Genomic DNA, 72,089 nt, shown 5'->3' on the forward strand with positions numbered 1-72,089 from the left:
GGCTCTAGCAGTTTGCTTTTCAGGGGTTCGGTGCTGTGTGGCACTGCTAAGAGCTTCGTCTGTCCTTGACCTTGAAGAGATAATCACCTTCACAAGGTCAGACAGACAGCATGTTTGAACACTCTGCTCTTTGGTCATATCAATCAATGCAGTTGGGGTTCACAGATACATTAAAGGGTTCCTTTACCTTTGAACCCTGATGCAGTAATTGTACATGTGAATAGGGTACGGTGTGGACACTGTGCCTGGTTACAATGTGACACAATCACGTTCGGGGAATTAGCATTTGCTCCGCTGAGAACCTTTGACCTTGTGTATTCTGGTTTCCTCGGGTGTATAGTTTCCTGTTTCAGGTCTGTCACAACGCTCTTACTGCCTCCCCTCCTTCTGCCTTCCTATCCATCCAGGCTGAGGAGCTCTGGCTATGACAACTCATCTTTCCTCAGTTATCAAGTTTCCCTCAGTGAGGTGATGGGACAGACTTAGCTGACTTCCCTCACTTCTGAGCGGATGCGAGGTGGGGTGGGAGGAAGGTAGGGGAGCGGGAGGAGAGGCATGAGGGGGAACTGGGATTGGTATGCAAAATTAAATAAATAAATGATAAGGTTTCATTTCTTTTCTAGGCATTTATCTCTGCTTGGGGTGTTCAGTTACACGTTATACCCTGCTCCCTGCTGTCAGTGTTTATTCCTCGGCTGCACGAGTGATGTCTGAGAGGAGGTCGTATACCTGTGCACCTGTGCCACCTGAGGCACAGAAATGCCTGTGTGGGCTGGCCAGGCCTGGTGAGCTAGCTTTAACAGTCAGCCATTGTGTGCGGGGAGAAGCAGCTTGGCAATGGCTTCGGCCGACCTCGACTTTCTGGCGTGTCTCCTTTGGTGGAGGACATATGGGGCTCCCCACTTGTGGGATCTTCTGTTATGGGGTTGTGTCTGAACTGGGAGAACAGTCTTAAATGTGACACTGGGGACACGGTGTAAGGAAAGGGCTGGAAGCTCATGAGGCTTGCTACAAAAGAAAAACGACAGACACCTTTGTTCACTGCGCTTGGAGAGCAGGGTTCCCAGTGTCAGGAAGACAAGGCACGTGAACACACAGACAATCAGACAGTCATGACTGGACGTGGTCAAACGACCTCACTGGGTTCGCTCATTACCCTTGGCTGAAATTTATTTTTCTTTTAGAAAATCTATTTTCCCCCTGAAATATATGGCATGGAACCCACCATCTCTACATCTCCGAGAACATCCAGAACTTGGTCTAATGATGCCTTCCATTCTCTCTTCACAGAGAACTTGCTGGGGTTTGCAGCCAAGAAAAGGTTTGAGGCCCAGGCCCATCGCAGACAGTAGCGTCACGACTGTGGTCACCTCCTGTTCTCTCCGGAGGGCTGCTCTTGTTTCTGTAGGACCAGCAGTTAGTCTGGAGGCTGATGATGGGTTCCTGTGCTTTGTGTCACTGTGTGACTGGGCAATTCTTGGCGAGCCACACAGGGTCTGTCTGCTCAGGAGTTTCCTGGCTGTGGACCATGGGAGGAGGGCTTGACTCAAGGGAGGCTGAGAGAAGCAAGAATGTTAGACAAACACTTTAAAATAGGGTGCCTGACATAGAATATGATTGGTCATGCCCAATGATCTAACTGCTTTAAAACAAAGACATGGCACTCTCTAATTCAGGAGGGAACATGTAGGTGTAAGCACTGTTCTTAAGCAAGGAGGTCAGGAAGTGGGGACTTAGGGGACCTTCGTGCTATAGTGTTCTTTGTCTAAAGTGTTCTTAAATGAGAAGGTCTTTACAGACGTGAAGCAGGCCATGTTGGGGAGGACAAGATGAAATAGTTCAAAGGCCATCTGATATCTCCAAGGCAAAGGAGCAGGGGAAAGGCCAGACGGGGTCAGGCAATAATGGTCGAGGGAGGATGAGCTCAGGATAAAGTGTAACAGTGAGCGCTGTGCCCTGGTATGTTCAGCTATCTCTTATCAAGGGCCAAGGGGGAGCCTCACCCTCTGAGTGGGGGCAAGGGAGCTAAGTAAGCAGGGGAGGAGCATTGCATTTTCTGGATGGGTGTTGTGCTGGCAATCACTGAGAGCCAGTGATAGCGTTTTAGAATGAAGAGAATTCTCACTTTCTGTTGGATTATTTGTTCTTTTGATGACCAATTTCTTGAGCTTTGTATATTTTGGAGATCAGACCTCTGTCCTATGAGAGGTTGGTGAAGATCTTTTTCCATTCTGTAGGCTGTCAATTTGTCTTGCCGACCATGTCTTTTGCTTTACAAAAGCTTCTCAGTTTCAGGAGGTCCCATTTATTAATTGTTGCTCTCAGTGTCTGTGCTACTGGGGTTATATTTTGGAAGTGGCCTCCTGTGCTGATGCGTTCAAGTGTACTTCCCACTTTCTCTTCTGTAAGGTTCAGTGTAGTTGGATTTATGTTGAGGTCTTTGATCCATTTGGACTTGCATGGTGATAGATACGGATCTATTTTCATTCTTCTACGTGTTGATATTCAGTTATGCCAGCACCATTTATTGAATATGCTTTCATTTTTCCGCTTTATATTTTTTGTTCCTTTGTCAAAAATCAGATGTTCATCGGTATATGGATTAATATCTGGGTCTTCGATTCAGTTCCATTGGTCCTGCTATCTGTTTCTATGTCAATACCAGGCTGTTTTCAGTACTGTTGCTCTATAGTAGAGTTTGAAGTCAGGGATTGTCATTCCTTCAGAAGTTTTTATTGTACAGGATTGTTTTGGCTATCCTGGGTTTTTTGATTTTCCATATGAAGTTGAGTATTGTTCTTTCAAGGTCTGTGAAAATTTTTCTGGGATTTTGATGGGCATTGCTTTGAGTCTGTAGATTTCTTTTGGTAAGATTGCCATTTTTACTATGTTAATTCTAACTACCCAAGAGTATGGGAGATCTTTCCATTTTCTCGTGTCTTCAATTTATTTCTTCAAAAATTTAAAGTTTTTGTCATACAGGTCTTCCACTTGTTTGATTAGAGTTACTTCAAGATATTTTATGTTATTTGTGGCTATTGTGAAGAATAATGTTTCTCTGATTTCTTTCTCAGCCCCTTTATCATCTGTATACAGGAGGGCTCCTGATTTTTTTTTTTTTGAGTTAATCTTGTATCCTGCTACATTACTGAAGGTGTTTATAAGTTGTAGAAGTTCCTTGGTAGAATTTTTGGGGTCACAGAACTAAACAGAGAACTCTCAACAAATGAATATAAAATAGTTGAAAGACACTTAAGGAAATGTTTAACATCCTCAGCCATCAGAGAAATTCAAATCAAAACAACTTTGAGATTCCATCTTATACCCGTAAGAATGGCCAAGATCAAAAACACTGAAGATAACATATGCTGGAGAGGATGTGGGGTAAAGGGAAAACTCCTGCATTTCTGGTGGAAGTGCAAATTGGATATCAGTATGGTGATTTTTCAGAAAATTAGGAAACAACCTATCTCATGACACAGTAATACCACTTTTTGGGTATATACCCAAAGGATGAGCAATCATACCACAAGGACAAGTGCTCAACGATGTTCATAGCTGTATTATTTGTCATGGTCATAACCTGAAAACATCCTAAATGCCTCTTGACCAAAGAATGGATAAAGAAATGTGGTACATTTACACAATGGAGTATTACATAGTGGAAAAAAATAATGACATCTTGAAATTTGCATGCAAATGGGTGGATCTAGAAAACATCATATTGAGTGAAGTAACCCAGATCCAGAAAGACAAATATCATATGTACTCACTCATAAGTGGCTTTTAGACATAAAACAAAGAATAAAACCTGGCCAAGCTTGCCCAAAAACACAACACATGTTCGGAAAAGGCACATGAATTTCTAAGTCAGTGGTATTGAATGTTCTCTGAGAACTTGAAAACTTTCCTTTTCTTTGTTTGTCCCCCACCCTGCTTCTTTTGGGCTTAAAAGGGATGGGGACGCAGCAGGGGACCCACATGAAGTTAGCTTTTTCTTTAGATCTGAAAGGATGCAAGAGACTAAAGAGGACCCCGGATGCGGCTGTGGCAACAGATAGAGAAGAGCAGACAAAGTCAAATGGAGGCATGGAAGAAATGAGTGTCCTGGTCTTGTCTGTACCTCTCCAATCTTCTGCCATGTACACAAGTTAAAAGAAGCCACATCAGTATGGGAAGTCCTTCTGTATATGTGTGGCTTTTATTGGTTAATAAGAAGCTGCCTTCCACCAATGGCTTAACAGAATATTGCCAGGCTGGAAGAGATATACGTAGAGGTGGAGTCAGGGAGAAGCCATGTAGCCACTACTGGAGACAGATATGTCAGAAGTTTGTAGGTAAGCTACAGTCACATGGCAATACACAGATTAATAGAAATGGATTAATTTAAGATAAAAGAGTAAGCCAGAAATGCACTTAAAGTATTGGCCAAACAGTATTGCAATTAATACAGATTTCTGAGTGACTATTTTGTAGTCTGGGCAGCTGGGAATAAACAAGCAGCCTCCATGAACAAATTGGCGCACCAATATGGTCAATTATATCCATGTAATACCGGAGAAAGCTTAAAAAGGAATTCAAGACACAAAAGAACAGAGTTAAGCTTGGCTTTTTGGTAGCAACATTTTCTTGAGTGGTCTCTGTTTGCTAGAAGCAATCAGAAGCACTACTCTTTTAAGAGAAAGCTTCCTGACTCAGTAGCTCCTTTAAGAAGGCTGTCAGGTTCATGCTAGTTGCACAAACAACTCTTTTGGGAGGTTCAGCCATGGAGCATTTAAATGGGGTTTTTGAGCAGAGTGCTACAACTTGCTTAATGGCAACATAGACCCGCTGTGTGCTTGAAAATGGGGCTGTGAGCACGGCTTGTGCTGAACAGACCTCCACCATGTTGGACTAGACAGAGCAAGGAGGCAGGATGGAGTTGGTCCTCGCCATGCCCAGTTAGCATAAAAAGTGCTCCTGACCAAAAAATAATTACAGATACACACATAATAAAGACAAATCCAGATGGAAAAGACTTCTAAATGGGTAACATTGTGGGATAAATGTATGTAGGCTTGGGGGGGGGGCAAAGAGTATCGACATAGGTATAATATAAAAGAGTACAGACAGTCATAGGTTAAATGAGTAAAGATAATAAAATAAATATTGAATTTGTAGAAAAAGTAAGAGTAAGAAAAGTAAGCCACATAGAGATGAAAAATACACAGTCAGGATTATGTATATTATTGTGCTTTCTTTGAACTTTTTGACTGTGAATGAGCTAAGTGCAGAGAGACATTTCATTATATGGGCTGCTATGCTAAACTAACATATATACTTTAAAGGTATCTTGACTTCAAAATTTGGATCTAAGGATATATTGATTTAAAAAAGCAACTACTTTTGTTTCCACATAGGATGAGAACCTATGAATTCCTTATAGACTAATGTGGTTTGATGGGATAAGACCCACTGAAAGGTTGCTGTGAACACCTCCAAAAATTACTTTGCCCAACAAAAAGCAGGAAGCAGTTTGGAGAGAACTACACCCAAATTTCCAAAATTGTTTATTAATGTTTGTTTGTATTTAAAGGGGATTTGCATTGGTATGGATATTGGACTATTGATAAAAATTTAAGGTCAATTTATATGTATATTTCTGCTCTTGAATAAGGTATTGTGTTTGTTCAGTTCATTTAAAAATGTAATGTATAATTAAGAAATGTAGGTTAATAGATAATCATCTTAATCATCATATTAATTAGGTTTTCTAGATATATAGAGCTATATTTCAGTTAGATAGGTATTCTTCAAATCTTTTAAAGACCTTCGGAATATGGCATTTAAAATGATTTAAGAATTTAGAACTTTTCATTACAGTGAGACACATCTGCTTCTGGGAGTACCAATTTACTTCAAGAGGATGATGGGGTGTCAAAGAGGCCCCTCATAGAGTGTGTTAGCCATTTGGGCAAGAAACTGCCCTTACCTGGCCTGGACTGCTTGATACTATGCTGTATAAACTGGACATGCAGGACCCATATAGAAATGACTGCTGAACGTGCCTAAAGGTGAGACCATCCTTCAGGGTCTTCCTGCTTCAATGAAAGTGTCAGCCAGACATTCTGCAAGACACAGAAGAAAGTAACATATGGATTTTGCCATTACAAGACAGAACAGATCTTTGGATTTCCTGCTTCATGGAAAAATCTGCTAGATATTATGGGCCTGTAGGCTAAAACTTGGATTCTCCAATGTTACAGAAGAACTTTGGGTGACTGTACAGGCAACAAGATATTTCTGTCAATTCTAGGGTTTGGGAAGTTGCTTACAATGAACTTCCTGTTTACTTAGGAAATATTACATCCTTCTGGAGTCTTTGAAGGTGTTGAAGAACAGATAATTATAATTTTCCTTAGTTATGATAAAAGATAAAGTATATATTGCAACTGTAATTCTTTCTTGATACCTGTTTTGTTACATGTAATTTTACTATGTTAAAGTTAAAACTTTTCCTTTTATTCAAACAGAAAAGGGGAAATGGTGTGGAAAGTCCTTCTGTATATGTGTTGCTTTTAATAAGAAGCTGATTATTAAAGTTATTAAAATTGATAATTTAACTAATTAAAATAAATTAAAAATGGTTAATAAGAAGCTGATTTTGGCTAATGGATTAACAGAATATAGCCAGGCTGGAAGATATATATATAGAGAGAGAGTAGGCGGGATCAGGGAGAAGCCATGCAGCCACCACCAGAGACAGATGTGTCAGAACCTTGCCAGTAAGCCACAGTCACATGGTGATACACAGATTAATAGAAATGGGTTAATTTAAGATAAAAGAGTCAGCCAGAAATACACTTAAGCTATTGGTCAAACAGTATTACAATTAATACAGATTTTGAAGAATTATTTCATGGTCTGGGCAGCCGGGAACGAACAAGCAGTCTTCCCCAACACTACATGGACAGTTGCATTTAAATGTGAGTTAGGAGAGAGTTGGGGGCACGTCTCCAGAGGGAACTGCATGATTGACAGCCTCACAGGGGCAGATGTTTTCTTCTCTGTTTAAATAAGTAATTACTTAAGTGTTTCACATATTCTTTCTGGAAGTTCTTTCTGCTTTCCCTTCCTCCACATGAATGACCTGGATGGGTGGGAGCTCTGGGGATCACCAGACATCCTCTGTACTCAGACCAGTTATTTCTCACTATTTTTTTTAATGCAGGTGCTTTGTGAACAGAAGGATTTCCTATCCCATTTTCCCAGAGCCACACATTTTAACATAATTTAAAATACTGAGTATCATCTCTTGGGTCAGAGTTCAAATCCTAATTTCATTGCTTGCATTTCTGAACTTCTTGGGCATTCCCAAGCACAAGCCAATTAGTGTCAATATGAAAAAAAGGCAGGATCCTGCTTAGTGCAGATCCTGATGACTGCTTTTGCTGTGTTTCTCCTTCAGTGACATGGAGGAGGTTTCTGCACTTGCTGCTTCAGAGAATCAAGCTGTTTGCAGATGTTTTGGAGTCTTTTTGGGTGAAGAGAGGCCACCCCATCTCTTAGGAAGCCAAACTGTATGGTTGATGGCTGTGGGGACCGATCCCACCAGAGAGCTGGTCGCTTGTGGGGTCAAACACAGCCCAGATGTTGGGTCTACTCCAAACGAAAGGTCTGTGTCTGTGAATCACTAAGCAATAGCTTTGGAGGACACTGGAGTCATTTAGAATGCTAACTTCATTTGGCATGCCTTAAAGTAACTGAGTGACAGCTCTTGAATTGAAATGTTTGTTGAAATTCTCTGAGTGCTGTGTCCTGTGTCTGTAGCCATGTTTATTCAGCTACTGGCTGTGTTATTGATTTTCGGTTAAGCCCAGAAGGCTACCCCTGCATATATGAACAGCTCTGGGGTAGGAGGATTTGAGCACTTGTGGAGACTCTTCCTGAGGGAGGACTCTCACCAGTTCTAGGTCAGAGAGAGACCAGAGAAACTGCAGCTTTTCTGGGCATGCACAGAAGGCCAGGGTGCTGAGTAATTAGCAGTGAGGCAAGAATATAGCAGAGGCATCTACAGAGGGACAGGATCACCATAGATAAGAGACTAAGGCAAGATGACCAGAAGAGGAATCTCACTGGTAAAACCTTAAAGGATGACTTAAAATTAGCTTATGGATCACTGTAGGAGCTTGACATTCTTGAAGGACAGGTAGTTCAGCTTGTACAATCAGACAAGCAGTGGGTGATAGACAAGTTGTCGTGGCCTGTGTCACAGTCTGGGCCTCATGGTGTATTCCAGGGGGGACCACAAAGGCTCCCATAGAGGAAAGAGACATGGTAGGATTTTAGTGGGGAAAGAATAAATGAGAGGCAGACAAGGGAATGCATCAAGAAAGGATAGAAACTTGAACTAAAGTCAGGTTCATGGTTGAGAGAGCTGGGGAAATAGAAAGATATTTCTGAGATTTAGTAGCAGGTCTTGACCCACAGGGAGAATTCCCTATGGAATCAATATGGTCAGCAAGATGGGACAACAACCCATCCAAGAGGGAGTGGAGTGAGTATGGGATGTAAAATATCAGCCTGGCTGACTGCCTTGTAGCCTTTTGTGGAGATGTGTTGTAGAATATTCCCTTACACTTTGTGAAGGTGTGTCACTTTGGTTGGTTTAACAAAAAGTCAAATGGCCAGTAGCTAGGCAGGAACTATAGACAAGACTTCTGGACAGAGAGAACTCTGGGAGGAAGAAAGGCAGAGTCTCCAGTCAGACGTGGAATAACCAGGATGGGTATAAAGGAAATGAGATAACAATCATATGTAAAAATGTAGATTTAAAAATATGGGTTAATTTAGGTTATAAGAGCTAATCAGAAACAAGCCTAAACCAAGGTTTTACTATTAATAATAAGTCTCTGTGTCATTTTTTGTTAGCTGGTTCCCCCCCTCCAAAAAAAATTCATTTACAGAGGTGCTTGTCCACAGGGTCACCTTAAGAGCCAAGCACAGCCATCATAAAGCTCTGAGGATGGCCGAGTGAAGGAAAACAGGTAGAGAGGATTTGGAGCGATTGGAGGACCATGGAGCCTGCAGGGTTGGGCAAAGGCCAAGTCCAGGCCCTTTAGAACTGTGAGGTGAGCAACATCTCCATCCAGCCAAGGACAGGGATAGAGGTGGAATCCAGGGAATCCTGTGGACAGTGAGGCCGGGCTGGATTTGCTGTTGCTCCATGGTTATAGAAACTGATAGATCAAGATTAGGTGGAGACAGTCTAGCTAAGGGTACCACGAGAAACAGGCCTCAAGTGGAGCAACAGGGCCACGGTATTCTGGAAGGACAGCAAAGGGCTGTATCTGCACTCCAGAACCTTCCTTCTCACTGGAGAGGCCATTCCTAGGGACATTGCTGGAGGTCAAGTCCCTAGAAGTACAGAACATGGGCGAGAACGTCAGGCATGCCAATAGAATCCTAACTCCCATCTTCACCAATTCTTTTTTCTTTTTACAGGTATTTATCAGCTGTTCACTAAAATTGCACCATAACGTCCAAAATGCAGAAAGACGTCATTGACCTTTTAAAGGCCCTTTGTGAAAGTGTTTAGCTAATAGAAATTAAAACAATCTTATTTGTTGCTAAGTATAACTACATATATATAGTCTAAACTATATAATGTTGCTTTTAATATGTGGTTCAATAGCATTCTAGTGCCATACATTGAAGGTTCAGTGTTTGCTTGGCGTGCATGTGTGTGTGTGTTGTGTGTGTGTGTGTGTGTTTGTGTATGTATTTGTATATATATATATGTGTGTGTGTGTGTGTGTGTGTGTATACATTTGGTGTATACATATGGCCAAAGGGATGGTGTGTATGTATTTGTATATATATATATATACATATGGTGTATACATATGGCCAGTGGGATGGTGTAGTGGGTGAAGGTGTTGGTTGCCAAGCCCGACAACCTGAGTTCCATCCCCAAGATCCACAGGGTGGAGGAGAGAACTGGCTCCCACATGTTGTTCCCATGTACACTGTGCCATGGTACACACCATTCCCTTTATAACTCGTGAATAAATCTTAAAATCAAAAACTAATATCTGTAATTTGTATCTTTACATATAATTGTCTACTTACCTCTACTTAATAGATATAGTTTCCCCAATAATAGGAAAAAAACTATCATAAAATGTGCATTAAGATACTATAGGATCAATTTTTAGATAAAGCTAGATTATTTTGAGAACTATTATTTTTAAGTAAAATTTTGGGTGGAAGTTTATTTGCAAGCCATTATATGCAATGGCATAGCCAGAATTTTTTTTTTACCTGAACTCTAAGTTATTATGCAAAGACCTTGAAAGACCAAGAAATGACATCAAATTGATGACATAATTTCCTAAATGACCAGCCATCACTTCTCTAAGAAATGCTATCTTCATTTGTAACTCTCAGGATACTCTGAAATTTATAATACAAATAAGATTTCTGCGGTATCGAGTCCGCAACCCACACATAACAGCTCAGTATATCTTCATTAATGAGAAACATTCCTATTGATTTCATTTTGCGATGTTTCATATTACACATAACAAATATGTATGGTCACCTAAACGAATTATTGCAATCCAATTTGGAATGATTGCAGGGCGTTATTGTGTTATCTCGAGGGTGCTTTAGTCTCTGGGTGTCAAAACTGTTTTTATTTAATGGGATAACATGGCAAAGTTAATCAGAGTAGGTGAACCTCCGTAGAGCTGAAGGTCACATGCATTTACTCTTGCTTGGAAATGGAGGCGCTTTGGGTTCTGAACCCTGGCTGGGGGTGGGTGGAGGGTGGACGAGGGAACAGCCTGCAGATTTAATGACTGTGCTTCCTCCGGTCTCATTAGTGTCACTTGGCTCGTGGGCTTTTCAATAACTGGATTTTTGATTAAAAAATTTCCTGCAAAGAAAATAAAATTAAACAGGCAATACAAATGTAATCAGAAATCGATAGCACAGTTAACATTTCTATTGTGTGTTATTGAGCGGCTCGATTTGGCCTGCTCAGCTTTGCATACGGACACGGACATGCCCAGAGTTCCTGAGCATCGATGGGATGAGTGTGAGGAATAGTGAAGACCATCTTCTTTGCAGAATTGTGTTTCCAAGAAAAGCGGGGCTTCTCATAAAGTGAATCCTGCCCCTGTGGGGCAGGATGCAGGGGGAGCGGACAACTTCTCTTTGGCTGAACTAACCAGTTTGCTTTTGATGCGCACACCAGAGATGCGGGGAGTGGAGTTCCAAGCTCACTGGGTTTTTGCCTTACAGAGTGTGTTGACCCTTTGTCCTTCTCGTTTCCGTCCCTCTTGGAGAGTGAGAGGGACGCAGTTGAGGAAAAAGTGCTGGTCATGAATGAATGCCTCTAAGCTCTCAACATTCTTTCACAATTTACCGTCAAGATGATGAAGTGAGATCACTGGAAAGCCCATTCTATTATTCAGAGTTTTGAAAATTGAGACAATCCATACATGAGTTCAGATGCTGGGAAGGAAGAGATGGAGGGGCCAGAAGCAAGAGTTCAAAGTTGGGTCAGAAACAGAGCCTGGAAAGTAAGGAATCTGTCATGAGTTCAGGACACACAGAGGAGGATGGTGTCTAGCCAAAAGGTCAGAGGGAGGATTTGAGGGGACCTTGAACCCCAGAAATAAGGGCCATTTTGTCATTGGGATAGTGACCAAAAGTCCACTGGGTCCCAGATGTAAGGTTACACTCAACCTTAGGTAGGGAAGAAATACTGCATAGGCCTGTAGAGTCCGCAGCTAGGAGACCAAAGGTACCAGCCAGGTGCAAACCAAGGCCCCCATCAGACAATAGCCCAGTTGTGGAACTATCCAGAGTGGAAACAAAAGCCAAAGACCCAGAAGTGGTGAACTCTGTGGGGTCAGGATCACTGCTGAATAAGGGCACAGAGATCAGATTTCTTCGTGAACCAATAGACGCCAAAGATGGTCTAACATCTCAGTCACTGTACGCAATCAGACATGCTTGTTTTAAATATAAGCAGATATTATGCTCCTTGAAAGAGATAGTCAAGTCCTCCAAAGAGTAGGAAAATTCACAAGAACTGTAGATAAAAGTGATGTGTAAGGAATCTGAAAATGAGACCGTTGAGATTTCAAAGTGACAAAATGAGCAACGAGCTTTGCAAAGTGAAGGGAAACAAGTGAGCTTGGGTCAGAGAAGTTGTGACCACAGCCCTGCAAAGACAGATTTGAAGATGAAGCTGAGAATCCCACCGAGGAGGTCGCTCGGAGGGATGAAAAGGTAACAGACGGAAGCTCTCAAACATGGCCAGTGGGAGGGCCAGAAGGCACTGAGGGAAAAACAGGAATAAAACAATATTTTAAAAAGCTTTACTGATGAACTTTTATGATTTTCAGCCCAGAAAGGCACACAGACCATCAACCCTGACACAGCCCTGGAAAGCCAGGGCATGAGAAAAACAAGAACTTTTTTTTTAAAAAAAAATAACTTAATATTTTTATTTTTAACCCATGTGCACATGTATGTATGTGTGGGGAAGTATGTACCTGAGAAGTACGTACCCACAGAGTCCAGAAGAGGGCACTATATCCCCTGCAGGGTATTACAGGTAGATGGACCACCTGATGGGGTGCTGAGAATGGAACTCAGATCCCCTGGAAGAGAAGCAAATGTTTTTTTTTAACCCCAAGACATCTCTCCAGACCATAATTATCTTAAAAATAGAAGAACAAAAGCAAAATTTTGTCTATCATTACTGTGTGCCTGAGCGGGCAAAGAGCCACAACTGGGAAGTGGCTCAGAAGATGGCTCTGTGGGGTTGGTTCCGTCCTGTTTTTACATTGGTTCCTGGAGAGAACTCAGTCTCTCGTCTTGCACGGCAAGAGCCTTCACCCACTTAGCCATGGTGCCATCCCAGAGCAAAAGTCTTTACAAAGTGTAAGTTGAAGCAACACTCAGATGATGTGGGTCTTCTCTTAGTGATTAATTTAACTAAGACAACCCCCTGCCAGACATGCCCACAGGTCACCCCCATGTTCCTGGTCTGTCATTGAGAGTCTCTTTCAGGTGATTCTTTTTTCTTTCTTTTCTCTTATTTTCTTTTCTTTTCTTTTCTTTTCTTTTCCTTTCCTTCCCTTCCCTTTCCTTTCCTTTTCTTCCTTCCTTCCTTCCTTTCCTTCTCCTCCTCCTCCTCCTCCTCCTCCTTCTTTTCTTCTTCTTTTTTGAAACAGAGTTTCTTTGTAGCTTTGGAGCCTGTCTTGGAACTCACTCTGTAGACCAGGCTGACCTCACACTTACAGAGCTCCTCCTGCCTCTGCCTCCCTAGTGTTGGGATAAATCGCTTGTGCCACCACCGCCCAGCTTCTTCCAGGTGTTTCTGAGTTGTGACAAGCTGACATTTGAAGGTGACTGTCACATGAGCCTGCCGAGCCTTTTTTCTTCTCACCATTATTTGTGGGAATTGCAGCCCCGAGTTACATTTCCCTGCCCCCATTTGAGGTGCTTATCTGCAAAGAAAACATAACTTCCCTCTGCTCCTGGAGTTGGGTAAGGAAGTTTGAGTGCACGTGATCATTCCTTGATCCCTGCTTGGGTCAGGTGACAGTCCCTACTGGGGTCAGGTGACAGTCCCTTCACAGCGCCCCCCTCATTTGGTGCCGTGGTATAAAAGCTAGCCCCAGCAGAACAATAAAGAAGCTGTTCCACCTCAACCTCGTGCTCTGTGGATTCATTCAACCTGGACACCCTCCGCCGAGACTCTTGGTTCCAGCCCACACGGGCGCGGCAATTATTGAATGTTTCAATTCCTAGTAAATAGTTATAAAGCATAGATGAGGGGAACACTGTGTTTTAAGAGATACAAAGTCTGGGAGACATCTGAGCAATCAAGTGAGATAGCACAACACTGACAGAAGAGACAGGAAGTTGGATGGTTCCAGCAGGCAGCAGGGAGCCACAGCAAGGCAAGGCGGCCAGGGAGCACTGCAAACTTACCAGCACAATTTCAAATTTGAAGAACAAAAAGAAAATACTGAACAACTATTTAATGGAGGACAGAGAAGCAGAATTTGTGAGAAAGAGAGGTTTAAGGTCCTTACCTTTAAGACATTACATGGAGAGAGGAGACACTGGATACACCAGGATATCAAAAATGTTAATAAAGGTCTTGTTTAGATGATGCAGTGCTAATTATGTATCATAGGAGATTGGTGAGGGCATAGAAGTATGGGTGTGCATTTTTAAAAGAACACTAAAGAAAAAGAAAGAAAAAGAAAAATCAGGAGCATAACAGCAAAATTTGATCCAAATATATAAAACCCAAAATAAAAATAAATGTAAATGAATTAATCTATTTTTTTCCAAACAGCAGATTCAGTCTGGGCGGATTCACTTCTTGTGCATTCTGGGATACCCCTGTGGCTTCCTTTTCTTCTCTGTTGACGTAGGCAGAGGTCACATTTCATGGAAAGACCGACTGCATGTATGTAGTCTGGAGGTGAGGTATCACTTGGCATATCTTTGGAGTCTGACCAGATTCTGGAATTAACTTCTCTTTGCTTCCAGGAGCAGTAACAGTAGGAAAGTTGTCTCCCACAGGTCTATTCGAATCTAGAAAACAAAGTAAGATGGGTCAGCTCCTATGCAGAGTGGTGGTGGAGATGGCAAGCCACAGGCTGAAAGGCTAGATCACTCACATGGTTGGGTGGCTCTATTAAGGGTGCTGATAACTGAATCAATGGTCACATACAGAGAGGTTTTCATAGACTCTCTCCTACTTCAAGGTCTTGCTTGGCATAGGCATAGTGGCTGTTTCCAGACAGTGGAGACATCAGAGGTGTGCTCCTAGGTGTTCAGACACATTTCTGACGGTTACTGATGACGCAGTCTGAACACAGTATGTAAACCTGATACACACCGAAAGGATACAGCCCTCTTTCACGGGTGCAGTCCTGGCACCAGTCTCAGCACTGGCAGATAAGGCAGTTGAGTTGACGGCCATTGGAGTAGGGGCAATAACACTCAAGGAGCTACTACTGCTTGCTGGAGACAGCTGTTGACAGGTGAGCCCTCTGCTCCACAGTCAGCTTTAGGGGGCAGAACAAAGAGGGGGTTCTGTCTATGACACAAGTCCACCATGCCTGTGGGATTAGAGAGGGAAGAATTGGACTCACGTCACTGTCACAGCAGAAAATATTTCCATTGACCCAAAGGCCTGATGAGGTTTCAGTCCAGGACCCAGAGTCCAGGGACTCTATGTTAACTTTCTCTAGGGACATGTACTGTGTCCTTTGGATAGCAAAGGTCAGACAAGGTCATTAATATTACAAAAAGGTAAACATGGAGATGACATCCTAGGTGAGGCACTGCTCCACCAAGGCAACTGTGGTGTGGCTGGAGGGAGGGAGCCAGGGCTCCTTAGGAGTTCCTATGACAACCCTGCTGCATGACCGCCAGGTGCTCACATTCCACTCTAGAAATATGCATTCTGTTTTCTCATCTTGCCTTCTCTGAACAGGCGCCTCTCTCCTCGGGGGCCTTCAGCTCACCCCAGCGCTGTGAAACAAGATCTGCTCCTCGTCCCTCTCCCACCACCCTGTTTTCCGGATCACTAGACCTTATCAACTGAAGATGCCCATCATCAGGTCTGCTCTGACTCCCACGAAGTCGACAGAACTCCGTTCCGTGCTCCTGCATGAACGTGTCCTTAGACGATGATGATGGTTAGCTTTGCAAAGATCATCACTTGTGTGGGAGATGGGAGAGCTCAGGAGCGCAATAGCCAGCCAGGCGATCGAATGAACACTATGCAGAGTCCAGGATTGAGCTGCCTGTACGAGCGTCAAGGGCTGCTGTCATGAAGACTCTTACAGACTCCAGGGAATATCGTGATGGATGATTTGAGGGACCACTTTAGAGTTGTCAGAGAGGCGAGAGGGTTTTGACATGTACTGCACACTGTAGGGAGCATAGTGAACATTTCTGGTCCTGGTAGACATCGAAGGGCGTCACTATCATGGATGTTGGGGGCTGGAGAGATAGTGCAGTGGTTAAGAGCCTGTACTAATCTTTCTGGCGACTGGAATTTGGTTCCCAATACCCACATTGGGCAGTTCACAGCTGCCTGTAACTCCAGCTCCAGGGGACTCTCACTGTCTTCTGGACATTCTACAAGCACTGTATTCATGTACACAAGCTCCCACGAGAGGTGTATATAAACACATAGTTGAAAATTAATAATGGAGAGAGCACAGGTGCTGGTTCTGTGTGAGCCAGAGGTGGAGCCTCTGGGCTTCAGTTTTTGTATCTGTGAAATGGGGACAAAGAAAGCACCTTTGTCCTGGACACTGCAAGGGTCAATAATCATAAAGCTTGCTAGCCACTGTGACAGCCACTGTGGCTGTCACCACCAATGATTGTAACCCCATGGGGGCGGGGAGAATCAAAGAGGTCATCTTAGCCCACCATTCTCATTGCCAAGATGGGAAAATCTAGGTGTTCTAAGTGTCCGACCTCAGGGTGTGGCCAGCTGAGATGGAATGTGAACCCCAGACTCCACATTCCCTGCTGGTTACTCTTCTGTGTCAAGATTAGGAAGTTGTGACCCTTTATCTAAACAAAATTGGGTCTGAAAGCATCTAATATGTAACCATATTGTTCCCAGAAACCAAGATCAATAATTGTGAACTGTAGCAAAATGCCACAAGAAAGTAGATTCCACAGTTCCAACCACAGCCCTGGGAGCGCCTGGCTTTCACTGCCCAGCATGGTGAGGGCTGGGAAAGATGTCATTGGGCTTCCCCTCATCCCTCAGACACTTAGGGAAAGGAAAGGATGACAGCTGAGGTCAAACCAGGACTGCAAATGTGCTTTGAAATGTTCTGTTTGTAGACTTCTGTGCTCTGGCATGTTCTGTTTGTAGACTGTTCTGAAACTTTTGTGTGTTTAAGTTCATTCTTCCCGTGGTAGCACTTTGTAGGCAGGTTGTATTGTTAAACCCATTCCAGATGGGATATCAAGATGTGGAGATTTTATTTAGGAGGTCTGACCATGCAGGAAAAGGGAACTGGGATAGTGCCTGGCATCTTGAGTTTGGTCTTTCACCTTTAGTTAGAAGTGGTGGAACTCTGGGTTCCCGTTTCCTTAATGTTGGCAAACTTACTTTGTGATGTGGTGTTCTTAAATGGAGAGATCTTGAGCTTGCCATTATGGCTTTTCAAATGTGTGCTGGTTTTAAATCTCCACTTTCCATAATTGAGAATCACCTGGTTGGGGAAATTACCCAGATTAGATTGGTCCATGGGCACATCTGTGTGGGTTGTCTTGATTGTTAGTCAATGCAGGAGGGCTCAGCCCACTGGGGCAGCAGCGTCTCTGGGCAGCAGACTTCATAAGGAACCAGTCTAAGCATGAGTCTGGGAGCAAGCCAGCAAGCAGTGGTTTCTGCGTGGTTCCTGTTATATGTCCTTGGCTGTGAGTGAGCTCCCTGGCGGGAGACAATGCTGTGTAGAGTAACAGTGAATCCTTGTGTTCCGCTTGTGACCTCGAAGGGTAAGCCAAATAAACCTTTTCTCTGAAGTTCCATGGGTCACAATGACTGCCAAGAGACAGAAATGAATCTAGGATGGCAAGAGAACACACCATGCCACCGCCAACAGACAAGGTAAGATGCAGAATTCCAGTTGATTCTAGTAACCTCCCATCTGACTGGCCTGTGAGATATTTTTAATGTCCCCCCCCCCATTGTACTCCTTTGTCCTCAAAGAGCTTTTTCAGGCCTTCCTAACTATCGCTTATAACAACAGAACAGGCATATTTGGTGTTTGTGTGTTTGCATCTCTCATGTGTGCACACAAAAAAAATGAGAGCCTCTTACCTTGCCCTCAAAGCACTCTTCACTCTTGGCACAACCTTGCCCCAGCTGGGAAAGGTTGGCCTAGATCAGGGGTTCCTGGGCACCGAAACAGGGTCCATGGGGAATTGTTTTTAGCATTCCAATAGCTCCCAAAGTGTGCTTAGTGTCACCCCCATGAGTGTTTGCTCCAGTGTCCCCCATGTCCTGACATCTATGAAAGTGTTGGATAAGCTGTGAGGTTTCCTGCCAAAGCCAAATCCAGGTGATATTATTCCCTAAAGATTTGTTCCCCTGAAATATCGGCTCCTGGACTGTGGGGGAAGCTGCGACCCGCCCCTGGGAGCAGTCCCTTCGGTCAGGGAAGAGTCTGTCACTGTTGGTGTGGTTAAAAAGGCAAACGAGGGACAGAACTATTTTGTAAAGTTTATGGAACTAACAGCCCTTCCTGAATTAAGAAGGTCTATCCAGAGGAGGCTGGGATTTGGACAGAGGGTGCTCAAGGGATGAGCTTTCTAAGGTGAAGTCAAGTAAAGGCAAGGTGTGCTTGCTCTGTGTGGGTCTTGTTCTATCTTCTGAAGAGTCCCTGCTTCACAATTCCAAGTCTATTGACCTCTCTGAGTGACTGATTCCACCCTACTTGCTTAAATACCGTCATGAACATGAACGATTTGATTATTGCTTCCATCTGCAATCAAGGAAGCTTTGGGTCCCCCATGAAGCCTTGCTGACTGTTACAGTTTGTAATATGGAATGTCCCAAGAGGTTCATAAGTTCTTGATTGGCAGCGGATGGACTTTGAGAAGGTGGGTGGGTCCTGAGGACCTAATCAGTAGACATCCGCTCACAGACTCACCGTATGAGAAGAACCTGAAAAAATAGAAGGCGGGGTCTAGTCAGAGGAAGTAGCTCACTGGGCATGTGCATTCTGCCTCGTCACTTCCTGCGTTTGTTTGATTCTGATTCTTGTCGTTAGGTAAACAGGCTCTGCCGCATGTTTTTGATGTCATGGTATTCTGCCTCACCACAGATCCAGAGTGAGTAGAGGTAGGCAGTACAGACCTAATCCCCTGGAACCATGAGCCAAGGCAAATGATTTCTCTCAGTTGTGTGTCTGAGAGACAGAGCTCGATAGCACTCTGGATTTGTTCGCTTGCCATTTGTTGTAGGCTCAGCCTCATTTTAATTTCCCCAGACACCAGTGGATTAGGGCTCCGTGCTGCCTCAGAAAATGATCAAATCCAATGACTTCATCAACATTTATTACCAGGGTTTCCACAAGTCGTGTATGGATGAGGCCTCCTGAGTTCTCTGTTCAGAGGCTCCTAAGCTGCGGTCAAGGTGTCATCTGGGCCATCCATCCCACCAGAACAGGGTCCTCCTTCAGGCTCAGTGATAGTGGGCAGAGTAATGGCAGGTCGGAGGTTCCCAGCTCCAGGACTCCTACTTTTCTGTTGATGTGGGGCTCTCTCCCACAGGCAGCTCCTGCCACGGAAGGGGAGTTTCAAGGACAGCAAACATGTATCTGATGCTGCCGCAGGATGGGGTCTGTCCCTCTTTAAGGTGACAGGAGAACATTCACCAAGGTGCAGTCATCACTTAAGAAGACCATCTTAGAATTCAGAAATTGTGTGTCTGTCATTTTCTTAGCCATTGATATCTCTGTCTCTCTCAGCCACTGATGTCTCTCTCTCTCTCTCTCTCTCTCTCTCTCTCTCTCTCTCTCTCTCTCACACACACACACACACACACACACACACACACACACACAGTCATTGCTTGTCTTTATCTCTTGGGCTGAAGATCAACTTCAGTTCCTCCGAGACAGTCTTCCTAGCAAGGTGCTTCTGGACATTTCAGAGAACCCTCATTGGGCCAGGGGGCCAAGCATAACGGCTAATGACAACCCACAGGTGAGGTCCATTGTTGAAAGGGCAATAGTGGTTAATGACAACCCACAGGTGAGGTTCATTGTTGAAAGGGCAAAACAGGCTCAAGATTAAAGGGCTTGTCAAAGTTCCAGATCGTGTGTCAGCAGCAGCGAAGCCAGGGGACATCCCTTTATTTCTCTGTGCTTTCTTTACTTGGTTTGAAATTATCCACATCATAGGTTGCTGTGGTGACTTAAAGAGTGGTACCTGATACACATCCGGCACACAGCACATGTCAGCGGCAGTAACAAGTGTTGACATCTTCAATGAATGTCATGCATACTGCTTGTGAGAGTACATGCTCAGCTAGCTCCCATTTGCCCATGATGACCTGTGACTCAGCACGCATCTCCTGGTACATACCTCTGTGGTCAATTGGAGTTATTCATATAAGAGTTCTCTCCCAGGGCTCCATATCACTGGAAAGTCTTCATGCGACCCAGTGGATGCTACAGGTTGGTCATTAGCTCTAGAGTGTGAAGGAAGTTAAGTGAAGATGAGTCAGTTTATCATAGCATCTCTAGCTGGGGTCTCACAGGGCATCTTCCTTCTGGTGACTGCTCGTTTGGCCCACCTGATTCCAAGTTTAACAAGTTTCCAGCTCCCAAAGCACATACTGGTACGCAGTCAGTCCCTGGTGATGATGGTTGTGGGACCTGTTGTAGGAACCCCACTTAATACTAGCCATGATAGACCAGCATCTGCTGGAGGATGGAAGCATGACCTAGCCATGATAGATCGGCATCTGCTGGAGGATGGAAGCATGACCTAGCCGTGGTAGACAGGATCTGCTGGAGGATGGAAGCATGACCTAGGGATGGTAGACTGGATCTGCTGGAGGATGGAAGCATGGCCTAGCCGTGGTAGACAGGATCTGCTGGAGGATGGAAGCATGACCTAGCCATTGTAGACTGGATTTGCTGGAGGATGGAAGAATGACCTAGCCATGGTAGACTGGATCTACTGGAGGATGGAAACATGAAGTTCAAGTGCCTAGGCTCTACTGCCTCTCAGAAGTGTACAAGTGCCTCTCAGAAGTGGGCTGCTGTGAGGTGACATCTGAGCATAACATTAATGTGCCCACTAACCCCAACAATACGACTATCCACACAGGAGGAAGGGGGAGGTGTTATGGGACAATGGTCTTGTACCCTGTAAAGATTTGTCACTTGTATTGGATTAATAAAATACTGATTGGCCAGTAGCTAGGCAGGAAGTATAGGCAGGGCAACCAGAAGAGGAAAATTCTGGGAAGAGGAAAAGCTCAGTCTGCAGTCATCACCCAGATACAGAGAAAGCAAGATGAGAATGCCTCACTGATAAAGGTACCAAGCCACATGGCTAACACAGACAAGAATTATGGGTTAATGTAAGATGTAAGAGTTAGTTAATAAGAAGCCTGAGCTAATAGGACAACTAGTTTATAATTAATGTAGGTCTCTGTGTGTTTCTTTGGGACTGAATGACTGTGGGACTGGGTGGGACAGAAACTTCTGTTAATACACAGGACCACATCATTTATCATTCTAGCCTGACAGGGGAAGGACACACAAGGTCTTAACCACTACTTAGGGACCTATTCTCAATTGATGGTTGCTGAGGCAGATTTGGTTTTTCTTAGGGACAGCCTCCCTGACTGACGTTGCCCAAGTATTCAGCCCTATGCCCAAGTCCATCTGGGCCTTTTGAGCTGAGGACATTTATTCATTTCCCACAGTTGGAGAGTTTCTTAATGCATTCACCAGACAGTGGGTCCTTAGGTTCTCAGCATGAACACTGCTCTTTTATTATAATAGATGCTGAAGAGAGCAAGCTCTCCGTGAACTCTGGGTAAGTTTTCAAAATGACAAAACACCAAAATTAGTAGCACAAACCTCAGTTTCTATCAGAAATTGTCATTATGTGCTTTCCTCAGACTTTTTTCCAAAATGACCAAACTTGGATGCTCACATCAAAGTTCTGCCTGTCACTTAGGCTTGTGTTTCAGCTGTGACAATATCCTGAGGACCTACCATGTACCGGTCACTTTTTCTAAGGATGCAGATTAGGAAACAGAACATTTGTGCTTGCTGTCTTCATTAGGAACCTTACAATTTGATGGAGAAATGTGTATTTAAAAGTCCCCATATACCTTTTAAGTATATGTTTTGGATAATTTCTATTTCTTTCCATGGTATCTGGGCTCTCTGTCCAGCAACCACTTCAGCATATCTTTGACTACCATATGACCACGTGTGACAGTGGGGGAGACGGTATCAGCACACTGTCAGTGCCTGCGGGATCATTTCCTAAGCGTTCAGCTATTGTTCTGATTCCTTTAGACCTAAATCTGTGTAAGACGTATACTCTATATTTTTAGAATCTAGTGTATTTATTTTTTATTTATTTTAGTATTGATTTATTTGTCTATTGAGGAGTGTGTTATATATGTATGTGTGTAGGCACATATATGCTTGTACTATGGCACATGTGTGGTGGTCAGAGACAACTTGTAGGATTAAGTTTTCTTCTTCTACAATGTGGGCCCTGGGAATTGAACTCATGTCAGGCTTTGGAGCAGTTGCCTTGACTCACTCAGCCATCTTGCCACTCCTATTAGTATTTATTCATAATTAAGTTATTAATAATGAATGATTTACCTAAGCTCTCAAAATGCTAAATGCAATGTCCATATTTAATCATGATACAGTATAAACTCTTTTTCAATAATTTGAGGGAAAGTAGAAACCAAGATTTAAGATTTTTTAATATATTTTAAAATATTTTATATATTTCTAAAAATATAAGAAACTCATAAAACTCAATAGTAAGAAGGACTTAAATATGATTTTTTCTACAGAAGGCAAAATAGGTAGCAAATAGAGGAGAGACCTTCCAACTTCAGTAATCATCAAGAAAATATAAAACATGACATTAGGTGCCCTTCCATGTGTCAGGACACGTGTTATTAAACACAGTGGCCAAGAGATGTTGATGAAGATGCAGAGAAAGGGTTTCCTTGTACCCTTCTGGAGAATTCGAATAGAGACCTTATCAAAAGCAAGCATGATGATATCCTTGTACCCTCCTGGAGAATTCAAATAGATAGAGACATTATCAAAAGCAAGCATGGAGCCTTCTTAGAAAACTAAAAATAGAGTTGCCATATGATCCAGCAAACTCAATTCCGGGTAGAGCCAAAGGAAATGAAATCACAGATAAGTTTTATGCTCCTATGTTGCAGCATTATTCATAATTGGCAGCAGTCAACCTGAGATGTACTCACTGACCCAGCTGAAGAAATCAGACAGTAGAAAGGAATATATGTAATTCAGCCTTGAAAGAGGCTATCCTGACATCTGTAACAACATGGATGAGCCCGGGACACAACTTTTCCCCTTACAGAAAAGGGCACTTAGAAGTTTGGGGAATTGGAATATTCTTCCTCATGTATCCCAGGGGAGCTGATTAAATCCCATCGCAGTGATGTCTCATAACCCAATAGGGTACAGAGTGTCTCCACTGGTGTGAGGCTTAGCTTGCAGAGAGTACACAGGAGTGCCACTGAGTCTTGGCGAATCTCTTCACTTCAGCAATGCAATGCTTCTCGCCTCTTCTGCAAGGGGCTGGTTGTGGAAGCTGGGGGGACCACCATCGTTTTGTTTGTCTCCAGGATGGGGAATGGATTCTGGTGATGGAGAAGCTGCAGAGCTTTGCGTCCAGAGCAATAGAAGGATCTAGAGACATCGCTGGAACCAATAGTCTTTTTTAAAACATAAAATCACTTTATTATAATGAACTCACAAGTGAAACATCACACTGCTGGATTAAGATAGAGAAATACCTGCTTGGTCCCCCACTCTGTGCATTTTAATTCACTTCTACACAGTTAGGAGGGTTTTTTTCTGAACTATGGAGCCTCACTTAAGGTTTAACATTTGTACTATCGATTACATTTTTATGTAACCACCACAAGAAATAAAAAATAGTCAAAAATAGAAAAAAATGAACAATGACCTCTTTCATGTGCCCATTACCTGTATTCTCTTCTTCCACACCATCTATTGCCTTCTTTTGTTGCCTTTTCTATATGCTATACTGTGGCCACACATACATTTCATTTACATTTATATTCATTACAATATAAATTAGAGTCTCAAATCTTCATAGGAGGGGGACCACATGTTTTTGTTTTCTTTCTGAGGTAGGGTGACCTTACTTGTTTACATTTTAAACCCATCTCTTTTTCTGCAAATATATTTAATTTAAAATCTTTAACTGTTTTCTGTGTGCATCTTAAGAATAATGTGATCATACAAGAGGAACTAGAGAACATATGTCCAGTTGACTGTCACATCCTTAGACTTGTCCATTTTCTGATGAACTGTCTATTCTGGGCCCAACTCTTGAGTCAGCCTGACATAGCTTATTTTAGAGGGGTCTATTTTCCAAGCATTGTGGAGGGAAAGTTTCCAGCAGTGGCTGTGTTATTGGTGACTGTCATGTTATCAGGAGTGGTAGACACACGGTAGACTGCCAATGAGACATCATAGAGACAATGATGTCACAGCACTGTGTGGATTCTATTGACCCTGCAGCTAAGTTGGACATCTTTGCTTCCTGCCAGTGAGGCTTTTGCTGGCATCTTGAGGGGTGAAAGGAACCATGAAGATGGTCTTCAAGGCATGGATAATGAGGGCTTATGTGTTTCTATGTTGGTCTTTATTTAAAGAAGAAAAACAACTTCATGTGGAAGGAGAGCAAAGATCAGTCAAGTGACATGAATCCTACTTAATACGGGAGGACAGCATGAGAAAGCTGGCAGGAAGGACCACGCTGGACTCACTGTGAAGCTGCCATTACTCTTCAACTAGAAGACATTAAATTGCCCATCTTTAGAATACGCAGAGTGCCTGACTTGCCACTGATCCTGAATTTCAAATCAATAGGGTTTAATATTTCCCTGGCAATCGTAGGCTGAAATCAATGCCGTCGCTGCTCTTTAGAATAGAAGTATAGGAAGCACAGGAATTGAAGGCTACCATTCAAGGTGGAAATAAATGTGCTTTGCAAAGGCTTTTGTAAAAGGGAAACAGATGGTAATTCCTCCCAAGGCCTTTTCCTCTGCCTTTTAGTTTTAGGGTTTTGGGACTCTAGGGAATGGTTCCAGGTCATCACATGAGGGAAGAGATGGAAGGTGAACATCTGCGGATAAACTAGAAGCCAGTATCTGTTAGTTCTCACTGAATAATAAACACCCCTTGTTTGCAGAGCTTAACAAGTTAGTCATTTTCTGTCTCACCCCTGAGTCTACATGTCTGGCCTGACTTTGAGTGTCTTTGCTTATCTCAGGTGAATTTGTTTGTGACTGTATTCAGATTCTGGGTCAGTTTGAGGCTCCTACATCAGAATGTACCAGATAGAATGATGAATTTCTGCTCCACATGTCTCTCATGCAGGGTATCCTGCGCTTATTGCTGAGAAGATTAAATATGGTTCAAGGTTAAGGTAGAATCATGGAAAGGTCCCAAATTGATGGACTGGCTTTTCCACTTCATTCCTGTGTGAGGAATGAGAGCGGCAGAGATGGGGATGGAGACAGGGGCAGAGAGAGACAGGGAGGGGGTAGAGGGGAGCAGAGAGGGAGGCAGAAAGGAGGATGTGTTAGAGTATAATGGCAAAAGAGAAGGTGACATTGGTGGATTGGAGCCAAGGGACACCACCAAGTCTCACCATGCAACAGAGCTCAAATGGGAGGCTTATTGGGGGGAGATGCACATGGGCCTCTGAGCCAGAACAGAGGAAGAACAGTGAGGGGCTGGAGTGCTTGCCTTTTGTAAGGCACATGCGCACAGGGAGAGTGCTCTACATGGTGGCTGCAGGAGCTGTAAGGGGGTATAGCATACATGCACAGGGAGAGAGCTCTACATGGTGGCTGCAGGAGCTGCAGTGTTGTGTCTTAGTCGCTATGTGTCCAACTTGGTCTCTGAAAGCCTGCAATTCCTGAATGATAACAGGATGGAGAGGGGGACAGGGAGGGATGGAAAGAGAGAGAGAAAGAGAGAGAGGGAGATGGAGGGACACACACACACACACACACACACAGAGACATGGAGAGAGACACACATGCAGAGATACACAGAGAGACAAAGAGACAGAGGGAAACAGACAGAGAGAGAGACAGAGACAGGGAGACAGAGAGAGAAAGGCAGAATGAGAAGGAGACAGACACACAGAGAGATAGACCAATAGACAGAGAGACAGACAGAGAGGGACAGAAAGATACACAGAGAGAGAGACAGACAGAGGCAAGCAGACAGATAGACCCAGAAAGACACACACACACACACACACACACACACACACACAGAGAGAGAGAGAGAGAGAGAGAGAGAGAGAGAGAGAGAGAGAGAGAGAGAGATGTTGACAGAAGTTTCTGATCCACCTAGTTCAACAGTCATTAATTAACTCATAATTCTTGTCTGTGTTAGCTACGTGCCTTGGTACCTTTATCAGTGAGGCATTCTCATCTTGCTTCCTCTGCATCTGGGTGATGACTGCAAACTGAGCCTTTCCTCTTCCCAGAATTCTCCTTTTCTGGTCACCTGCCTATATTTCCTGCCTGCCTAATGGCCAATCAATATTTTATTAAACCAATACAAGACCATTGTCCCATGGCACACAGAGACACAGAGAGAGACACAAAGAGAGAGACATACAGAGATGGAGAGAGATACAATGAGAAAGAGACAGACAGACACAGAGAGATGATACAGTGTCCCTGTGTGCAGATGCCTTTAGAGGCCAGGCAGCATCGGCATCCTCACCTCATGTGTTCTTGTTCAGGTTCCATTTTCCCTCCTTTTGAGACAAAGTCTCTCAGCGTCCTAGAATTCAAGAGTAACCTAGGCTGACTAGCTATCCAACCCCAGACCCCCAGCGCTTGGATGATGAGTGCATGACTTTCTTTTACATGGGCTCGGAGGATTAAACTCAGTTACTGGTGCTTGTAGAACAAGCCCTTTACCAACTGAGTGATTTCCCCAACCACACTGCCTCTTCCCCGTGAGTCATGTTGTAATGGACAGGCTGGGAAAAAAGCTCTACTGCTTGATGGAAAGAGCCAGTTATGTGCTGGATATGGAATGTTCCCCAAAAACATGTGTTTAAAGATAGGTATCTGCTGTGTTGCTCTCTGGAGCTGGTGGCATTTGGATACCTGTGGCAGTCCCTTGATCCTTGATCTCAGATGTTTGACACAGGGATGGAGAGCTGAGAGCACAATCCCATTCAAAGGGCGTGAGTGTTTGGAGAGGGGAGGAGCCAAGCTATTCTGTGGGCCTGTCACTCACTGTTCTCATCAAGAATCATCTTTCCCACTTTAAACATCTGTCTACAGCAGTGTCAGATTGGTGGAAATTAGACGTGCCTTGTGGTGTGGTACATGCCTTTAATTTCAGCACGCAAGAGGTAGAGCCAGGTTGATCTCTGAGTTCAAGGCCATCATGGTCCATAGAGAGAGTTCCAGTACAATCAGAGCCACACAGAGAAACCCTGTCTCAAAAATCAGACAGACAAACAAATAGTACCTAATGGTGAAAAAGGTTTATTTTCAGTTGTGTGTGTGTTTGTGTGTGTTTGCACATACTTGTCCAAGTGTATTCACACACGGAAGTGCATGCATCTGTGGGATACAGAAGAGGGTGTCAGATCCCTGGAGCTGCTGCCCAGCGTGGGTTCTGCAGGAGCTCTGAGTGCTTTTGGTTACTGAGCTGTCTTCCCACTCTTTTCGTAAGACAACAACAACAAAATATAAAGTCTCCTTTGAGGTCTGCAGCACAGGGTCTGAAGAAGGCACAGAGCAGAGTCCTCTGCATGAGGTGATAGTGCAAAAGTTCATGTGTAAGCTCTTCACCCTCAGGGGATGGATTATCTGCTCTTGACTAGGCTGAGGGTCAGGTCAATCCATAGCTCTGAGCTCAGGGAACTTCCAGCACTGAGTAGAAACAGTATATCCTAAGAGCTGGTGATACCTAGGAATTCCTCTGCTTATGTACACTGCTTGGGGTCGAAGCTGCTTCACTGATGGCCAAAGGTCTGGTGCTTAACCAACAGAACCCACCCAGTAGGGTTAGCCACACAGCCAGGTGGACTCGAGCATTTCAGGGGAGTGACATGGGACTTTCCAGGGATAGGAGGAACTCAAGGTGGCTGACAGAGAGACTTATCTCACCTTGCTGTGTGTGTTACTAACTCAGGCTGGATTTGAGCTTCCTCCAATGGCTATTCAGAGTACCTGTGACCCAAAGTGTCCTTGATCTACTTGCACAGTGAGCATACAGGAACACAATGTCATCCCAGAGACCTCTGTGGGGCAGGACCAACTCTGACTTGCCTACTTTCCTTCCCTTTTACTCTAGGTAGCCGGCTGAGGGTATTTTTGGCAGGTAGGCCTTAAAATGACTTCATGACAGTATTCTGTGTTGTACCCTCTTTCCCACCACTTAATTTGCCTATAAGAAATAAACTAAGACAGCAGCACGGTAGCATTGTTTTGATTAGACGATGATCAAGTCACCATATGTGGAGAACATGGTGGTTGTCTCCCTTGAGCCAAGACTTCAGACACGCGACAGTAGGCAGAGTTGTGACAGCAAAAAAAGAACTCCTAACGATGGAGGCAACAGTGAAGGTGGTGAGCAGAGATCCAGTGCCAGATGTGGGCAGAGAACACCTTCAGAGTGAAACCAAAGACAAGATGAAGACAGAGAGAGGCAGGAGCGCCAGGTGCACAGGATCACCAGGGCAGTGCCAGACTAGCTGAGGGACTGGACTGGGCACCCAGCCTCCAGCTAGGCCAGATGCTAACCGCCTTGAGAGTCGTCCCTTGACTAGCCTCCAACACAACAATATCAGTTATTATCTGTAGGTAGAGGCTGCTCATTTGTCCCAGCTACCCAGACCCAAAATAACCACACAGAAACTGTATTAATTAAAACACTGCTTGGCCAGTCACTTAAGCGTAATTCTAGCTAGCTCTTACATCTTAAGTTAACCCATTTCCATTAATCTGTATATCACCACATGGCTGTGAGCTACTGATAAGGTTTCATCCAGCATCCAGCGTCTGTCTCCTATGGTGGCTACATGGCTGCCCTCTGGCTCACCTACTCTCTCCTCCTCTATCTGCTTGGAATTCATGCCTTGCCTTATTTTGTGCTATAATAGGCCCAAAGTAGCTTCCTTATTAACCAATGGTATTCACAGCACACAGAGGGGAATCCCACATCAGTTATCCTTTATTCATCTCTACCCATAGCCTGTTGTACGTCTACTACAATCCATTCCATGTTGTCTTTTACTTACAGACAACTATTTTCATCTTCCTATTATGCACCTTTGTGAAACCCAGGAAGTGACAGTCATTTTCATGACCCCACTATAGTGCCTCTCTGTGTTTGTATAAGGTGTCCTGAAGTGACAATCGGCCAAGACACATTGTAAGGTTTAGTGGTTTCTGTCATTGCCACCAAATGCCTGACTAGAAGCAACTTAATGGAGGAGTCTGTTTTGGGGTTCAGATAGAAAGGATACAGTCTCCTACGGTGGGGAAGCCTTGGCCTCAGGAGCAGAGGCCACTGGCCGTATCATGCACACAGTCTGGAAGCACAGAACGAACATAGAGTAGCACCACACTGTGAAATCTTAGGGCTTGCCCTTAGTGACCCACTTCCAGGAAGGCTCCAAATTGTAAAAGTTCCACAGCTATCCTAAACAATGCCACCAGCTGATGGCTATGTTTCAAGAACATGCCTCCCTGGGGAACAGTTCACAGTCACCCTCTCACAGCGTGTGTTCAGGATTTATGGGTGGCTGGTCCACTGTCAGCGCATGTCAGTTCCGAAAAATACTTCCATCCCGCAGGTCCACACAAAACCATGTCTTACCCCGTGAAGGAGTGTTCCCTCCAACACCCCAGCCTGTGAGTCCTGTCAGGATATGACGAGGCAGAACTCAGTCATACATGGGGTCACCCTGTTGCTATGGAACTTTCTCTGTGCTTCTGGAGTGGCCACAATCTTCACAGAGCAGTGATGGCATTTCCTAATTCCTCTGGTGTTAGCCCTCTCGGTGGTACATGACGGCCAACTGCCTTTCCTGAGCGAATCTGCTTCTGGTTATTGCACAGTGAAGTAGGTGAGCATGATGCGGGATGTCATTCTGTGAATGTGTTGCTGCTTTTATTGGTTGATGAATAAAGCTGATTTGGCCAATGACTTAGCAGATTAAAGTCAGGGTGGAAATCTGAGCAGAGATAAATAGAGAGAGTAGGCAGAGTCAAGGAGAGGCCTTGTAGAAAGATGCCAGAATATTACTAGTAAGCCACAGCCTCTTGGTGATACATTAATAGAAATGTGTTGATTTAAGATGTAAGAGCTAGCTAGGAAAATAGCTGGGCCATTGGCCAATTACTTTCTGTTTGATTGTTTGGGTCTGGGCAGCCCGGAAACAAAAGCACAGTCTCCGTCTACATGAGCTTGCTCCCTTGTGAGAAAGAAACACTCATTTAGGCTCACATTTCTGAATGCACAAGGTCTAGAAACCTTATCTGGCATGGCCTTCCTGCTGGCAGTCTCCCCAGGTGGCACAGTGTCACTTGATTAGAAGCAATGAGCACACGTGTCTATGTGAGTCACTTTGGTCTCCCCCTCTGCCCTCCTCTCCCCAACTCTCCTTTTCTGTTTATGGCTTTGGCAGGATCATCTCACCTAATTCTGATGATTTTCCAAAAGACCTCCATTTTTTAAGTGCTTAGGCATGGTACCCACGACCTTGTGAATTCCAGACAAGTATTCTACCACAAAGCAATGTCCCTTGCTGTGTTTGTTGGTCTTGTCAACTTGAAAAAACCTAGAGTCACCTAGGGAAGAGGGAACCCTAGTTGAGGAACTGCCTCCATCAGGTTGGCTGGTGGACATGTGTATGTGTGTTTCCTTGTCTGATGGTTGGTGTGGAAGGGCTCAACTCCCTGTGGATAATGCTACTGCTGGGCAGGCGGTCCTGGATTGTTTAAGGAAGCAGGCTGATCAAGCATGGAGAGGAATCCAATGGGCTGTGTACCTTCATGGTCTCTGCTTCAGTTTCTGCTTCTAGGCTCCTGCCTCGACTTCCCTTCATGGAGGGTGATATGGAAGATTAGCCAAACAAACCCTTCCCTTCCCAAGTTGGCTTTTGGTCAGTGTCTTATCACAGCAGCAGAATAGGACACTAAATACTCATAGTGGGGCTGTGTTGTTACCCTTGGCTATCAGGAGAGGACTGAATTTGAATACACAAAACCTCCATAGGGGAAGTCATTCTAATGACATCTAATTCATGCAGTCAGCATCCATTCTCACCACATATCTCTCCAGCATCTCTCCAGCATCTCTTTCCAGCACCTCTCTCCAGCATCTCTCTCCAGCACCTCTCTCCAGCATCTCTCTCCAGCATCACTCCAGCATCTCTCTCCAGCATCACTCCCATCCCCTGAAGTTTCTCTTGTTTGTTTTACAGTGCATCACCTGACCTGACCCAAGTCTCTATTATCCACGCTGTGACAAACTTGCCACTACTCCTGCTTCTGCAGTCTCATGTCTCTTAGGTTTTGCTTGTTACCAACAACAGAACAAGGAACCACAATGTACCTGGGCTAGATCTCTTTGCACACCGCTCATTGGCCAAGGATCTTGGACTCCCTTTGGAATCAATGAAAGGACTTGTGTTGTTCACACTGATTGACATCTTGACAGCTTTGGACCACTGGACTAGCAGGGTGGGAATGTCCAGGACCCTGACTCTTTTGTGTAGCATGTTGAGACAACATCTGTATTCAAGTCCTGACAAGTAGTACCCGTGACTCCATGTAAGCCACTGATAGGCATGCATGCATGGCCTGGCTGCCCAGGGCTCACCACCTCTCAGGTTTCCATGTCTCTGTACATCATCACTTGGAATGTCCTTGCTCACCAGTTACAAATCCACTTAGCAGAGCTAGCTCTACCCCATCCCCGTCTCTCTGTCTTGTCCACAGGAGTACCCTGAGAAGCTCTGCCAAGTGCCCTGCTGAAGGCCAGACACACCAATCACCCTGCCTAACAGCCTCTTGGGACAGGAAACAAGATTAGATGAGGGTGACTGGTGGCCTCTTGGCAGTCACTGTGTTCTTGTTCCTGAGCTCACAGATCACTGAGCCATGATTAGTTCTGCCAAGGATCAATATTAGCCCCCCTAGTCCGTATTTCAGGAAACCTCTCCTCTTCAGCCATTCTCCCTCCCTGACTCTAACCCTGCCCTCTTTAAAAATGGACCTCTTTGCCTAGCTCAGCTTCTCAGCCCTCATTGTTCTTCTTGCTTTTGTTATTAGTCCTTGACTCTTCTATCGCAGCTGGGTCTGTGAGGATCATGGGTGTTTCTTCCTGTCTCCCTGTCATGGTTCCATGTTCTGGGCAACACTGTGCATCTCACCCATGGGACCCACATGAGAAAACAAAGCTTGTGTACAGAAGTTCCTCACACCAGTCAGGATGTCATTGGCAACTGTCTCATAAACTAAAAGAACAACATAAGTAGAAACTCACTATCATGAAAAAGGACACACCTACAAAGCCCTTATTTACAAAGCCAAATGAATTACCTAGGAACTTATTGTCTTATATCTATTTGTTTACTGTATCTCTGTGTGTGCACATATGGCACAGGATGTCTATGATGATCAGAGCACAAAGTGTAGGAATCAGTTCTCTCTTTCCACTGTCTGGGTTCCAGAGCTCAAACTCGGGTCTTTTGGTTTAGCAGCAAGCACCCTTTACCCACTGAGCCATCTTGCCTGTCCAAAGTTACCTTCTCAATTGTGCTTTGTGTTGTCATACATTTAGGAGAAAATTCTTCAAAGAATTTGAATATTTGGCCTGGTTGTGTCTCTGACACCAGCTTAGTCTAAAGTCAGGTTTAATAGACTTAAAGTTCCCTCACACTGTCCCGCGCTACCGTCTCGCCAGCAAGAACCACGCGGTACACATAGGATATTTCTGCAGTAAAGCTTTAATGTCCCTTGGGAGAGCGGGCATCAGCCAACATGGCGGAGACCCAGATAAGATGGAACCCAACCCTTATAAAGGAAACAGTCCTCGCTTCTGACGTGTCACTCTTGGATGGGTCCATTGCCCATTATCCCAGATGATGCCTCAGGAGTAGGCAGGGACACAGCGGTAGAGAGTTACCAAGCACGTGCGCTGGGATTAAAGGCGTGTGTTACATCACCTTGAACTCACAGAGATCTGCTTGTCTCTGCCTCCCAGGCATTGGGACCAAAGGCATATACTACCACGCCTTGAGGTCACAGAGGTCAATCTGCCTCTGCCGCCCAGGCATCAGGACTAAAGGCGTGTACCGCCATATCTTGGGGTCACAGAGGTCAATCTCTACCTTTGTTCCTAGAAGCAATGGAGAATGTGGTCCGGCCCTCCACATATCCCCCTTTTTTTATTTCTTTGCAGAAAGGCAACTCCCTAGGAAGGTAAAGATAGAGGTCGCATTTCCCAAAATGAAAATATTAAAATGGGCTTACATGGAATCTGTCCCTAGGCTCATGACATCTGGAACCTATCTGGCCTGTCCTCTGTCAATTTTTTGGGAAAGGGAATATATGGCAGGAAACCCTTAAGCAGAGCGACTTATCTCTCAGAGAGGGCCATTTTTTGTGTGATGTTTTTTAGCTCGACAACCTTTAGGGCTAGCTAAGCCAAGCATTTCATCCTGTGTAATGGACCATAGTCCTAGGGGTGTAGGAGCTGGTTGGCTTAAACCTTATTGCTTTAACATAGATAACCATATATTAAAAGAGGCTCCCTGTTTTAGGGCAGCCAGCGCTGTGTAAAAATCATTTTGTCCCTATGGCTTTGGGATTTGAGTCAGTAGACCATCCAGAGGAGAAACATTATTTTATAGCATAGGATTGTTTTAAAACATTTTTATCCCCATCCATTTTTTGAAGTAGGAGATGAAGGACATAATCCAGGACTGGAATCCTTTGGCCAGGCTTATGTTCATTTGTGTGGAGTTGATTGTCATGATGGACCGTCTCAAGGAGGACAGCAAATCATCAAAATTTTTTTGTAAGATATAAAGACAATTTTTGGGACAAGTTAGTCATTTTTATAAAGTTTTTATATGGTATATTGGTCATATATAAGGCTGGAGTTTTTTATTTATAGCCCAATTGGGCAAGTTGTCATAAGATATCTATCTGTTTTTTATTTTATCTCTAATAGATGTATCTATGGTAGCCCGTTGATTTAGGGCTGTAGCCATTGTGGTAGATAACTGATTGAGGGTCTCTGTTTTTTATGATATAGGCTGTGTTGTCATTTAAAAAATGTATAATGAACAGAGCATCGGGGGCAGTTTTTTTATTATTTTTTTATTTTTTAATTTTAACAAGAACTGGTAAGTCCTCCAGTTTAATTACCTAGAAGATAATTAGACAATTGTTTAATAATCTGGGATCGTAGGGGCATAATTCTCCAGCTGTATCAAGAAGTCTGTAGTATCCAATTTTTAATTTGAATAATCATGGCATTTTGTAACCTGTCTTGAAGATACCCATAGTGTTTAGCAGAAATAACTGACAGGATAAGGGAAACTGATAGCAAGCAATAGTACAGCAACAATAACATTGCAATGTACAGCAACAACAATATAGCAATAACTGACAGACCAATGGCAGGAGCTGGATCATCCCTCAGGAATCTGTCAGCTCCGGAGCAATCAGGCCAGACAGCTCCGTAGCAGAGGCTTTGTCCTCAGGCCTCTGGACAGATGAATTTATAGCATGAATAGTAGCATTTTTAGAAAAAAATATAAACAAATTTTTTTCCCAAAATAACATTTAAGAATATTAAAAAACTCAGTGTAAAAATTTAGCATAGTCAGTACTGGAAGTAGGCTGGTCTTGAACTTAGAGATCTATAGGTCTCTGTTTGTTGATATTAGATTTAAGATTTATTGGCTCCCGTATTTTTTGCCGGTACGGTGGCCTTGGGTTTTAGAGCCCGCCCGCCATCCAAGGGCTGTGTGTGGCCCTGGGCCTGTTCGCTGCGCGGATCGGATCCCCGTGTCCCAGGCCAGGAAGTGGCGGCTCCATCCCCAGGCGCCCCTGCCTTTCCCGTGGGGCTAGCCTAGTTTTTTGAGGCTGTGTTGGTGGCGGAGTGTGGCGGGAGCCGACATTCAGACCGAGGCGGCACAGGCGGCAACATCTCAAGGTCCGCGCCAGAGCCTGCGGCTCAAGGGGCCAATGGGAGAGGCGGCGAACAGGGCCGCTTCCCTATTAGCAAACTCTTAACATCTGTGCCATAGCAAAAGCGGCTGTAAACTCTCATAGATCCAGCCAACGACCCAATCTTCCCAAAATCCAAGGGCCCTTTGCATTTATCTCCCTGTGGATCCTGAAACATCAGACAAGCCAAGTGTATACATAGCAATCTTTTAGGAGGACTTGAGTTTTTAAAATGTTAAGCAGTTTTTAAAAATTTAAGTCGCATTATGTAGATGTAATATGGTATTGTCTGTTTACTGTATTTAAACCTTAATTGTGCTTTTATTATGATAAATATGACCAGCCCTGTCTGAAGTTAGCATCGTTTAGCATAGCCAAATGGAACCAGAGTCATTTTATCCTCAGAGACCAGCATAGTTTTAGGTACATTGTAAGCCTTTTGGCCTGGCAGCTTGTGGCACCGCTGTGACATCCTCCAGGCCAGGCACCAACCGAGCCGCATCAATTGAGCCGGCGCAACGTGCTCCCCACCATAGCCATAGAGCAAAGCTCCGTTCCAGCCGCCCTCCAGCCCCAGCCCATTCCATGCCCAAACCGGTGTACGGAGCAAAAGCGGAACTCAGAGAAGCAGGCTTGCTGGTCTGTAATCATTAAAAGGACCTCATTTAATCTTTTAGGGAATTTGGGCGTTGTTAGTCTCTGGCTGTTTTTTGCTGTTATTGGGCCGCTGAATTTCAGGGGTATACATTACAACATTTTAGGAGGTCTCGGTGATTTAAACCATGTAAATCCCAAGTACATCCTTAGGCTCTCCTTTTTTGTGGAGACGAAAACAGAACCTCTTTTTTAAAATATCATATCCTTAGCAGTTTTTAAATTTAAATATCTTTCTCCTATCCAGTACATAAAAGACAACATATATAATATAACATAAAGCTTTTGACCTTGTAAATTAGCCTTTTTTCCCATTTTTATTTTTTAGAATTATTGGGGGGTCCTTTTTAACTTATTTTTTTTTGTCTCCCCCATTCTTTACCGGAGGGTCATTTTTAACTTATCTGGGTGCGCGCACAACCTCCCATTGCTGTTCAGTTTTTGATATGCTCTCTGGACTTTAGAGTGTACCTTTTTAAGCTTGTATGCCTGTAGTTTTGAATCCTCCTTGTGTCCAAGGGGTCTCCGGCGGTGTAAAGTTCTTTTTTTTCTTTTTTTTCTTTTTTTTTCTTCCCGGGTTTGGCACCAGATGTCCCGCGCTACCGTCTCGCCAGCAAGAACCACGCGGTACACATAGGATATTTCTGCAGTAAAGCTTTAATGTCCATTGCCCATTATCCCAGATGATGCCTCGGGAATAGGCAGGGACACAGCGGTAGAGAGTTACCAAGCACGTGCGCTGGGATTAAAGGCGTATGTTACATCACCTTGAACTCACAGAGATCTGCTTGTCTCTGCCTCCCAGGCATTGGGACCAAAGGCGTATACTACCACGCCTTGAGGTCACAGAGGTCAATCTGCCTCTGCCGCCCAGGCATCAGGACTAAAGGCATGTACCGCCATATCTTGGGGTCACAGAGGTCAATCTCTACCTTTGTTCCTAAAAGCAATGGAAAATGTGATCCGGCCCTCCACATCACACCCTGTTTGCTACCTGTCCTGAAGGAAGGGGGTATGCTCCCCGGCATAGCTTACACCTTGCTTTTTGCTGCTTTAACCACCTGGAATTCAAGCGTTCTGGGTTAAACGGCACAGTGTTTGAAACCTGAAAGTTTCAGTTACAAAGAAAACACCTAAAAGGTAAAGGGGAAGGGCTTGTAAAGCCCTTTGTGGTGGGAATCTCGCTCTCCTGTTGCTGAGTGTTAATTGGGATGTTTCTGTAGTTAGTTGGCAGATTGCCCAGAAGCCAGTCTGAGTCAATGCAAAGGGATCATTACCCTGAGTGTGAGGTTCCCTGTTCTAGGAGTAAAATGAATTCCAGATTGGAACAACACTGTCCAGAATTCTTCCTCCTAAAGGGGAAATTGAGGCAGATGGTGATCACAAGCAGCTAGGGTCCCCTTAAGTACGGCCGCATGTCTACACTTGTGAATTTGGACTTTCCATATTCTCAGCTGTCAGATGTTCAGTTTGAGGGGTTACTCACATGGGCCCCCTGCTTCTCACTCCACTGGTGTCACATGTGGCTGTGATCCAGGCTGTTCCTGTCGTTTAACATAGTTGCTGGAATCATGAGGCATCAGTTCTGGGCTATCTGGTACCCCAGCAATGCGGATGCTGAGATGACAGCCAGCATCTCTGGGATGCACAAATCAGAGCTGATGGATGGGAGGCCACTAATAAGATGTCACATCTCATAGATGTGGATGGGCCATGGGGCCAGTGATAAAGTGAGACCGGCAGGCTCTGACATACATGCCTTCCCGCCATATTATTGACAGTGGGGGGATCGTATTGATCAAGCTGCCAAGATTTTCCTATTATACAATTAGAATATTAGATTTGCATTTTTAATTCCTTTAGAAGAAATTGGCCTAGGGCAATTATGGTGGTGAAATATTAAGATGGATCCGGCTGCGTGGGAAGTAAGAACTCAGGAGAAGCTTTTAGAAGATGCAGCCACCAGCAGAGAGACAGTCCACTCAGGAAAAGAACAATAGCAAAGCAAGGAGGATGCAGGCAAGCAAGGGAGAATGACGGCTTCTGGAAATGGGACTTTCCAGGTGGGATGTGAGGGAACTGGCCCCAACGCCTGGGGTGACAGCCCTCGGGTGTCTCTGTGACCCGTGTCACACTCTGACTCGTGTGTCATTGACACCTCTACATGTGTCAGTTCGCCTTTCTCCTTTGGCCAGATGCCCCATCTTTGCTGACTGTTTGGACAGCACTGCTCTTACATCTTACGCTACAGAGTCCAGCTAGCTGCCTGCTTTCTTGCGTTCTGCAGGAGGCCGGGTGGGGATTGGGTGACGTAAAGCCTGCTCTTCTCTCAGCTCGTGCTGTCTGTTTCTGACATCATAGAGCACAGTGCTGTGGGGAGTCCCGTGAACAGAACCAGCTACCAGAAGCTTCCTCACTTTCAGAAATGTAAGCCAAATGAACCCCCTTTCCGTATTATTCTGCTTACAGCACAGAAAATGAACCAAGATAACTCTGTCTGTGCTGGACATGGCCCTGGGTGCTAAAGTCATTTGTCCGTAGAAAGTACCGTCTTTACTGTGCAGACTCACACAGTGGGAGCCGAAGAGATGACTCAGCGAGTGAGAGCATTGTCTGTTCGTCCAGCACCTACATGGCAGCTCACACTCATCTGGAACTCCATCTCCTGGTGTCAACCCCCTCTTCTGGCCTCTGAGGGCAATAAACACACACACACAAACATGCACGCTACACAGACATACATGTGGGCAAAGTGCCACGAATATAAAATAAGGAAACCCAAAGGTAGGTACTGGTGGAGGAGGAAAGGTGTGCATATGCAGCAGACTGGGTTTATGTGTGTGTATGTGTGTGCATGCATGCATGTGTGTGCATGTATGCATGTGTGTGAATGTTTGTGCATCTGTGTGTATTGTGTGCACGTGTGTGTGTGTTTGTGTGCATGTGTGTTAGAACTGGCGAGAGTGGAAGCAGGACTCCAGTTCTAGATGGAGTCACACACTAGATAAGTTTCCATCATTTCTTCAAGAACGTAAGTTTCTTTTCCAGACCTGACAAAAATCACAATATCCCGAGTCAACATGAACAATGTATTTGGGATGGCCATGGGGACATGAGGTGCTCAACGAGCTGAGGGCTCACAGACCCCAAGTTTAGCAAGGCCTTGAGCTCCTCACAGACTATGCAGACATAGCCTTGCCGTTGTACGTACCAGCAGCACCATCTGCTCTCTGGGTTCTGCTGAGGTTTGCCATCTGCTGTGTGGCTTTGTCAGGGTGGTGATCACAACCCTGGCCACCTGGTGACAGAGCAGCAGAAAGTGTCTCCTCTGGTGCCAGACACCACATGGTTGAGATTGAGGCCTCCTTAGAGCTGGTTCCTTCTGGAGCCTCTGAGTTCACTCTCTACTTCCTTCTTAGCTTTTGAGGCTGCTGGGAACCCTGGTCATTCTTTTGCTTGAAGATGCTTTGTTGCAGGCTCTGCCTCCAGCCTCCTCTCTCTGTGCTGGCGAATGGTCTGTTCTCGGTGGTAGAGATATTTGGAAGTGACAAACCTTCTTGATGTGGGAGCTTCTTAGGTAGGGGATGGAGAGCACTTCCTTTGAAAGAGGTAGTTGAACTTTCCCTATTTTTCTTTGCTTAGAAGTTTTAAAATGTGGCTTTTCTCAGCCACACCCTCCTGGCAAGGTGCACTTTGCTCACCACTGTTCCGAAATGATGAGCTTGACTTAGAGCCCTAGCACTGTGAGGCACAGCAAACCCCTTTCTCTTTAGAGGTAACATGTCCAGTATTTTGTTACAGTGGTGGAAAACTGACTAGCAGTGTGTGTTCACGCTTCTCTTGCTTTTCTTTCTTAAAGACACCCATCCTGGGACATCGGGCTCTCTAAATCTGAGCAACATCATTTTGAGGTTAATTTATATATGGAAAATACATTTTCCAAATAAGATTGCATCCCCAAGTGTTTACCACTCTAGAGGTGGAGGGGACCTTTTCCTGGGAAAAGGGAGGAAATAATTAGGAGAGATCAAAGTCTTGTTCGGTAGCCAGCTTTATTAGTGCATCAGAAACTTTGTACCCTGAGGGTTAAGAAAGGTCACCTGAATAAAGTTCTCATGCATTCAAGCTGTATACAATCACAAGGATAAGCTGCACTGTGGCAAAACCGTATTTTTCCATGGAGGCAAAAAAAAAAAGTAACAACAGCCAATTGTAATGATTAATCTGAAAAAAAATATAAAACCTCACTCCTATCCACTATTCCTGGGAGGAGAAAAAAAAAAGACCTCCAAGAACAATCCCATGGTTTGAGGAACTTAAGACTTGTCTTGTTTTTCTTGGAGTTTTCTCATGAGCGTCCAGAATTCCCTTCACACGACTCTGTTCTTGGACGCTGTTCTAACACCAAGTACAGGGAGCTAGGACTTAAACATGTCCTTTTTGGAGGTGGAGGAGGGTCACTATTCAGCCTGTTACAGATAATTAACAGTAGGCTCTGGGAGCTTCCAAGGTCGGGCTATGTGCACCCAGGTTCTCTGCTGTGTGTGAAAGAGAGGAAACCCTCCAGAGCTTGGGGTTCACCTTTGGGATTCACCAGGGAAAATGAGAGCAGCTCCCTTAGCATCAAGGTCACACCAGCAGGAAGGCCAACCCGGAGCTGAGTGTGGGGGGATGGCAGCATATGTTCTAGAGTACCCCTAAGACAGGAAACTCCTGTGGTTCAGGAGGCGATGTCATCCTTGGACCTCCAAAGACAAATATGAGTGGGGCAAAAAAAAAATGCAGTAGTCTTGATCTACTAGATGACACCACCTAAGGAATCCATCACATTCAATAACAACCATGCAGCAACTTTGCTGCCTGACCCAACTCTGAATGAACCCTGGGAGCCGCATGCATGCAGAGGGGAGGGGAAGTACACACAGGTTTCTCATCCTCGCTGGGACGAAATAGTGTGACCTGCCCAGAGTAGGGTACCAAGAGAGCTCTTCAAAGAACCAACAGGGCAGGCATCCTCCTCCCCAGGAGCCAGGGTCCTGATGAGTCACGTGAACAATAGCCTGGTGCTCGGAAGAACTTTGATTGGGCATCTGATGGTGATGACCACTGGAGCACATTCTTGGCAATCTAAAATTCTGGACCCGTTGTTTAGAGCAGTCTGGGCAGATGCTGAATCACAGCGCTTCTGATGCTAGTTAAATTGTCCGTTTGAGTAGGTTCAGCAAATCTCACTATGTTTTCAGTGTGCACAAAGCTATACGCCAAGCCTATGGATTAAGATGGTGAGTGAGATTCTTTAAGGGCAAGGCAAAGTATGTCTAAGATTGTTTCCTCTGAATACACCAATGCTTTGTCTTACATGTTGTATATATCACACACAGGTATACACACATGCATATTTCTGACTCTGACATCCTTCCTACTGCTTTCAATTCATAAAGAAAAAGTGCCCATAAGTGTTTCTTACTCTGCCTTCTGAGGGAGTCACCAGCTGTAGGGCAGGAGTGCTGTTTCCAGTGGGCTGCATCTCTGGGTTTCTGCTACATTCTGTACAGGCAGAAGCTTGAACTGTGTGTCAGCAAGTTGAAACTCGGGCACGTCCATCTGTCTGTAAGTTCCGCTGTTGTGCATCCCATCCGTCAATACTGCTGCTTTTCGTTAAGAAGGCCCTGTGGAGGGTGCGAGCAGGCGGGGGGGGGGGGTACGAGCGTCTTCATTTCTTTAAATTCTGAGAATTGGTGCTGCTCACTGGAATACAGCAAGACTGACTTTCTAAGGTAGAAGTAAGAAGAGTGAGATGAAATGAATTTGAATGATGTATTTTATCTATCCAAATGTCTTTAAAATATTGTAATTTCTACACGCATTCAACAAAAAGTTCTCAAGAAAGAATTTAGATGATTTTCATATTGAGACTTTGAAAGCTGTTCTATTCTTTAAATTTGAGGCAGTTTCATTGAGTCCAATCATATTTAGAGTGTTTAGCTGTCTTTCATGTTAGTGGGTACCGTATTGGATTGAAGCTACAGATCGCAGAGTTCAGCATTGGTTTCTATTGGCCAAGTTGACAAGGGACATGGGGAAGGCATGGACGTGTGATGCAGAGGAGGGCGAGGGCTCACTGGTCATCTGAGACCACATAGCGCGCGTCCTAGGTAGAAGTCCTGAGGAAGTTGTGCAGTGATTATCACTTGCTTGTGCTTTAAAAGTGACATTTTAGCACTGTTTGCTTACATCAAACTCACAATCCCTGTGATGTGAAGAGATGCCAGATGGAGAAATGCCCCGTGACTGAAACGGCCACAGTCAAGTGCTGACCACACAGTCTTCCCTTTGGCTTTATTCTGGTCCATTGCCTTGCATTACAGCCTTGAGATGTCAGAAACTCTCCAGTTTAGGGGGTAAACCCACAGCCTCGGATTCTTGTGTGTTTAAATCCACATCCTTGGATACTGGGTGAACCTGAGTGAATGAAGGAACAGACTGGGCCAAGGCAAGGATTTTTTAAAATTTTGCAAACTATCACCCAGCCTCTACAGCACATTGGCCTTCAATCATGCATTGGTAGGAAAGAATTAAATTACTCTAACTCCAGAGAAGGGGACTAACAGAGGTACAGGGAACCTTTAGATGTTTTTGTGGGTTTACCATGCATCTTTAAATGCCCATATCCCTGTGTTCATGCTGTCTGCATAATCAAGCTGTGCTTCGGAAGTCACTATCCCTGCAGTTATTGTGTATAAATTTGGACAGCAAGTAGCTGAACACGCCATCTAGCATCTTGACGGCTGCGAAGCTGTGCCTGGTGTCCCAGAAGCTGGACTCTCAAGTCCATGTCCTTAACCACTATTCTGCATTAGCTGGTGTGGGGACTGGCCCTGGGATTCCTCGGGGGCCCTCACCTGATGTAAGAGCTGTGACACCCACAGGTCCGCAGTGTGGGTGGGGAAGCCACCGTGGTGAGATGTGAGAACCTTGTGACTGCAGGCCACTTAGTTGCTAATTGGCATTTAATCGTAAAGTGGATGCAGTGAGCTCGTTCCCCTCCTACCCCAGCTGGAGCTGGTTAGATGCTAATTACTTTGGATCTAAGTGCTGAGGCTGTGGCTACAAGCATGATTCTCATTTGGGCTACACATTCCTGGCAGGGCATCTTCACCCCAAAGGTCCCATCAGAGCAGAAGTGCGTTCCAAGTACCACATTACTTGACAACACTCCCACCCTTAGGAATTCAATCTTAAAAATTACCAAATTTGAACTTTGTATTTGAGAAGTGAAATAAGTCAGAATTTGCTAGAGGTGAAGTTACATTTAAGTCAACAGTTAAAGCAGACATATTGGCATTTTCCTAGTTGTAAACAGAAAACAAGGAGGTAATTTTTTCTTCCATGTATTACACAATCAACTGTGTGTGTGTGTTTATTTGCACACACATGCAGAAGTCAGAGGCCACCATGCACCCAGTAAAGACTGTCCAAACCTCTGAATCTAGGCTGCTGCAATACTAGAACTTCACTGGCCGAGGCTCTGGGTAGGAAGCTTGACTTTAGCTGAGGGTGTGGGAAAGTTAGCGGCCAGAAATCGACATTGCTTCCTCAGGTGTGTCCCCACCGCCATCCCAGGGTTCATGAAGTCAGCTGAATGTAATCACCAGCTCTCTGCCTGAGCTTTGAACCACCACCACAGTGTTAGAAAATCAACACAGTCTCAAAACATCCCACGTGAGAGGGAAATAAACGTGCACCCAGTATTTCAGGCCACAGAAAATAGAAGTCAGCACGAAATATGGATAACAACAATAATAATTCCAGTTGGTGTCATGTTTGCTGTACCTATTTCTTCACAGTGGACGGATCTGTGCCAATGAAAAGACAAGGCCGATATGGCTTGATTTCTCTCACGCATACCATGGCTTCTTAGGAGGGCTGTAAGAAAGGCTAGATGTGTAGAGGAGGCCCAGCCTCTGCTATCTGTGACTTAGAGACCACAAGAAAGCTGTCTGCAGGAAAGCTCCCTCCTGTGCCCTTTTCTACTGTTTCTGTCTGAAGTTTTTTCCAATCAGAACTTCATATGAAGCACTTGCAAAGTGCATTATATGAGGGCATCCATCTATTCCAGGCTTTTAAAATCAAGGTGGCGGAGTGGGCAAGGTAGCCCAGGGATTCAGAACACTTGTTTTTCTTGCAGAGGGCCTGGGTTCAATTCCCAGAACCCATGTAGAGTAGCTCACAACCACCTCTCCAGGGGATCAAGTAGCCTCTTCCGGCCTCTGCTACACTCAGCTGAGCACCAAGCAGGCACGCATTTATTTCTCTCTGCCCTTGGATGTGATGCTCTAGCTGCTTGAGTTCCTCCATTACCGTCCCCGAGATGACAGACTGTGACCTGGAGTGCTCCCTGGCTGAAGTACTCTTATCAGGCTGTTCAGTCACAACAGAAATGACACTTGAACAGCCAGGGAGCAGTCATTCTGTCTCCAACCAGTCCCTGACAGCCGTCCACTACCCCGTCTCTACCCATGTGCTAGTGAGCGTTTTGATGCTGTTGAGGTTGCTCGGGTCAGTCCTTTGTTCCTGGTTAGGGCTGACTCCTGGTGCCATTTGCATATAGTTTACTAGGTTGTGGTCTATGCACCCTGATGCACTTGAGAGGACTTTTAAATGATCTCCACAAATGAAGATCACCAACATCTGATTCTCAGTGAGGCTGACTGACAAAATTACTTTGAATCAAAAGGAACTTTCCTGACACAAAGTCCTGACAAACCAGAGTGGGACAATAGAGAGGGGGTGAAGGGTGGGGAAGCCACCGTCAGTGGAGATGAGGCCTGACTCTGACCCGGTCATTCCAATGGGACACCCCTAACAAAGTATATGGCAATGTTGCTACGGAGCCAAGCATGCGCAGATCTTATTCTAATTATCAGTGTGCTGGGGCTGCGGGAGACAGAATAGTCAGGAATGTGGCTGCTCAACAAGCACAGGGACATGGATTTGATCCCCAGAACTCTGACAAGTTGAGCATGGTGGGACAGGCTTCCAGTTCCAGCTCTGGAGAAGCAGAGACATGGGGATTGTAGCAGTGGGAGATCCTGCACGAAAGGCGGGCAGAGCCCCAGAAACAGAGCCAGGACGGCTCTCTGAGGTGCTTGTGCACACTTATGCACCTGCACGTACAGGAACACCTCATGTGCACACAGTCTCACCGCGGTGCGCCAGAGGGGATCTGGGGGAGAAGAGAGCTGCTTTCCCACAATCAGCAATCCCGCGCACCTCTAGGCCAGGCTCCTGGGAAGGGCTGTGGCTGTAGTGTAGAAAGCCTCACCGGCCCCACGTGGGTTTCACGATGTTGACAGAAGCCTCCTAGGAGGTTGCTGTGAACCGACTCTACTGCAGAGGCCTGGTCCCCTCTGAGCTGAGCTCCCCCTCCTAATGCTAAAATCCCTTTGGAAGGAAATTGTGCCAGACTCAAAGGAGATGGATTTCCCTCTCTGTCTTCATTGGGAGTTAATTTGCTGGCAATTACGGTGTCTTTACCATACACTTAGAATCTCATTCATTTACACGGCAGGAAGGAGGGCCACTCTTTACGGCTCCCTTATTTAAATTATTGATGCTCCCAGCTGTAGGACTTTCACTTCCTGCTTTCTCTGATAATTGACTAGCTAGCACAGGGCAGGTGTGGGCTCCAGAAAGCCGATCTGTTGGCATGTGGACTGATGGCCGCTGGGACCGTGTTGTTCATTTCAGACACGGCTGATCATCAGTCTCAGAACTGTTAGCTTTGGGAGCCAACAGGTGATTCCCCTACACGGCCGAGCTCTCCAGGGATGGAGGACAAGTCCAGGTTTCAGAAGTAAGTACCGAGGAGCCTCCAGAGCCTTAATTCAATCTGTGCTTTTCCTTTGTGCTCTCGTGGGACCCCAGCCTTTGGTAACGCACCCATTCTAAATACGCAACCTGTTCTTAGGAAGAACTAAGTGGGCAAAAGTAAAGGAAGTCCGCAGAAAGATGTAATCGAGCCCAGACCACCAATGATCGTCTTTGGTCATCTACGCCACTTTGCTGGGGAGTACTGGAAAGAACTCATTAGCATAAGTGTGCAAAGGTTTCTGCATATATGTGCTGTGCTTCAAAAGATGTCACAGGCCCCGAGAGTCAGAAGAGCAAGCAGTGGTCAGAACTTCAAGCAATACACAGGTGTGGGAGACTCTAGAGCATGGAAGAGAAACCAGCTAAACTCTATGATAATGATTCAACAAATGGCCAAAGTTGGGAGACCCTGCCCTTGTGTGGAGAGAGGTGGAAGATTGTGAGGGTGCATGGTGTGTGTGTGTGTGTGACATTTGTGCTCCATCTGGGTAGGTGAGGGAGCTCCATTGAGCAGAGCAGGGAAGAGGAGACTTGAGGGAGTCCAAATGAGAAGACTTCAAATGGCTCTGGAAGTGGTCAGCAAGAGGCCATTTAGGAGACAACTGGAGCCTTTGGGAAGAGAGGGAGAATGTGTATGTGAGGAATTCTTGACTAATTATTGTAGGATGGTCCAGCCCACTGTGGGCAGCACCATTGCTAAGCAGGTAGGCCTCAGTGGCATAGCAAAGCAAGGAGTGCATGAGGCTGAGAGGCAGCCAGTGAGCAGCATTTCTTCATAATCTCCACTTGTTCTGCTTGACTGAGTTCCTGCCCTGAATTTCTCTGTGACAGATTCTAACCGGGAAGCACAACCCATGCAAACCTTTTCCTCCCTAGGTTGATTTTGGTCAGAGTGTTTCATCTCAGCAACAGAAAGCAAACTTGAACATCTCTTCATCCCTTATAATAATTGTGGTTCAAGTGATAAGTTGGTGTTTTTACCATGACCCTGCTCTGGTACCTGTCCGGGCTTCCTGGCCCCCTGTGTAGAGCCAGATTCTTCCCGGCACAATACTGAATATGCATTTTATCTGGCAATTGATTCCAAGTGCACAGAAATTTTCCATATGACTTATTGTAGCTTGTCTTGGTTCCTCAGAAGGACCTTCTGATAGCAAAAAAGATGCAAAAGATCTGGTGACTGGGAGCCCAGCAGTGATTCTTCAAGGGCAAGAAACAGAAATCAGAGCCTAAAGAAGGGGAGGTGAGATACACATTCCCCGTGCAGTATCTTTAATCACTGCTTGGATTGTTCTTTAGGCAACAGTGAAGATGAAAAAAACTTTTAGTGGCAAGTGGGAAAACAAGGAAGGTCACAGTGAACAGAAATCCCAGCATCCTCTCCAGTCACCCATGGTGTCTGTGATAGTGACAGAGATCTGGCTGATTGGCAGTGGAGAGTCCCACCCTCAGTTGAAACCCAAGACAGAAAGAAAATAGCTACAAAATGCACCATGAATATTTGCAGGCTAAAATTGCCTAAATTCTCCCCAAATCGTTGAAAAGTCTTATAAACAGTGTGATATTTTCCCACATATTTTCCACATTATTCTTGATTTCTTATTTTTAAAACCCTGTTTGCAGTATCTAAAAAGAACGTGTTGTTTTGCAAAGTCCAACCCCTCTTAATATTCCAAATTCCAAATTTATGGCATCAGAATTAAAAGGAGTTTTATGGATATAATTAGAAGAAGATTCCAGTTTTCGGTTCATTGCCTCCCAGTCATGTCCCAGCCTTGTTATATTTGATAATGACATACCAACATTCTATCAGAACTCAGCTCTGCAGAGAGATTCCAGAATACTTTAATCCCCCCAGAAATCAGAAGCAGCTGCTCTCTCTGTCAGAAGAGAAAAGCTTGAGTCTAGGTAACTCCAAAGAGAACGTGACTTGCATTCTTACATCTCAAATTATAAGGGCTTTTCCCCCTTTTGATTGGTGGGCATGTCGTCAAAATTTCTCTTCTGTTTGTCTTCATTGATTTTACTTCTTTAGATTTTTCTCAGACTGGAAATTGCTTTTGAGTCACGAATCAAAAATATCACGTCCATTCAAGCATCTATCACGCAGGCTATGTAACACCTGGAGACTTTTATACTCCCAAGAAAACGGATCAAAAGGAAGTGAAATTCGAACATATGCCCTTCTGTGTGGTGGGTTAATGATGGCAAAAGATGCTCTCATCCTCCCACAGCCGAGGTCTCCAAGCCCCAGTGCTGAGGCTTCACCCTGCATGGGTTCTTTGGTGACACGAAACTGCTTCAGTAGACACTAAAACTAACAAAGACGTTAGCTTCATTGATTTTTCTGAACATGGGGAAGGGGAGGGGAAAAAGAGCTCAGCAAAGTCCAGGAAAGAGGTTTAATACAACTGTCTTTTAATAATATTAAGTTTCCTAGAATCAATATTTTCTCTACCTCCTACTAAACTGCATGCTGCTACACGCCAGTTGCTATGTAGGCAGATGGGATCAATAGAAGGCTTACCTTCTTCGGAGACTATTTCCAAGACCTGCATAATGGGGCATGGATTAGAAAGAATGCAATTGAATTTTAAGTACATAGACGCTATGCTATCATCGTCAACCTGGGGATATAGATTTGCTCATAGCCCATGAGACTCAGGCGGGAGTTGCTAGCTGCGGATTAGCTCGTAGAACTTCAGTGGTAGGGGCTTCCTATAGGACTGGTCAACAAATGCTGAACACAGTGCTTGGAGCACTCCCACAATTGTCTTCAAGTGCTCTCAGTAACACCGAGCGAGCACTCTCCAGGAGGGGACGCACTCTGTTCCTATCAAAGTGTAATATGCGGCTTTTCAATTTCAAGTCCTTGCTGACTCAAGGCCCCTTTCTTCTTAGCTGTTTTGTTTTGTTTTTGTAAAGTTAAATAACCCTCAAACAGTAAAAGTAACTCTTGGTAGACCCACTAAACTGTTTTTTTATAACTGCTAGAATAATGTCTTTTGATTAATGTTTTTGGAATAATATTCAATTATATCACAAAACATCAAATACTGATAAAGACATCAAAGCAACTCAAATTTTACAAAAGATCAGGTGTGTTCATTTATGTTCACTGATTGACAGGGATACAGATCCCTTAAGAAATCAGTTTGAAAATACCAGAATATTTTGTGATGCTAGTATTTACTTGTCAATATTTGTTTATCTTTGGGCCAAGGGGACGCATGTTCAATTGACAAGCTATACTTGGGTATTTATAATTCTATTTAGAGCTGATGAGATAATGAAAATAAAGCAGATATATTCACTTTGTATTACTGCAGTGGAATGCCTGATGTAATTAACTTATTAAATAAAAAGGCTTCATCTCGCTTGTTCTGGATGATCAGACACCTCACCTCTGACAAGAACAGTGGCAGAGCCTGCAGTAGAGAAAAACTCCTCACCTGTGGGCAGGAGGCAGAGACAAGCTGGTTGGTACTTGGTTTTGATTGTTGGCTTGATGCATGTGGAATTAATTGCCAGGGACGAAATCAAGGAAGAACTGTGTAGGATAAGTTTGGCTAGTGGGCATGCATGCCAGGGATTTTCTTTCTTAGGCTGATGATGTGGAAAGACCTACCCTGCCATGGACGGCACAATTCTGCGCCCTGTGCCCTGGACTGAATGAAAAGGAGAGGCCCGCTGAGCACCAGCGTGTGTGTGTTCATCAGAGCTCTCTGCTCTAACCTGCTGTCACCTGACTATCGGCTTCACGTTCCTACCGTTTGCCTTCCTCAAAATGACAGGCTGGATTCTGGAGCTAGGAGACACATAAGCCCCTTCTCCTCTGAGTTTGTTCCATCAGGGCTCCTTATCACAGTAACAGGAAACCAAAGTAAGATTGACAGCCAGGCGTTGCGCAGTGTGTTCAGAAGGCAGCACACCCAGGGACACAGGGCTCGCCTACTGGCTATGCCCATCTAAAGGGCCTTTAAGTACCTCAATGCTGCCTCACTGGGGTACAAGGCTCTGTAGATGGCCCTCTAGGAAACAGTCATCCAAACAGCACTATGCGGCTAGAGAGAAGGCTCAGCTAAGAGCATGTACTGTTTGTACAGAGGAGGCAAATTCAGTTCTCAGCACCCATGCCAAATGACTCACAACCAGCTGCCACTACAGCTCTATGGGATCTGGTGTCTTTTTCTGGCCTCTGAGGTCACCATACATACATGTGGCATCCACTCACACCATCATATACAGATACATAAATAATATAAATCTTAAGCAAACAAAAGTACCATTGATGTCCTTCAAGGGGCAAAATGTAAAATAGACAATGGTATCTATGCCATGGAATACTATTAAGCAAGCAAATTAAAAGGCTATATTGCATATTATAGAACTCTATTTATGTGAAACTTTCAGAAAACAATATCAGAATAAATATGGAAATAAGGGGTCCAGAGATTGAACCTAGGTTATTAGCATCAGAGGCAGGTACCTTTACCCACTGAGCCATCTTGCTGAACCACAGGATGCAATTCTTTATGGTAAAGAAATTCTCCTGTGTTGTTTTATAGTGGCGTTTGTACAAATTCACGTGTATTAAAATTCACAGAACTGTACACTCCAGAGGAAAGCCTCAATTTTACTATATCTTCTAAAAACTTTTTTTTAAATTGAAATTTATTCTTATTCCACATTTCTATCTAACTGAACACAGCTGCATACATCCTGCCCTTCTGTGAAGAGCCACAGGGCTGACTCATCCGTCACTGGCCCGTGTGTTTACGTTACAGTTGAAGCTGGTAGGTGGGGTCTGTGGGTACACTATTTGATGGCAGACTTGAGCCTAACCTGTGGTTTGTCTGTGCTCACAGCACTAGCAACACCCACTGGGATGCTCCCTAGTTTCTAACACTTCTCCAGCTTTGCACCTTGAGATTGTGGCTAAGGGCAAGAGCCCTGGCCACAGTTTTCTAGGGGTAACAGAGGAAAAGTGCCCAGACTCGGAATGTGTAGGTGACAAATGGCCTGGACAGATTCCTCTGGTTCTATGTTCATATACCGCCTGTCTGTACATGATACTCCATTGATGTGGAGAACAGCAAGGCCACTGAAGGAGATCTGTACATGCAGTCTCATGACTATGACCATCTGGGATCCCCTCTCCTCTGGGCAGTGTGGGACATGTATTGTGGCTATATCTTGTTGGCTGCCCTAGGTATAAAGGGCTTCCCTAGTTCAGAGTCTTCCTTATACTTAACTCCTCTCTCCACCTGGGTTCTGCTAGATGACTATGGCAGTGAGGAGTTTACTGCTGATGACCCCTTTTCTAAGGTTCCACAGAGGTCCCTTTTGCAACAGCATCTCTCATCTCTCTCTCTTCTCAATGGCAAAATGCTGGGTCCTAGGCCCTTAGGGCAACCTGCTGTTGATGTGGGAGTCCCTTCTGTATGCTGTGAATGTGTTTTATTGCCATTGGTTAATGAATAAAGTTGTTTTGGCAATGACTTAGCAGAGCAAAGCCAGGTAGGAAACCTGAACAGAGATATATAGAGAGAAAGAAGGCAGAGTCAAGGAGATGCCATGTAGTTGCCGAAGGAGGACCCAGAACCTTTCTGGTAAGTCACAACCCTGTGTCAATACACAGATAAATAGAAGTGGGTTAATTCAAGATGTAAGAGCTAGCTGGAAATATGTCTGAGCCATTGGCTGAACAATGTTGTAATTAATAAAGTTTCTGTGTGATTATTTGGGTTTGCTTGGCTGGCAAATGAAAAGAGCAGTCTCCAGTTTCATGCTATCATTAAGTTTTGCTAAGCAGACATGCCATGAGGCTGCCTTCTAAATATGTGTTTATTCCTATAGATTAGTGCTGCTCTCAGCCCCGATTGGAGGAGCTTCTGCTTGCGGAGAGCAATGGTTAATGCAAAGACTTGTAACCATCAAATTGACCATTGTGACTAAGTGACTTTCAAGTGTTCACTCAGCCCTAAACAGTATAGCTATATTGCCCTGTCCAGTGCCCAGGGAACAGCAGAAAAAGTGCCAGAAAGAATCTACAAGCTGGAATAGACAGGAGAGTGCTATTAGACACTTTCTGGGATGAGACATGACCTTTGTACCCCTGAACTCACAGCAGCTCTGCTTACCTGGCTATCAGTATTCTATCCTGAGTTGAGACTCATGAGACCCCACCCCTCCCTCAGCAACTGTTGTCAATTAATGGTTGCTAGGAAGAGAGAGTCATTTTCTTCATTGGTATAGCCACTAGTGAGTGTCTCAAACTCCAGTAAATGAGCCTCATCCATGCTCATGCAAGTGACCCCAAATAAACTCAGGGAGTCACCAAAATCAAACACAAAATGCTGAAGTAGGAGAGGGGAGAGGAAGGGGTTCAGTGGGAGGAGTGGGAGGCATAAGAGTAACGGTGGTTGTAAATGATCAAAATCGTCTCTATGCACTTATAAAAACTGTGGAAGAATTAAAAAGTTAAAAACAAGGGAAATAATGAAAATTGATTGGAATTAAACTGGCTGGCATTCATTGATCTTGAGATAATGGATTAAAGTTTCATTTATTTACTTTCTCTGTGAGTGTGTGTATGTGTGTGTGTGCACACATGTAGAGATTAGAAGCAAACTTGCTGAGTGTTTCTCACTTTCTACCATGTGGTCCCAGGTACAGGATTCAGGCTACCGGGCTTGGAAGTGGGCACTGTTACCCACTCAGTGATCTCACTGGCCCTGAGACAGAGGATGCTTCCTAACTGAATTAGGATGAAGGAATTAGACATTTTGTTATCACAATAGAACTTGTGTAGACTGGTCAGGTAATCTCAGATGTCCCAGTGTTTGGACATCATGACCACCTTGTATCCAGGGCACATATTCCAAAAATGCAGGCACTTGGTGGCACAGTGTCTTTTTCTGTTCTTTAATTCCTTAGTTGTTTTTAACGTGATGGATTCCGGCCCCTCCTCCCATCTCAACTCCTGAAAGCTGACAACTGCATTGTCTTCTCTACAGATTGAGTCCTGTCCCTCATGATTCTTATGTTGAAGCCTTGATGAAAGTCTGAGGATGGGGACTTCATGCTAAGAAGAGATACCTGGGGACTCTGTGTGAAATGAGGACATAGCTAGCAGATAAATATCTTCAAGAATGGAGAAAACCCTTTACCAAACCCTGATCATTCTGGTATCTTAATCTGAAGTGCTCAGGACTGAGAGGAAAAACAAACATTCTGTGTTTTTCTAAGTCACCTAGTCTGTGGTATTCTGCACAGTGGCCTGAGCTAAGACACTTGCTACAATACAAATGTAACTGGAGACTTTTCTCAGCTGTCTTCTTTTGCGGGAAGTTGGTGGGAACTCTAGACACTAAAAGGATAGAGGACCCAGGCTTCTGCTTTTCCTGCTGAGATGCGACTTTCCCTGAGCGTCTTGACTTTGGCAGAAGTTGTGTAAGCTCCTATTCTGCTGCTGTGACAAGGCACCATGACCAAGGCCATCTGGAGAAGAAAGAGTTAATCTGGGCTTACGGTTTCAGAGTGTTGGAGTCTATGATGGTGGAGGAGAGACAGCAAAAACTGGATGCTGAGAACAGAAGCTGTGGGCTCCATCTTGAACTGCAATCAGGAAGCAGAGAGAATTCCCTACAGTGGGAATGGCACAAAGGTTTGAGACCTCAAAGCCTTCCCCAGTGACTTCTTCCAGGAGGCCCAAACTCTTAAATGTATTTAATCTACTAGTTAGGAACCAAATATTCAAACATCTGGACTTACGTGGGGTGGTACATTCTCATTCAAACTGCCACAGAAGCCAGGAACACCAACACATCTTTCTGGATACAGAGTGCAGCTGGGTACTTCCAGTTGAGAGACTCCAAGCATTTCGGTGAGGACACTGGTTCAACACAGTGCCAGTTCCTCAGGGCATCCTACATGAAATGTAGTCAAGCTTTATGATTCCTTTCAGACGCAAGCTGCTTCTCCAGTGCATGTTGTCCCTGTCTGGTTTCTTTGGTCAAGTCTCCTGGGACAAAAGAAAAAAATCCCTTTGTCAGATCAGAAAAACAAGTCAATGTTGATCCTCTTAGCATGGCTGTCACTGATGTTGATTGCTATTCTGCTGGGTCAGTGAGCTCAAGGTTCAGCGAGCAACCCTTGTCCAGAAAATAGGTGGAAGGTGATTGAGGAAAACACCCAGTGTCAACCTCTGGTTTCCATATTCTTTACAGACAAATGTGTTGATGCACACACATGTGAACAAGTGCACACACACACACACACACACACACACACACACACACACTGAGCCAGTAAATAAGAAATTGTACTAAATTAGAATTTGGGGGTACTCATGATTCGCTAATGGTATCATGTGTTGGGACACGATTATAAAGTCCTCAGAGGTTAGTGGTCAATGACAAACAAGTTGGCTCTATTTGGTTTATTACAGTGAGTACCATTTCTCTGGTACAGATTGCTGACAGAATGGACTGCATTTGAATGGTTAGACAGACCTGCTATGTGCATCATCTCTACATAACTGAAATTCCACATCCAGGGATAGCTCTGTTTCCAATTTTAAAGAGTGAAAACCCTGTTAACAGCACAGCTTTATCTAGAGAAGGGCACCGGGTAAATCCTAGGTGGTGATGGTGCTGATGGAGACTTGGAGCATCACTAGGCCACACACAAGCCAATGTGCTCTCTCTCCAGTCTGCCTAGAAGTGCGCTGGCACCCAAATCAATGATTAATCGTTGAAAAAGTCTGAAAAATGAATATCCCTTTGACCTTTCTAAGGTTTGTCATTTAGTTGACATACCCATTACCTCAAAAATCAAACGTGTTTGTCTAAACATTATTCTGATGTTTACTTTGGACACCAAAGGGCAGCCGGCTGACCACCGACCCGCTGACAGTGATCAATTTCGTCGCCAATCTTGTCACTTTCCCTGTTTATTCCGCTATCAATCTCTCCTTTGCCTGCCACCGCAGCCACTTTCTGCTGCTCAGGCGCTTTTAAAACTAACAATAATCCAATTTAGAATTGATCAATGGGAATGCGAGGTCCGTCAGCAAAATGACCAAGTCCGTGTGTAACCGCTGACCACAGTCGGGGGTATTCTACATGGGGCTGAAGGCAGATTTTAATTAATTAATTAAATGTAAATAGCTCTCAGACCTTCTCCCTGGGGATTTCTGGTGAGATCCTCTAAGTATTATCATCATAGAAATGGGGGACCAGGCCCAGGCACCATTGCTAGAACCCAGGAGAATGGCGGCTTCGAGAAGCTTCTCTGGCTCTGGAACTGGTTTGTAACTGCAGTGTGATGTGGAAGCCAACAGTGTGGCTCGGGCTGAAATGTGACTTCTATCAACCAAGGAAACTAATTTAAAGTTAAATAGACACATGTGGCTTCTGACTATAGAGTTTAAGGGTTCTACAATGTTGGGATCATTGTCTAGACTGCCCAGACTTCAGGTATCAGGAGTCCAAGCTCCATCTGTTCCAGCAGACTACACAACAGGCAAGAGAAGCTAAGTGGCATAGTCCACTGTTCAACCATCTGACCAGGCAGCTTCCCTGGTTCATGGGAACAGGGTCCCATGGTGGCCAGATGGTTTGTTTGGTTCTCAGGGCCATGAGGCTCCCAGATTCAGGACTTTCTTGAACTGTTTTTTTCTGGTTCAGTGATTGGTTGGCACCTGCATTCCCTGCCCTTTCTGTCAGCCTCAAACTCCACTTTTACCATACTCAACATTTGATAAAATTCTTAGTTGACTGGAAGAATAATTCTTTATTTTTAAACATCATACCCAAGAACTGTTGTTATAGAGGCTAAGCCCTCTAAATTTCCCCTTAAAAGAAATGCCAGAGTTCTTATTTGTGGTTTTTACATACTGACTATATGAATGAAAGTCAAAACAAAAGCTGGTTCTTGTTTATAAACAAATTAAAAAATGTTAAAGGAAGGACTTTATTTCCTGAAAAGTCATAGAAAGGACAATGTTCTTCAGTGTGGAGGATACATTAGTAACTTTAACTGTTCTCGAAAACAAATACTTGATTGGCAGCAACTTGAGGAGGAAGGGTTAACTGTGGCTCACAGTTGGAGGGGATACAACCCTTCAAGGTTGGGAAGGAGTGGTGGCAGGTGACTCCATGATGGCAGGAATGCACACCCTCAACTCCTTACCCCTTCACACTGTGGTGAAACAGGAAGTGGAGGGCAGACAGGAGGTGGAGGGCAGACAGGAGGTGGAGGGCAGACAGGAAGTGGAGGGCAGACAGGAGGTGGAGGGCAGACAGGAGGCGGAGGGCAGACAGGAGGCGGAGGGCAGACAGGAGGCGGAGGGCAGACAGGAGGCGGAGGGCAGACAGGAGGCGGAGGGCAGACAGGAGGCGGAGGGCAGACAGGAGGCGGAGGGCAGACAGGAGGCGGAGGGCAGACAGGAGGCGGAGGGCAGACAGGAAGTGGAGGGCAGACAGGAAGTGGAGGGCAGAGAAAAGGTGGAGGGCAGACAGGAAGTGGAGGGCAGATGGGAAGTGGAGGGAAGACGGGAAGTGAGGCATAACTATACAACCTCAGGAAAAATCTCCAGTGACTTACTTCCGCCAGGGGGGCTCCAGCTCTTCAGGGTTACAGTCTTCCACAACAGTGCCCCCAGTCAGGGCCAAGTGTCCAACACATGAGAAAATTGGGTGTTTCACATTCAAACCACAGCAGAGGTCTGAAAAATGATTTCATTAAAGCTTCGTGTGGCATACCATAATGCTCAACAATGACAACAGGAAGATAATTTGGAGTGGAAAGGTGTTTAGACAGGTATACATGATATGTTTATAGATAGTTCATGGGTTGTCTATCCAGAAAGACAATTGACATTCCCTTATATTTCCTTCTAACATTTATTATTATATAGTAGTATACGTTTATTAGTGTATGGTATATATACATTATAGAATATATTTATTAGTATATAATATGCAATGATATATCTGATATATTATTATATGAAGCAAATATTGTTTGCTTTTAGTATAAATGTAAGTGCCCTGTATGTAGTATAATCTATCTTGCTTTTATGTTTAATATTATAAAACATAGTTTCCATGTTTGTACAATCCTTATAACTTTAGAAAGACACAGCATAGTGGATGTGACTATACATAATTCTTATAACTCATATGTTTTAGCTTGGTATTAGAGGTCTTTTCTTCCCTTTGTTTGCTGCTATAACTAATGGCTCATAATGTTCAGGATTATTTTCTTAGGCTTCATTCACAAAAGTGGAGTTCTTGAGAATAAGCACTTTGAGGCTCTTTGTCAAATTGCTTCCCAAAGGATTATGCCAGAATGCTGGCAGCATTGGAGCACACCCTTTCAGAGTTCCTTGTCGTCGGGGGAGACCATTAAAAAGAACCAACTTGTTAATTTTATAGGGGTCAAGTGCAGCTTCATGTGAGTTGCTGGTACTACTCTTTGATTACTAGTGAAGGAAAGCATTTCCCACACATTGGTTGATCAGCTGGAATCCCATGTCATATTACCCACACACATTCTTCATCAGTTTGTCTATGGGGCTTTAATATGTTAGCATGAAATATGATAGATCTCTTCATGCTAAGGGGTACTAGCACTTTGTCACTATGATATATCCCATGACACTTTCCCCAAATGGGATACTCGGTCTTTGTTTTTCTTCTATGTATTTATGTTGGATGAACAAGAACTTTAATTTTTCAGAAATAGGTTAATGCCTATTAGGTTATTAACCTAATAGGTTAATTCTAAGTGGTAAGTTGTATCCACTCCAAGGATTATAAATACTTATTTCAATTTTCTTCTTGATTTCTTATATATTAATATTTATACTTTATTTTTAAATTCTTTCAGGATTGATCTTGGTGACTGCTTCTAGTGAGAATCTCAGTATGGGACTGGCATGGCTTGAGTCTCCAGTGTCTCATGCATTTCAATAGTTGGCTCCCAGAGGGTGGCAAAGGTATAGGAGACTGTGGATGTTTGTCGAGAAGGAGGCTAGCTAGAGGAGTTAGCTATGGAGTCAGGGCAGCAGCTATGGGACACAAGATTCTTCCATGGGAATAGTGCCACCCTGCAGGCATGATTTTCTACCTTGTGCCCTGTGACCCTTAAATCACGAACCAGAATCAAGCCTTCCTACTATACTTTGGTTCTTTTTAGGTGTTTGGCCACAGCTATGACAAAAAAAAAACCCTTTGTATAATAATTTGCATATTAATAAACACATCAAAGTTATATATTACATTAAATATACAACTTTCCCAGGTTAGTTAGTCTTTGCTCATTCATTTAAAATATTTCTTAAAGAATAAACAAAACAAAAAAAAATAAAACAATGTTTCTTTTTCATACATTAAAGGAACCCCCAGACATACATTATAAATAGAAATGAACTAACATTGTATATATTTATATATAAATATTAGTATGTATTATATATAACAGTATATAGCATATATATTATATAAATATACATAGAAACTTAGTTCATTTCTTGATTAGTTTGATCTGCTCATTTTGAGTTTAGCTTAAAGAATTCCATTGATTTATTTAACTATCATTTGTAGCATGAATTGTTGACAGACATAGATTATTTCTGTTTTCACTCACCCCCTCCCCCAAGGCTGCCCTGTTCAGATGTATACTGGGAATAGAATTGATAACTGACTTTTAAACATCATATTTAAGTTCAGTCCTTTTCAAATTCTTAAGCTCAGAGCAAATCTTTCAGCGCACAAAGACTTCTTCTCTGAAAGACTGTAGCCCTGCTCCCACCTCTGAAGGCCTTCCTCTGTGCTCCTTTGGCCCCCAAACTCACTCACTCACTGCCTTGGATTGTGGTTATTTATGGAAAATTTTATCTCTATCTACTAATGTATTTGTATTGAGTGTTTTTGTTTTGGTTTTTCGAGACAGGGTTTCTCTGTAGCTTTTGTAAACCAGGCTGGTCTTGAACTCACAGAGATCCGCCTGCCTCTGCCTCCCAAGTGCTGGGATTAAAGGCCTGCGCCACCACTGCCCGGCAGTATTGAGTTCTTGAAGTTCTGCAGCTGCAATCTGCTGGAGATCACACTGGATCAGATGGTCCAGGAGGATAAATCACACATGAAAAGAACCACAGCACACATAACAATGTCTATAAATGTATGGATGGACTATTGGACTCAGGGATTAGTCACTGAGACATGATAGTCTGCTGCGAGCTGGGGTCCCTCAGCAGGCTGATCAGAAGTAGGTTCCCTCTGCAGGGAACTCTGGGTGAGAATAACCGTGAGCACAGGAATAGGGAACTGCTGTTGGCAGAGCAACTCCGCATATTGCCGGGCTGCGTTGGCTTGTGCTCCCTAAAGCTGGAAGACTTACTAAATTGTGCATTGTTTATTATCTCAAATTTATCAGAAGCCAAAGCTCAGCAGACAGGTTGAATCATTTCCTCAGAGTTAGGAACTAGAAATTTGACTTCTTGCCCAAAGAGGTTGTCCTTTCAGAGACATGGCTCGAGGTTCACACTAGAAGACATGGCTGGAGGGTCATATTAGAAGGCATGGACATGGTTCACACTGGAAGGCATGGACATGGTTCACACTGGAAGGCATGGACATGGTTCACACTGGAAGGCATGGACATGGTTCACGCTGGAAGGCATGGACATGGTTCACGCTGGAAGGCATGGACATGGTTCACGCTGGAAGGCATGGACATGGTTCACGCTGGAAGGCATGGACATGGTTCACGCTGGAAGGCATGGACATGGTTCACGCTGGAAGGCATGGACATGGTTCATGCTAGAAGGCATGGACATGGTTCATGCTGAGGGATGAGTGGAGTTAGGAAGAGCAATAACTCTTGCCTAGGTAGAGTTGGGGAGGGAGGCAAAGGTTTCAGGACTCATATACTGGAAAAAGTTCAGATGAGAGGTGCAATCTGATTTTGCAGAGGAATCAGAGAAGCCCAGAAGATACATTCATGTTGGGGAGAGGGATGAGAAAAAACAAAACAAGGACAAAAACAAAAAAATCATTTTTTATCAACTGTTAACTCATGAGTTAGGAATTGTACACTAAGACTGATCAACTGTACTCTGAGCGCTGTTCTATGCTTCCGCTCGGTAAGAGTAATTTGGACGTTCTGAAAGAGAATACGTCAAAGCAAACTAGCCAGGTACCAGGAAGGCTCCTGTTAAATTCTCTATGCTGTTTTCCAGGTGGGAGGAGAGTGCACCCCAGGGGAGTTACAGACATGAGCTCCATATGGGGGAGGATGGGGAAGCTGATGAGCTGGTCAGGCCCTGAGAGACTGTGGACAGAACATTTTCAAACAAGGGAGAGAGGTATGTTGTCTGATGTGACCAGTGGGGAAGACAGTAGGTGCCTTCTTCCAGGGAGGGCCATGTCTGTTGGAAGAATCAAATCCATTGATGTCATGTAAGCAACTGGAGGGTGGACTGAGACAAGATGGCTTCACTGATGGTAAGCCCTGTCATACTCAGGCTGGTCAGAGTCGGTTTTCTGTTTTATTTACTGTGTAAGGTTTTCTGCTGGCCCTCAGATGGTGGTGGGACAGTGGTCCCATGGGTCCCGTAGCTTTGCAATGCTCAGAAACTCCTTTTCTCCCACTTCTTTAGATAGCTTAGGATGAATGGCAGACGGATCCTCCTTGGAAGTCTATTTAACTGTGTTGTTCTGTTTACCATTTTATTTCTACAATTTCAATAGTGTGGTATGGATAAAAATTATTTGGGGAAACATTTCAAAAGAATATAAATAAATTTTATATATCTTGGAATAAATATTTCATTGGAAAGATGTATTTCTGTTCAGGAAATGAGTACCATTAATTCTCTGGTTCAAGTCAGCTCTGCCATTGAGTCTGCGAGGTCAGTTTTGAGGTCCCCCAGCCTCCTCTCTCTTTACATATCTGCACCCCACTCAATGGATGCCAGTCTGTTGTTAAGATAATAGCCTCTCCACAGGGCTGTGTGCCCTGATTGTCTGGTCAATACATTCATAGAATGTAATTAAACCATATCACATCCATGACAGGAAATTGATGACCTTTTAATTATTTCAAGGTAACTGGATAGCTAATCATTTTCTCCTTAAAAAGTATGAGAGCAGCGTGTTTTGAATAAATAGAGGGCAGGATATAAATATTTACTTGTTTTCCTCACAAGCTGGGTTCCCATGCTTTCCACATGATGCAGGAAACAGTTTGTAAAGCCAGTGCTGAATACAGGAGGCAAATATCGAGGGAGCGGTGCTCGACTTCACTTTCTTATGATCAGAATTAGGAAATATCCGACAATACCACCAGAAAAATCCACAAATATTTTTAAGTCTACCTGGTAGGAAGCATACAGAAAGTAGTTTTTAAAAGGAGTTCAGCTATACTAGAAATTGTCTATAAAATCAGAGTTAGGGCTGCCTTCCCGGGGTAAGGTTGAGCCTTATTATGCGTCATTTGGGTGACATCTGATTTTCACAGGGGCCACATTATCCAAATCAAAACCCAGTGCACGGCGGACAAGGGTTCTAGTGAAATGTATTAATTACTTTTCTCATTATCGTGGCCAAAGGTTTGGCAAGGGTCAACTTACAAACGGAGGCATTTATTCTGGCTCCTGTTTGAATGGATACAGTCTATTGTGGAGGGAGGTGTGGGGTCTGTGGTGGCAGGAGGGAGGTGTGGGGTCTGTGGCAGCAGGAGGGTGGGGTGGGGTCTGTGGCAGCAGAAGGGAGGTGTGGGGTGTCTGTGGCAGCAGGAGGGTGGGGTGGTGGTCCTACATCTCAACAGATGAAGAAACACAGAGAGGGGATAATGGTCCTCATCTGGCTTCCTCATTTTTTTAAATTAAATCTGAACCCCCAGCCCATGTACTATACCACCTATATTCTGGGGAAGTTTTCCATCCTCAATTATTTCTCTCTTGGAACACCCCACATGCACCCCCAGAAGTGTGTCTCCTGGGTGGCTCTTAATCCAATCAAACTAATGGCAAGGATAAGCTCACTGAGCAGGTAATGAGACACAATGCCTTAAATCCCAATTAATTCTCACAGCTGGTATTACATGACTTTCAGATTTTTCTCATTTAAATTATGTATTTTATAACTTCTTTGAATAGGAAAATCTCCAGCTCCTATATGATATATGCAGGAGAATAACAACAACCCGTTCCAACACTAGTATTTTCTCTGCAGTCTGGCACAAAAGACTGTTCTGTCTCTACACATGGGCAAACACTCACTTCCCTCGCCATCGTCCATTAGCAGAGAAAGTGATTGGGCGACTACTTGAAAAATTATCTGCTTAATCTTGGCCTGAAATTCCAGTCAGCAAAATTAATGGGGAGCGGGCTGACTTCAGTAGGAGAGCACATGGCGGTGGCTGTGATTCATTGCTGGGCATATTAAATATAGAAGCTACGTCTGGAAGCAGCTCTTTACCGGAGGTATTTATAAGTAAATCGGTTCAGGGCCTTGCATATGCCGTATTCAAACTTTCCCTTTCTTTAAAAGTGTTTCACGTATGTTTTCCAGCATTTCCTAGGCAGCAACTCCCTTTGGAATACAGGCAAGAATTTCACGGACCGTTAAAATGCAGTGGCTAGGTTCTGGGCCTTGATTTTTGAAACAGTCTTGCTATATAGCTTGGGCTAGACTTGCTACCACTCTCTGCTCTTCTCCTGCTGCCTTGACATCCCAAGTTCTGCTGGAGCAGGTGTGCACTGCCGCATCTGGCTCTGGTTACTACACTGACAACTACAGTGGCTTAGATCCAGTGTCCCTTAGCCAAAGTATCTTGGGTCAAAGTGTTGGGTTTTGGAATATTATTTGTTTATGTGTTATAGATACATACATAATACATGTGTACAGATGTATCTCTGTCTGTCTATTGAGAGATCTTAGAGATAAGATGCAGGGAAAACCCCCACGTGTTTTATAGCCACCTTATACATGTGAACATTTTATAGAACATTTCCCAGGGTGCCTCTGTTCTGTGACTTGTCATATGACATCAGGTTTGGAGCTTTTTACTTACTGTGTCACAGGTATGGAATTTCCACTTCTCGTACCGTGCTCAGAAAGTTTTAGATTTTTGTCACAATTCTGAGTTTAGGATTTGGGGTTAGAGATGCTCCATGTGACGTGCTGGGAAAGATACTGGCGAGCTACTCCCACACGGCCTCCAGATGAGTGTGTGTAAGGACAGGACTGAAACTAGCGCTGTACTGCTCTTCTTGGGAGATGTGACTACAAGCATCTGCTCATGGCAGATAGGATATCTATGAGAGATCAAAGAAAAAAATCCACCCACCTCTAGGTTGGAGAACATTGCTGTCACTTCCAGGAGCACGGGTGATTTAGGTAGCAGCGTTGCTGAAAGGTCCCCAACAGGGCGATGACTTAGGAATCTGTAGCTCAGAACCCTATGCACAAGTTGTAAGCAGCTCCTGGGAAGAGTCTCCTCTCCTTCAATAATTATCCTTTGTTTATGTTGTCTCCAGGGGCCCTCAGGAGCCTTAGAACTTTCTGAGCCTCCTGTCTTGTCTGAGTTTCTTTAGTGTCTTTCTTGAGGAAGACAGGTTTCGTTTTAGGAGTGCACAGCAAATGGAAGCAGACCCTTAGAAGTGCACAGCGAATGGAAGCAGACCCTCCCCACTTAGGGAGCCGCAGCAGGAATGTAAGGCGCCTGGCGATAGCAGATCAGCTCTGTTCTCTTACTTTCTTTAGTTCTTTGAGAATTCCCTCTAGTGCAATTTGATCACATTTGCTCCCAGCCTCAACTTCTCCCAGCTCCAACTTCTTTCTTACCTGCCCAACATTTTCTTTAAAGCCATCAAGTCCGGTTTTTCTGGCTGTATACTGTTGGGCATGCGCTCTTTCGCGGGAGTGTGGTCAACCCGTCTGGGGCTTCACCCATAAAGAAAACCAGCCATTCCTTTCTCAGCAGCTGTTAGTCCCCACTAGGGTTTGGGCTTGGTCTAGCCTGCATCTATCCAGGTGTCAATTGCTATGAGTTCATATGTGCATCTGTCCTTTGGTGTCTAGAAAACACGTTTTTTTCACAGTCGCCGGTCACCTGTGACTCCCACAGTCTTTCCGCCTGGAGGGAAAAGTTCATGGTCATTGCTCTGGAAGTGTTAGGAAGAAGAGCGCACATCCGGGACTTTTCACGCCTTCGACTCTTTGCAGTTCTGAGTGACCAACACAGAGCGGCATTCAGAGTTACCACGAGGAGAACAGCAGCTGGAACGATCGAAGCATCTTTTTCTTCTGGGCTGTAAATCTCTCGGTTGGGAAAAGTTATTCCATCGACCTAATTTCCTGTGTGTATCTATCAAGTGACGACACCCGAATCAAGCTAAACCCTGGCCTTTCTCCATTTCCTGTTATATGATTGCCGAGGTGGGGCACTCAAGATTCGCACCACAGGGAAATCGATGCACACTGATATTTGTCCTATAAATCTAATTTTTGAAGATATCTCCCACCCCTAGAAAGAATAGATGTGCAATTTGTGTCTCCCTCCATTTAATCCTTGGTTGTACCATTTCCAGGTGGAGACTTCAATGACGAGTTCTGGTGACAGGGTGCGTAAGTGGCAATGAGCCCAGATGAGGTAGTCTGACTTTCCTCAAAGGCAGTGGTACAGGATTCTCAGGATATCTGTGTGCCTACATACATGACCCACCTACAGCACAGACAGACCTTCAGCTGTCCTTCACTGTGCCCTAACAACAGGAGCTCTACAGAGCACAGTCTTCCCACTCTTTCCTTACACCTGTCCAACCTTTTTATTAATCCTCCATTCAAATATTATATTAACACCACTGAATACCACGTACTTAGCTAAGATTGTGAAAACTTAGGAATTCTGACTCATTCAGAAACAGCTCACAGGAGAGTAAAATAGGCGCCCAGGACAGTTCCGGGGGAGAGTGCCTACCTACCATATGCAAAGTTCAAGCCCTAGAAACTAATCTTGCCACAAACACAAGTGAAAGAACAACAGAGAAATATAATTTTAGACTGCAACAAGTACCAATGGCATAATAAATAGAATACAAGAAACCAGTGATGTAAGAAAGGAAGAAAGGGTCGCAGAGGAGGGATTGACTTTTGACGAAGTGACAGAGCAAGCCTGTTTGGGATGATGATGAAGGAACTAGCAATGTTCTGTGCAAGAACAGTCCAAGCTAAGGGCAAATTTTGTGCTCTGGTCCAAAAGGCCCTGATGAGTTGGGAGGAAGAGACTCAGTGTGGTTGGGCAAAAGAGCAAGACAGTATAAGTTGTGACATTACCACATGTTGAAGCTGAGGAAGGCAGCTTGATACTATCCCAAGAAGAAACAGAAAACATGAATAAGTTTAGAAAGTATTTCAAACATAATTTTAAAAAATCCTCTTGCACAGAAAATATTCAGGTTATTTGTAGAATTTCCTGGTAAGTTATACAGATACTTCTGATCTTAACATTGGCTTCAGACATGTTTATTATTATTTAGGGGTGGCAAGGGCTGCAGATTCAGAGAGGATAAATAGAAAACAGATGGGTTTTTACCTACCATAAGAGGAAGCATGCCATCTGGGAAGGCTGATCAGGAGGCAAAGGTGGGATGGGTGGCCTGTGACCAGCTTCTTCAGCACGGTCTCTGAGGGAAGGCATGGGAACTCATGGCAAGAAGGGGTGTTACTTTGCTAGTCGACAAATTTCAGTGGACCTGTGGGTATTGTTTTTGCTCACTGGGAGAGCCTATCTACAGTGAGTTTGGGGTGTAGGCTTAAGATCCTGGCATCTGTGTTCCAAGGATGTGTTCATGGGAGCTGATGTGGTAGGGATTGGCTGCAGTCCCTCTGAGCTCAGCAAAGATGTCATCACAGCAAAATGTGGAAAGCAAGAGAGAAGGTTAAGGGCAGGTGAGTTGGCTGAGTTTGCTCTCCAGTTCTCCCCAACTCCCGCAAGCTGGTCTCTGAGCTCCACACTGCCACGGTGGTACACACAGGCCCACACATAGATACACACAAAATAAGTTAATAAAAATGTAATAAAGATTTAAAGGCAAGATTACTGCATGAATAAACTACTGTAGAGTAGTTTTTAAGGTTTCTGGAACTACCACAAACTTGAGAGTGACTTCACAAGAATATCAAAAGGTCACAGCCCACACTCATGCAGGGACACGTCAAAGTCATCTTCCGTGTATTATGAGAGTTCACTTCTCTTGTGACTCTCTTTGATCATTTAAGTCATTTTCCTTGCATCTCTTAGAAAGCACAAAAAGTTAGATAGACCCTTAAAAATGGTTAAAATACTTCACATCTGAACCCAAGGAGCCCTTTCGATTTTGCCCAAGTACACTATTGGCCCTTGATTTCTTTAGAGATTAAGAAGGTTCCTTTCTAGGCTGAGTTTGTTTTTCAATCTTTAGGTGAATTTAATATTTTTCTGACTCTGAACGATCATATGATCTCACCTTTCATTTGTGAATCATACTGTTTGGTTTCCTGATGTTAACTTCTCCGCGCCCCCCTAGAAGATGGACTCATCTCTACGTGTCCTCTTGTATTGCTTGCTTCATTTGCAGGCAGTTCATTCGTGAATTTGCAGCTAGTGAAGTGAGTTTGTCTCTAATTTCTCCCTCTTAGGATCTTCTTGCAGATCTCAGTATAAACTGGCCCCTTTCTGTCCTCTAGTGAGATTTGTTGCTATTTCTTCCTTATATATTTTAAAAAAGGTAGATAAGCCATGTGGATATTGAGTTGCTTGACTCAAATGTTTATTTATAAACTCAATTCTACGTTAAATTCGAGCCCTTCAGAGTTTTCCCTTTCTGCTTGTGTCGGTTTCATTAGATGTGACATTTGAGGGATTGTGTTAACCTCTTCCAAACTGTTAATATTATGGCTTCGACCATCTTGTAAAAGTCTCTTTCTTGAGGGTGAGAGACAAAACTGTCTCTCTTTCTGGTGAAGACCAGGTGGATTCAAAGGCTGGTCGAGAAAGGTGGGGATGTACAACTAACAGTTAGGAAAGAATCACAACAAAACCATCAAATCTATTGTTGTCCTTGACCTCAAATAAGAGTCATCAACATTGAGATAGTGCTGTATCAAGAGAGCAGGCGTGAGGCCAAGGTTAGCCAACCTGTCTAGAAGACTCAATTACATATATGAGTGCGGAAGGACGTTTGTGTTAAGGCAGGACTGGTTACTATTTTAAGTTTTTTAAAGTATGTATATAGCCCTGTTTTATGCATTTATAGGCCAAACAATGCTTTCAAAAAAATGAATGTTTGCTTCACAAGAAAACTCATTCTGAAGTCACATGCTTCTGAAGCACTTAACCCCTTGGATGTGTGACTGCGTCACACCCTTTTCTATTGGCCAATGAATCCATTTCCATTTTCTCAAGACATACTTTTATCTTCTCAGTAAACACTAAATTGATGTTTTTGTGATAAATGATATCTAAAAACAATTTCCCTCAGATTTTGGATATTCAATTATTACATCATACAAATATATTTGTGATATTGTAAAGTAGTACTATGAGCAGAAATGTTTGTGTTTTAGAAATGAACAGAAGTTACCAAATGGCGCCAATGAGACCATAATGATATCTCACGTATAGTGTGCATCTACACAAACTTTTTAGACTATATAAAAAAATCAGTGTATTTTTTTAAAGTTCTTTTAAAGAAGCATTAATAAGTTAGGTTTGTTCTCAAATCTGGTTTTCACATGTAAAACTGAAATAGAAAGGTTTAAATATTTGTTTAACTTATGTACATTTTCATTAGTCATAAGAAGGGAGGTGTGATTGTTGACTTTGCTATAGAGATGTCAAGAATATTTCTGGTTTTTATTACCCAGCAGAGCTAGACATGGGCGGTGTCTTACGCCTGTGTCTTCACAGAACATCATTTTGGTCAGAAATAAACAAAGAGAAGAAGTGATTGGAACTATGGGGATGCTATCTTTTTACAGTAGACATTTATTTATTAACTTACCTTTATTTTATTTATTTTTTTGTTTATTTTGAATGGCGCCTCATTTTAACGGGCTGGCCTTGAGTTCACTACGTAACCAAGCATGACCTAGAATTTCTGCCTCTCCTGTCCCCCCGCCCAAGTACTGGGAAGACAGGGGCCTGTGCCACCTCACTTGGCTTCTGCAATGGAATTCGGGACTTTATACATGCTAGATGAGTAGCCTACCAAGCGAGCTACAGTCTCAGCTCAAGAATGTTAAGTCGGAAAGTTTGCTCCCACATCGAAGTTAGAGGGAGCCCTCCACCTTCTGATAGTTGTGTAACTTTTGGGTCTGAAATAAGTAATTGTTGAACAAAGAAGGCCAAAACAAGGTAATTTCAAACAGCTACCAGGTAACTTGTTGACTGCATTGAGGTCGTTTAGGGAATGAATGCACTTGGGAAAAGAAGTGGTGGGGAGCTGGGAGCACAAGGTGGCTGTGCAGTGGCACAGGAGACAGGCAGGGCACTGGCGGCCTTGGGCTGACGAGCTTGTTAACACCAGCAAACACAGCAATAAAGAGCCAAGAAGCAGAAAGGGTTTATTTGGGCTCATGGTAACTTGCCTCTATTTTCTTGAGCTTGCTGGGGGCACTATACACAAGGGCGGAAGTGTGTGAAAAGGAGACATATTTACTTCATGACTGGGGAGCAAAAAGAAACAGGAAGGGAGAGCGTCCTAATGTCCCCTTTAACGGCATGACTCTAAGGATCTAACTTCCTTCCACTGAGCTCCATCTACTAAGGTCCCATCATGTCCCAATAATGTCACATGCTGGAGACTAAGCCTTCAGCATCCAGGACTTTGAATAGCATTCAAGATCCAAACTAGCTGCCATGTTCGCTGTCATGCTAATGGACTAACCTTCTGAACTGGAAGTGAGCCACCCCACTGAAGTGTTTCCTTGTAAGAGCTGCCGTGGTCACCGTGCGTCTTCACAGCAGTAACCCTAAGATGGCGCATTAAAGGCTTCTGTACCGCTCTAAATTTTTCATGAATTTGTATTTTTTTTTGACAATGCTTCCTGGGTCAAGTTTTACATTATAGTCCCACCCTCTCAGTTTCCTATTGCATATTCTCTATAGCTTTTTTCTCTTACAATAATCTGTGAATGCTATCTCCTAATGTGTATCTACTCTGGTATTCCTGAGGAATTCTTATCAAGACACCTTGTATTGTTTTTCTAGTCATCAATATTTTACTTAAGAATTTTGGATTTATAATTAATCTACATATAGATTAACCTGTAATAATTTTCGAATGTCCTTGTCTAGTGTATGTGCTATACCCAACTTGCAAACTGAAGTGAGGAATTTTTCCTAGGATACTTTATATAAATATGGACACTATAGAGTCTACTTGCAATTTCATGTGACTCTTCACAGTTCAGCTTCAGACATTCCAGTAGAGGGGCAGACTGAGGTGAGGCTTGCTTTTCTTTTCATTTCCTTTCTTGGAATTGAGGCTGAGTCAGAGAAAAATATATCCCTGACTCTTAGCTAACCCTGAGGTGTGCTTGGCCTTGGCCTTAAGTCTCTTTAGGTCCAATTGAACAGCAGTTCCCAGACCTTCTTCTTCTTCTGCCAAGAGAATTTTAAGAAACAAGTGAAGACACTAAAAAAACACAAGGAAATCAGAGGCTGTGAGGTGAGAGGTGGTGGCACATGCCTGTAATCCCAGCACTCGGGAGGCAGAGGCAGAGGCAGAGGCAGGTGGATTTCTGCGAGTTTGAGGCCAGCCTGGTCTAAAGTTCCAGGACAGACACCAAAGTTACACAGAGAAACCTCGTCTCAAAGAAAGAAAAAAGAAAAAAAGAAAGAAAAGAAAAGAAAAGGAAAGAAGAAAAAAAGAAAAAAAAACCCAAAAACCAGAGGCTGTGACTTCTCCGCCCCCGTCATGGTTAGAATCCAAAGCTGGCAATGGTGAATAAAACCACATCTTATTTTCTCTCTGGGTTTCCATTTTACAGAGAATCTGAGGAAAAATTCACTCTTCAGAGGCTGTGGAAAAACACGAAGTCACACATTAATTTTATTTTTTTATCTTGGAAAAAAGTCTGTATCATAATAGAATCCTGAGGACACCAGCTCGAGTCGTGCCCCTCTGAGCTGGCAGCATCCAGCACGGGCCTGGGTGGTGCCAGCCCTCAGCCAGCGCTTGTGTTTTTGAAGAGGTTTGCTCTCCCTCGGTAGCTGACCAAATCAGAGTCTGAGCCAGGCAAGGAGTGCTCTATTTTTAGTGGAGATGGTTCATTTTATTTCCATGTGACACAGAAAGTTCTTAAAGAGACAAAATGGCAGCGATGCGCACACCTATTTAAGACATGATTTCCGTCAATGCGTGACTACGCCAATCTAACAGCCAAAGTCTCTGACTTCGCCCTCGCTGCTTGCATTTCTTACCTTGGCCTTTTGGTGTCATTCTCAGATTAATCTGAAAAGCATAGGAAGCAAGCTAAATTATTCTCCGGACTCTGGGTCTCTGGTTTCTTCTTTGAAGCAAGGATAATTCAGCCAGGAGGTCCACGCCTCCTCAATCTTTTCTTATGTGCGCATTTAGAAATGGCATGTGACGGGGGTATCTCAGTGGAACCTCGGGAAGCAGGGACAGCAAACCCAGCCCGGGCTTTTACAAACAGCACAGAGAGAACTTGCTGAACTGTGTTTTGTTTACTATCGACGAGATGTAAAAGTAACGCTCCTCAGCCGTACCAGCCATGGCTCCTTCTGAACAGCCTGGTCCATGGTGGCCGCAGATGGTGAAGTCCTCCGTCTCCACTTCTGCTGTGTCCATACGGATGCCACACTCACTTGTCCACAAGTGAGAAAACCCTTTGTCTTCAGCCAGGCCATCACCAGCTCTCTTCCTGAACTTCCTTTCAACTCAGAAAGATCCTGTTCTAACAATTTTATTTTTCTCCCTGCTAATTATAATTTTCCTCTATTTGTAATATGAATATATACATTTAGTGAGATGAGCTCTTTTGTGCTACAACAAATAAACAAGGATGTACACTAAACAAATATCTCATAAGAGATAAGCAAAAGTTGGAATTATATGGAGCTTTTACCATTTGCAGTCTGTCTGTCTATCTGTCTGTCTGTCTATCATCTATGTATCTATCCAAATCTCTTTCTCTGTGTCTCTGTCTCTGTCTCTGTCTCTGTGTCTCTGTCTCTGTTTCTGTCTGTCTCCCCCCCCCCCCCACGCACACGCAGGCATGCATGCACGCACATACAGTCCTTTAGGAGAAGGGACTTGCCACATCCTGAACTTTAAAGCAGCTTCACTGTTGGATACAAAGCATCAGCACTAGGGCCTCTGGTGGATGTGCCGATTGCTGTGTATCTGAATGGTTCAGTTCCATTACTGTAGCCCCCAAGTCCTTGGAGTACCATTTCTTAAAACATTCCATTTTAATTATGTTCTTATTTGATTCATAGATGAAGTAAAATTTTAAGGTAAATTTTATGAGGATATGATTATTCTAGTTTTAACCAAATATAAATCCAATTCTTGGGTTTGCTATTTTTTTCCGGTACGAGCTGAGAGGGAGAGTTAAGAAGTGAGAAGGGTCTGAGATCCCTGCTGCACTTACAGGCTGACTCAATGCCTTTCTTTGGTATCAAGGATGCTGGTGGAGGATGTGAAACCATGACAACAGGGATGAAAGAGTTTAGGACTACGGAACAGTTGGATTGCTAAGTGAGGGAAAAGGAATCTTACACAGTGGGCAGCGAGTCTGCCTGTGCCTCCTCCAGGGGGAGACATTTCTCTTTCTCCCAAGGCCGATTGCTACCCACAGTCCTTGCTAAGGTAGTGTAGAAAGGTTGATGATGCCTTCACAAGGCATGTCTTTGGGAGACAGAGCAGAACAGGCTCCTAGAGCGGTTGCACCCCGTTGGACAGGAATAGAAGACCTAACGTGTACCCTCCAGCCGGCGTTGATTAGGAGCCAGCTGCTGCTCTAGCCAGTTACGCCCCTCCCCCCCAGTACTCCAGAGAAAACTATCAGAAAGAGCACGTTCTTACAGAGGGCCCAGAGGATCATGCAGGACCACGGTGGGGGACACTGGTACGACACTCGGAACATCTGCCACACTGTTCACTTTGAGTTTTGCTTCTCCCCTCTTCAGCCTCATTTTAGTTGTTCCGTTTGCTAGACGTGTCCACGTGTCTTAAGTGGCTGGTGTCCATTTTTCGAGGGTTTTCTTAGAGCCATTCCTCTTTACTAATGAACCGCCCAACCGCATGCATATTGGAGGGTGGGCGGGAGACGGGAGCAGGCATAGAATTCAGAGAAGTCTATGGAGCTACTTATTAACATCCCTGGGAATGTGAAGAGGAAAAAGTGGGAACTAATGACTCCCATTTGTGTTTGAGAAGAACTGGATCTTTTGTTCC

General features: G+C 44.2%; 1 long non-coding RNA gene across 2 annotated transcripts; it reads left to right on the plus strand.

The window, feature by feature from the left end:
• Positions 1–17,607: 17,607 nt before the first annotated feature.
• On the plus strand, positions 17,608–52,931 carry LOC125392954 (uncharacterized). Of its 2 annotated transcripts, XR_007229651.3 has the most exons (4): positions 17,608–17,662; positions 45,482–45,587; positions 46,743–46,847; positions 48,934–49,081. It is a non-coding gene; the product is annotated as an uncharacterized LOC125392954 (long non-coding RNA). The 2 variants fall into 2 exon arrangements; XR_007229652.3 differs by lacking the exons at positions 46,743–46,847; positions 48,934–49,081 and adding an exon at positions 52,624–52,931.
• The last annotated feature ends 19,158 nt before the right edge of the window (positions 52,932–72,089 follow it).

The sequence above is a fragment of the Myodes glareolus genome, chromosome 2, assembly GCF_982192425.1.
Source record: "Myodes glareolus chromosome 2, mMyoGla1.1, whole genome shotgun sequence".
NCBI lineage: Eukaryota > Metazoa > Chordata > Mammalia > Rodentia > Cricetidae > Myodes > Myodes glareolus.